General features: G+C 41.3%; 1 protein-coding gene across 2 annotated transcripts; it reads right to left on the bottom strand.

The window, feature by feature from the left end:
- Nucleotides 1-30,823: 30,823 nt before the first annotated feature.
- GXYLT1 (glucoside xylosyltransferase 1) lies at nt 30,824-66,649 on the bottom strand. 2 transcript variants are annotated; one of them, XM_033161948.1, is made up of 8 exons: nt 66,355-66,649; nt 56,056-56,148; nt 48,762-48,936; nt 46,750-46,875; nt 41,624-41,875; nt 38,235-38,358; nt 36,352-36,524; nt 30,824-33,818 (listed from the first exon to the last, which is right to left on the bottom strand). In XM_033161948.1, the coding sequence occupies exons 1-8, from the start codon at nt 66,579-66,581 to the stop codon at nt 33,657-33,659; spliced, it is 1,332 nt and encodes a 443-aa protein (XP_033017839.1). In that variant the 5' UTR covers nt 66,582-66,649; the 3' UTR covers nt 30,824-33,656. The 2 variants fall into 2 exon arrangements, with proteins under 2 accessions (XP_033017839.1, XP_033017840.1); XM_033161949.1 differs by lacking the exon at nt 56,056-56,148.
- Between the last annotated feature and the right edge of the window lie 5,440 nt (nt 66,650-72,089).

Genomic DNA, 72,089 nt, shown 5'->3' with positions numbered 1-72,089 from the left:
AGCCTGGTGGGAATTTGGCGAACATCAAGAGAAATGTGGATTGCAGGTGTTTTCTTCGCTGAGGGGAGATGAAAAGAGGTGGCTTAACATCAGACTGTTCACTTTGGGTATCTTTCCATTAGACCTCCATTTCTCGTGAAGGGAGATCTTAAACTAAACCTTAACCCATTCTCTTTTGGAAAAGATTGAAGCAGTCATGTCTGAATGTTTCCGCCAACAGCACAATGGCCAACGAAAGGTTGCATTTGTGCCTTTTACGCCTCCTAAATCCAACCAGTTGATGCAGCAGGAGTTTTTGCCTTTCTTGAAACATATCTGAACTCCAACATATCGACCTGCATGCAAGCAAACAGTTGAATGGACATGTCTGGCCTTTTGCCTTCAGCTCGGAGTTGTGGTCAAGAAAAACCACAATGATTAAATCAACAGGCCCTGCCCATCTGTAAGAGGAACCTATGGGACAGGCTGGAATTAATGCAAAATCAAGGACTAAATATACCCCTAGGATGTAAGACTCAAACCAGGAAGTGGTGGGGATAGGGGGAAGAGGGTAGTCACAGTATATACACCGGATGAGGAATCAAGTGCATTTTGGGTGTTGTGGGCACCCATAGAACATTGTTCCCCCAAGAAACTGAAATATAGCCCCATTCCTTTTAGACACAACTAACCTTCTTGGATTTCGCAACTCATGGTTGCTACTAGTGAAAGGTTACACATTTCGACAGCCTCCCACCACCACCTGTGAGATTTTATATTCCCTGATGTCCAGCAGGTAATGTGGCAAGTCCCAGCAAGATGGCTGCTTTGCTAGAAAACATAGGATAATTTTGCAGCCATCCTCTTTGTACCACTGCATTTTGCAACCCTTTCTTTTGGGGAAGGGGTTAACTTTCTTTTGTCACCCTCCTCCCCCATTTTGTGACCGGGGTGTTGTTGTTTTTGTTTTTTGTTTTTAATGAATTGCCTCAACTCTGCCATGGCGTTTTTCACTCTGCAGCAGGCTTAGAGTTGTTTTACAAATACTGTGCCTTGTTTTCCCACTGCAAACATTTTTTTAGCCTCGGGGTGCAATTCTGAATTGCAAACTGCTGAAGCTCTGAGCATGCTTGGTAGCAACAGATGCTGAATATTCATCTCAGGTGTTTAGTTTGTGCTTGGATGGCGCAGGTTTCTGTGCTCCTTTCTAAAGACAGTAGGTGTCCTCTACCTCTACTGAGGTAGAGAAGAGTTGTGGTCCTTCCATATGGTTGGTGGCCAATATGACAAAGGGTCTGGAAACCAAGTCTTGTGAGGAATACTTGAAGGAGCATGTTTAGCCTGGAGAAGACTGAGAGGTAATATGATAGCCATCTTCAAATATCTTTGACATGGAAGATGAAGCAAGTATGTTTTCTTCTGCTCCAGATGCTAGGACCCAAACTTCTCCAGGCCAAACACACCCAACTCCCTCAAATGTTCTTCGTAAAGTGCAGTATTCTTAGGGGTGCTCACGTTGTGCCCTAATATCAGGAAGCAGCAGAAGTCAGGAAAACTTCAACAGCTTTATTAATTTGTGGACAACAGATCAACAACTCAACACAGTAGCTAGAGCTTTCTGTAGAGGTAAGAATAAGGTTCCAGCTAGTTCTCATTGAACCGTAGAGGGAACCACTCCCAAGAAGAGGAGGGGAGCATTTCTGTTACAGACCAGGCACATCTCATAAAAAGACAAGCCACATTCACTACACTGCAAGGCAGCGATAACCTCCATCATCAGCTAAACTGCATAGATCAGCTAAAGGGGAAGCAGCTATGTGTTTCCACATGTAAAAGGATAGATGCAAGTGTGAGGTGGTCACATCTACCACAGGCAAGCAGCTTCTGCAGGGTAAATGCAATCCTTGCGCCAAAAAAAAAGAGGTTGGCCACCTCTGCCTGAAATTAATTTGGCCTGCAATTATTTATTATTAACTCCAGCTCAACTTTCTTTTTAGTTTTTGTACAGTTATATACCATTAAGATGAAACACAAGTTTCTAAAATAAAATAAATGCCCTCTGCAGATTATCCGCGCTGAAGTAGTGTTATCCTATTTGAAATTCAACAATATATTTTCTCCCAACAGCTTTATGGTACAATTAAATTTCATTCTTTCTTTTCAGCATATTCTGAATATGCATTAGAAGATCAACCATCATAATTCTAAGCCAATTGGCTTGATTTGCTTGCTTAAATTCAAATCTAGCTTCTTTCATCCTTGCCCTGGAGACTCCGTGGCAGTAGCAGTCATGTGGAAAAGGACATCATTTTTAGGCTGTTGTGGATGTTTTACAAGCAGGTTTGATTTACTAAAGCACTAACTGTCGAGTTGTACTTCACACCAAAATTAGTTCTTACAACTTGATTTTGAGACAGTTGTTGGGGAAGAGGGAGGCAGTAAATTTGTCCCAGGCACTCAGAATATGCCTTGAAAGAAACAACTTTTCTTTGGTAGGGTTAGTCTGTATGTTCACCACTTAATAATATTAATAAAAGTATCTGAGCAGTTTGCATAATAGCAGAAAGTATTCATTACTTTAAAAGATAAATATACATAATAAAATTACATGCCTGGGTATTCATCCTCAGGGATCCCCAGAGAATAGGTGCTGCCACACTAAGAGATCTATTGTAACAGTCTCTGTATCACAGGCAGAACTGGTGAAATGCGCACATATAGGGCAAGAGAACCTGTTTAAAATGGTGCTGTAGCTGAGCTTTGGCTAAAAAGTGAGCTACGATTGATACAACTGAAACCAAAACACTCCTTGTTATGATGTGGTTTTATATATTTTGCATTTAAATCAGTTTTATACCAGTTAGTATTCACTTCAGCGCTAGCTAATCTATGTTAATTTGTATTTTTATATACACTTTTTTTGTAATCAGACAAGGTTTGATTATACCTTAAATATTTTAATTGCCATGCCATTGCCAAATTAATATTTACTGTATTGCATTTGTGGCGGCGAAGCCTTCGATACTGATTGCCTGAGCAGGTGTGGTGGCTTAGAATGTTTCGTTCCTCGGGGGGGGGGACACACATAGATGTGCCTATCAGTGGGGCATACATTAGCAAACCGTACGAACATCTATGCCAGAGAGTTGCTTGAGGTTGCAATCGAGTCAGCAAAGTGATCCTTCTTTTCTACTCTCACCACTACACATGAGGCATGGTGTTATTAAAAATGTTAGGGATGCAGGTGGTGCTGTGGTCTAAACCACTGAGCCACTTGGGCTTGCTGATTGGAAGGTCAGCAGTTCGAATCCCTGCGACAGGGTGAGCTCCCGTTGCTCTGTCCCAGCTCCTGCCAACCTGGCAGTTCAAAAGCATCCCAGTGCGAGTAGATAAATAGGTACCGCTGTGGTGGGAGGGTAAACGGCGTTTCCATGCGCTCTGGCATTCGTCACGGTCCTCCATGCACCAGTAGCTGTTTGGTCATGCTGGCCACATGACCCGGAAAACTGTCTGTGGACAAAACGCCGGCTCCCTCAGCCTGAAAGCGAGATGAGCACTGCAACCCCATAGTTGCCTTTGACAGGACTTAACTGTCCGGAGGTCCTTTACCTTTTACCTTATTAAAAATGTATACAGTGGTACCATGGTTCGACTCCTGAAACCGTTTGAAAACCAAGGCGCGGCCTCCAATTGGCTGCAGGAGTTTCTGAAAAACATTTGTGAACCAGAACACTTAATTCTGGGTTTGCAGAGTTTGGGAGCTGATTTGTTCGACAACTAAACCATTTGAGAACCAAGATACCACTGTATTTGGTCATGTTCATGATAAACTTCCATATGTGCTCTGGTCACCTGCCCAGACTGTTTCATTGCCTCTACTTCCCCTGAATACCAGGGGACACCCTGAGGTCTACAACACTGGTGAGGACACTCAGAAGGGATGGTGTCAATGTCTTTCAAAACCATCTAAGCTAGTGATCGTTGCCACATGACTGTGAGACAATTCATTCATTCCATTTGTGCAAACTTTTCTTTGACTGTTTTCTTCAGTCATTAATTGACCTTTATGATATGGTCAGAGGTGGCTGTCAAGACTCGGAAATATCTTTCTAGTGATTAAATTGTTTCCAATTAGTGTCATGACTTGTGTTCCTAAACAGACCTTAGCAGGTTATTCTTTAATTTTTTTACTGTTGACTGCCGTTCTGATAATCAATATGTCTAACCAATACCTACATTTCACATGTCAGATTCCCTTCAGGGCAATTATTTCTCAACACATATAAAACAAAAGACGGTATGCCCAAGCATGCCAAATAGATAGCCCTTTATATCCTTCCAGGAGATAAGCACTTTCTTTGCTTAATTTATACTTCAAAGTTCAACTTTATTTCATTTCTTTTATCATGTTTTGAGAATTGAAATCGTAAATTCCTCCTGTCAACTCTGTACAGATAGCTTTTAAAGTGCTCGTAATTCAGATCTCTTTTAAGAAACAGACAAAATCTTTTAGCTTCGATGACCTTGGGCTTCATCAAGCGGTGTGAAGATAGGAGTCTAGTTGAGAGACACATTACAGAGATAACCTTGCAGCACCCATGTTCTTATTTCAACCCGATCTGTTCTTGTGACAAGTCTTAGCTGGGCAAGAGTCAACCGGTGCATGATAAACTGATTTGATTTGGATCTAAGTGACCCAAGTTCAAATCCCAGTGCAATCTGCAACACTCTGGTAAGTCACTGTCCCTCATCTGCAAAACGTAAAGTTCTGAATTAGAGAGGAAACTAGGACATAAATGGTAATGTGTGTGAAACCTGCTCTATTTAAGTTATAATGTATGAGATCTTACTCTTTTAATAATTAATTCTGAGTGCTATTTTCCTGTCCTGTGTTTTGAACATTATGTTCCAACCCTCAAGAGAACCTAAGATTTGGTGACTAAAACCCAATAAGGGTATTTAAAAAAAAAAAAAAAAAAAACCTGGTCATTAAGGATCAAATTCTGATTTCCCAGCTTCATTCAGCAGGGGGAAATCCTGCTGGCTGAGTTTAGGTTCAGCCAAACTTACAGTCAGCCAATATTATGGTAAGCCAGTTTCTGGAACAGCTGGTAAGCTACATGTGTTTTCTATTTACAGATTATCTTCCAATTCATGTGTCTGGGAGAAAGAGGGGGCATGATTTCATGTCCCCTGTAAGCTATTCATGACCTACTTGCCCATTCAGGTTCTTGTTGTAGTTGTGTACAAGGTGTATGTAAAAATATATGCAAACTTTTTTGTCTAGTTATTTGCCTCCGTTGGTCATTAGCTATGGTTCCAGTTGTGATCACTCCGAATATTTATTTCCGAAATTGTACAGACGCATTCTAGTATTACTGGATGATATTTCCCTGCATTATTCCTCGCGGTGGCTGTTCGGAAGAGAAGGTTTCGATTGTACAACAACATTATGCTTCTTTTATCTGCATAATATTGAATGCCTGAGGGAGTCGAAAGAGACCAGTACATTTTTTCTACGGCAATTAACCTTTTGTATGTGGGAATATTACCCATTTTTATTATTCCTCATTGTTATTACACCTCCATCTTCATTGGTTCTTATCCTTCAGGGCTTGCTTTAAGGATTATTTATTCCAAAGTCATTTGCTTTATTTACTTTCCATTTGCTTTCAAGAAAGCATTAACGACATATGCAGGAGAACAAAACAAGGGTCTTTCATTCCTTTGATGCACCATGGGGAAGCAACCCAGAATGCGCAGGACCATTCACGCAATTGCACACACATCCCCATACCGGTTCACAACAGATTAAAGCGTCTCCCATAATAGCTGCTTGGTACTTACAATGCTACTTACTTTCTTGTAATTATGTTATTCAGAAATAATTGGATTTCTGGATTTAATTGGACTCTAAATTAGCCATAGCTTTCATAAAAGCTATTACAGTGATTTCTAATAGCCGTTTCCCCTGCTCTCTAAGTACAGAGTATTTCAAAGAGAGTGATTCGCCAGTATGAAAAAGTCTTGGCTGCCTTGAACTCTTAAGAGAGGTTCGTGTTAATAAGGACAATTTAGGCCCCATCCCGTTGTAATTAAACATTTGCAGGAAACATTGCCCATTGCAGAATTGTTTCTGACAACTAGCTGCCTCCTGCTTGGAACGGTGGAATACAGTTTTCTACCCCCTTGAAAGATCAAGAAGCCTTGCAGCATGAATGTTTGTTGTTGCTGTTTAGTTAGCCAGCAAGGATTGTGTGTCTCCGTGTTTCTCGCCACCTCTCGATCCTAATTGGATTCAGGTGTGCCACATACAAAGCATGCAGAGTAATTCCATTATGATCCTTAGTTTGTCCTAAGCTATCTCTTCCACGTCCTGTTCAATTCTTACAGGTCACCTTGTAACTTGGATCACTTGTGACAGATAAAACGAGGTGGGAGAGAATGCGCTTGGACTTCGAGGGGTAAAAAGGAAAGAAAGCCATAACACAAATTTGATTGATGGGGCCTTAGAGAATTCACGTTGTTTATGCTCTCGTATAATCTGAAGAACATTAAGGTTGGTTTCACAAATTTGATTATTTCTGGATAACAAGAAAATGATTATTGAATATAGCTGCTATTTCTTTCATATTTCTATACCATCCTGCAACCACCCCCATAGTACAGTGTAGCATTAAATTCATATTCAAAACCAAGGGGACTGAATCTCTCCAAAAGGGAGGTTTTATAGCCTGCATCTTTGCTAAACCCAAGACTGCATGTTCCTTTTTGTAAAGAAACAAAGTAATTTTCTTTTAAAGTAATTTGGAACCTTTTTTCCATCTTTGTTTTACTGTCAGTGGATGGAGACTTGATTGCTGTAACATCTGTCAAAACTGTGAGTAAAATATTCACTTATTTGCAAAGCTAAGTATCTGTGATTTATTCTAGCCTAAGTACTTTCGAGAGGAACGTTTGTTTAAAGGTGGGTGAGGGTAGGTGTAAATCTAACCAAGTTTAAATGTGCTTGGAGCAATCTCCTTTGTGCTAACTCTGCTACGGGAGAGTAAGAATCTCTCTTCCAAACATCTCTCCAATAGTTACCCATTCCTCAGAATTACTCCAACCATTGGTCACACTATGGACTCAGAGCATAGCTTTGACTGGAAATGGAAAGGATGGTTGGAATTTTCAGTATGTTAATTCTGCTGACCATACCAGTAAGTCAGATATAACAACAGGACTTTTAGAACCATGACTTTCTGTTCACCTGCCATATTCCAGAAAGTCTTGAAAGAGTACTTCATTGAAATGGTAGTCCAAACTCAAAACAAGTCCCTACTGTGTTCATCTGGGCTTGCTCCCATGTATGTTTGATTAAAATCATGGCCCAGGGGCTTTAGACAAGCCCCTGTCTTTCAGACCACCCTCTGCAATGCGGACACACTTTACAGTGCGTTACCATAAGGATTACTGATTTATTATAATGATGCATTGTACTAAATTGTACGTGAAATTATCTGAGCACTAAAAAAAAACTCTCTGTGGGTGTGGTGATGATTCCATAGCTGAAATGGCTACCCAGCGACCATAGGTAAATTTGAAAGTTATAGTTTTAAACCATGTTTAAAACATTCTGAGCTGAATATACCGGTACTTATGTTACCATGACACCACTCCAAACCTATGCTCTTTTCTTGACTAGTCTCTTCTTCAGAAAAGATTATGGCCAATTTATTCGCTTTTGTAAACCTCCTACAAAATATGTGTGGCTATTCCCAGGGAGAAACTTTAAAATCGTGTTCCAGTTCGATTCCCAATCCCATCCTTAGAGACCCAACTCAAGCAGATGATTGCAAACTTACATTTCTCTTCTCCTGTTAATCAGGACATTCATGGATACCCTTTGAGAAGCGTTTTTCCCCATAGGATCGTTTGAAGTGGCTTGATCTTTAAAGAAATATCTATAATGAAATATTCAGATATATTCTAAAATGACAATAAATAAAGCGTCGTGTTTTCCAGCTGATTTATAAAATACTTAAATACACCTCTGCTTTACAACAACATTTCTTCTTCCTGTTGCAAATTTCCAGTTTGTGATTTCTGATTACAGATCTCACTAACAAAGAGAATCTTGGAGTGGGGAGGGGTCAACATCCGACAAAAGTAGAGAAATTTGATTCAGTTGGTATTTAAAGTCGAATCTATCGAATTTGCACTTTCCAGAAAAAAATACAAGAACCTAAAAATAGCCATCCTTTGAAATTCAGACTTCTCTGAACTTTGTGATGCAGTTCTCCAACCAATATCTACAAAAATGCATATATTAGGGGAAGTGTGTATAAAAAATTAATAGTGGAAATAACCAGGGCTTTTTTTTTTCAGCCAGAACTCACGAGAACTCAGTTTCCGGCACCTATCAGGTGGGCACCATTGCAATTATAAGAGAACAAGGGAGGCTTTAAGAGGTGTGTTCTGGCACCTCTTTTTCTAGAAAAATAGCTGTGAAAAGAAGCTATAAAAAAGCATTAAATTTGGGGGAATTGCTTGGAAAAAAGGTGTGTATTAGCCAAAACTGCATACTAAAAAGTTTTTATAAGGAGAAATTTGAAGTAAAATGCTGGTGGATTTTCATGAGGCTTCTTAATAATGATAGTCACAACATGGTGTGGAGGCTGCTGTTCAAGAAACTCAAGCCCCAAATCACCTAGGCACATGGGTCTTGCAGAGTCATTTGGTTCCTGGCTATAGTGCTTGCAGTGATGCAATATTCAAAAGTGTTTTTAAAATTCTACCTATCCTAGTGCATTCACACATTCAGGTCATCACTTGATTCTGCAGTGATCTGAAGAAGAGGCATTGTCAGCCTGGTAAACGCACCGTTCTCATTTCCCACATTGCGGAATCTGAGAAATAGTGGTGTTTCTTTCCAAGTGATTGGTCAGATGACCAGGCGAAATATTGCAAATCTCTTGTCACATTGTTTAACTGTGCTTCAGACATTATACAGTATGTGTAAAGTGATTGGGAGGGGGGAAAATACATTGGGCAGTAGCCTTTAAAGAACTGCATCTTTCTGGTGCGTTCCCAAAAAAGGATTTTGAAGTGTGTGGTTTTTTTTTTTCATATTGATTGCCTTTGTGTTCATTGACATTGCTCTTAATGCACCTATTTACCAAATATTTTTGTACTCGGTCACATTAATGGTTCTCTATATAACATTTGAATATCTGTATTTAGGGACGCAGGTGGTGATGTGGTCTAAACCACAGAGCCTAGGGCTTGCCGATCGGAAGGTCGGCGATTCGAATCCCCGTGATGGGGTGAGCTCCCGTTGCTCGGTCCCTGCTCCTGCCAACCTAGCAGTTCAGAAGCACATCAAAGTGCAAGTAGATAAATAGGTACTGCTCTGACAGGAAGGTAAACGGTGTTTCTGTGCGCTGCTCTGGTTCGCCAGAAGTGGCTTAATCATGCTGGCCACATGACCCAGAAAAACTGTCTGCAGACAAACATTGGCTCCCTCGGCCAGTAAAGCAAGATGAGCGCCGCAACCCCAGAGTCATCTGCGACTGGACCTAATGGTCAGGGGTCCCTTTACCTTTACCTTTACTCCATATATTATTATGTTACAATAAAGTATAATGGTTTTCATCCAATGTTTGTCATGCTCAAGAGCAGACCCGCTGAAATTGATGTACATGACTAACTTACCGGTAAGTCTATTGATTTCAGTGGGTCTAACTTAAGTCTATTGATTTCAGTGGGTGGTACACAGAAATTACCCCGTCATTTTCTTTTTAAGTCTATGGAAAGTAAATTCTTTTAGCATTCACTTTTAACAGCAAAAGACGGAATCTGTGTATCAGCAACTGCATAGGGGGGAAATGAAAAACAGCACAACCAATACTCCCTGAAACCCTAGATAATCCTCTGTGAGCGTTGTCATAATAGTGTTCATCTGAACTTTTCTCAATGAAGTAATAGAATATACCAGCGCTGTTTCCCATTTTGACATTTCAGATTGCACCAGGACATATTAATCAGTCAACGATGGGTTTGTCATCTGGAGGCGGTCAGTAATTTCCCAGAAATCAGTGACAGTTTTCTACCATGTCATCCAAGCGCAGACACTGGTTTGACAGGTACATTTTTTTTGTTTGCCAGTTTCCCTCTTTAGGGCCTAAGCTGTTGTTAAGGGGTATTTAAAAAATGAATTAAAGGGGGATCTGATATTTTAAAACTCCATTTTTGTTACTTTTTTTTAGACTTTCAAAAGCAAAAAATTAGCTGGGATGTATTGACAATAAGCTATGAAAAATAGGCAGAATACACTGCAAGTAGCTTTCTTCTGTTTAACAATCACCAACGGGGGGGGGGGGGGAAAATGAGTACTGTATTATTATTGCAAAGTTGCTATTATAGCTCTTTGCATTAATGAAGTCATAAGCCAGTTAAGCTTTTTCCCCTGGTTTATTACATCATAAGAAGAGATGGTTAAAATTCTAATTGCATAAACCATGGGTATGAATAATATCTAAGGAAGATGTAATAACAATACCATTTTCTAGTTGAGTCAAAATTTACAGCCTCCACTCCATCATGATTATTGTTGCTGCCAATAGAGACTATATTCTTCATGGGCTTTGTGGAGAAGTTAAAAACATTCAGAGGAGGTAAACACTCTGTAGCTGAACAGCACTCACTTCAAAATGTTAGGGAGTAACCACAACTCCTGTGAGAAGAGATGAACTGCCCACTATGTTGGATGCCTGGTGGCAAATCCCACGTTTGCATGCAAAAGTCCGTGGTTAAAAGAACCAGGCAGCAGATAATGGGAGTTATCTCTGGAGAGCCATGGCTACTTGGTGTATACCATGGGTTGAGAACCTCAAGTCTTCCAGAAGTTGTTCAGCTACTCCCATCATCTCCAGCTAGCCTTGTCAATGGACAGTGATTACAGTAACAGTAGTCTAGGAGTATCCTAACATGTGAAAATAAAGTGGAAAAAACAACCGCAAATAATTTTACCCAGGCTAAGCAAAGTACATTTTACACACTGTGGAAAATGCTCCCAAACTGTTTTAGGGCCTAAGTTCACATTACACACAAATGCAGGTAAGTAAACACTCCTCTTTTTTCCACTAGGAAAAGTTGATTTGGGGGAGAGCAATTTTAAGCAAAGACAGAACTAAAGGATGTGTAAATACACTAAACAGGATTCACTGTGACAAGAAGATGTGCTCTGGTGTAAGGGTCATTCTGGGTATTTGAGGGCTCCCCTTGGAGTAGAGATTGTGACATTTTCTTATATATTTCTACTGTATTTCAGTTTTCACCAGACTGCACATTCTCTCACTCAAGTAAAATTTGAAGCCATTGCTGCAAATAGTTGCTGACAGGTAAAATTGTAATGTTTGTCACATCAGATAGGGGTCTGATTAGCAATTTTTACAGAGTAGCATAATAATTTATAAGAAAACAGAGAGACTGACAAGATACAGTATTGGCAACAGTATATTTCATATCATATTATCACTACCAGAAGAGTAAAAAAGTATTCTACTGAGTTTAACTTATTAGAATGACATTTTGGCATGTTTTCCCTCACTGTTCATAATTCTGACATTCGATGAATACGCATATTCATTCACACCTAAGATTAGATTCACTATAGTCAGGCTTACTTTTTTAATGGGAGTTTCCCCCCAGTGTTACGTTTTTCTGCTCACACTTTGAAAATTCGTATAGGCAGAAAACCCATCTTACAATACCAGTTGAAGCATCTATGGGCATATTGTAGCTTGTGGCCCTAGCCAGGTTTTCAAAGCCAAGGATAGGGAAATGTAATAACCAAAGGAGTCCACAGTACACCCAGTAGTTTCTGCTTTTGCTTTTATCATCAACTCTAGCTATGAGGAAGTGCCAGCCAATCTGGAATGCAGGCAATGAAGCACAGAAGTCAGTCAGCTCAGGTTTATAAAATGACAATGGTTAAAATACACAAGAGTGGTCGTATGTAGCAAGTGAGGCAGCACAGATGGGGACAGTGATGCTTACTGAGAAGGGGTCCTCAGCACTTGTTTCAGGGGACCCTGCCTGATGCGTAAGGTTCTTCACATGTGGGGTGTCTGGTTTATCCCCTGGTACCTGGTCAGAGCTAGGTGTGACATATATCTGCTGAATGTCATAGGGCAAACTGTGCTGTGAGCATAAAGAAGCGCCACAATCATGGAGAGTTTCAAAGTGAATTTGAAAAGTACAAGCTTGCTAATTTTCCTAACCCCTGTTTTGACACAGCGTACTGAGGGGGTCTATGTCTGTTTCCCATGTTATCATTTCATATTAGGGAAATCAACTTTGCTGGTGCAGAATAAAACCATTGGTATGAACAAAAAATCCTATTATCAAGTCATCCCCTAATCATATTAGTATCTTTTGTATCCTATTACCAACCCTCTTACAAAATACAATTTTCTAATGACAGGGGTTTTGCTAATACGGTGTGAATGCTGCCGATTTAATTTAAAAGTTGCTATCAAGCATGTGTGTTCCTAGATTATAAAACCATCCCTTTTATGCTTATGATAAGTGAAGGAAATGCTTGCTTGCAATTTGATTTCCAAAATGAACATTCACTCCGACACTGTGTGCAGTGCTCGCTTGGGGGAAACTCCCAAACAAGTACCTGTAGAAAGGGGAGAAAACTGGAGACGGAGCAGACAGGAAGAGCAATGATGCTAAGGCCAAGTAGCAGGGGGTTGGGGACACTTTGCAGCTCAAAAGCCCCCTACCCCCATGGGCAGCCTACCAGCAGTGGGCAAGACCAACAGCAAAAGTGGGCAGGGTAATGGGTGTAACTCTTGAGTTTGTAGTTGCATTCTAGTCATTCAAAAGCCAGAGGCTTTTACAGACACACTCTCAAGCAAGCAAGTGGCATTATGGCGGCTCAGGGACACATTCTAATCAGGTAAAGGTGCTTGAGGAGAGCATGGAGAAGGGCAGGTGAGGATCATAGCCTAGGAAAACGCTATGAGGCTTTAGGAGAAGGTGCAGCCTTTGGAAAGTTCCACGGTCCAGTTAGAGAGGACTGGAGGGTTGCTACAGGAATAATTCCCATTAGTCTTCCTTCCAGTCTCCTAAATTCTGATGGCGTTCTCTTTGCAACTTCATCTTAATCAGTCACTGGCTCCAGTATCTATTGCCTCCTCTTTGTTACTGGCTCCCTCCTGCCTGCTTTATATGTTGTTCTTTATATTGTTAAATGGCATCTGTTGCTTGAAATACAATGAATTCAGCGAGAAAGCCTGTTTCAGAATATTCCGTTGCCTTCAGAACCGTGTCTTCGCAATATAAAAGGCCGTGCCTCCTCTTCTTAAAAGTGAATTCAAAGAGAGCTGAACTGTGCTTTTGATTCCATGGATTGCACTTCATCTTATGCCTTGCTGATAATGGAATATGAATTTTTGGAAAGCTCACGCTGTTTACAAATACCAGCATCCTTCTTCCCCTGCAGCCCCAATTCACTAGAAAAGCTGTACCACAGGGCTGTTGTTGGGTGCTTAGGTTTATTGGCTTAGCAAATTATTCTTAGGTTTGTTAATCAAAAGTAAGAATTGGCAAGCTTTCGTCATGTTGTGAAGTGACAAGTTCCAACACAATATTTGACCTTATTCACTGTTTACAATTAATGAATCTAATGAATATTAATAAATAATTGGCAACTTAGCTTGATGTTGTAGATCAAAGGGATTATAATGGATGTTGATATTATGTAGTTCTTGCTTCTTTACTTATTTATTTTTTCCTGGGAAATATTCACAAGATGTGCATTACATATGCATGTAACGTATTATATATTTATGTATGCTATTTTGTAGCTTTGTGTATTAATTTTAAAAAATGATGAAGATCTTCGGAAATGTTGTGCTAACTCTCACTTTCTTATCTAAGTAAAAAATGCCAAAAAGAGGATTCCAGCCACTCCTTGACCAAGCAAATTATAAGGCATGCTGCCATCAACAACTTTAGGCAGACATCTTTTTTTAAAAAATAAATAAATAACTGTACATGTTTCTTTTCACAACATTATTGGCTCTCAGTACAAAGAAATCATGAAGCACCACTTATATCTGTGAAAATTCTATTGTTTATAAAATGTATACTGATTTTATAAATTTCAGTGTGCATCATACCTGTTTCTAATTTGAAGGGAGATGTGAGGTTTTCCTTGTCATTCTGTGAGGTTTTCTGTTTAAACTTATTGTTCTGGAAATGTATGTCTTCTCCTTTTTAAAGTGAATTTGCAACTAAGTGGTGCTTTTGAATCGGTTTGCATACTCCTTGTCATGAACCACAACCTGGAGAGGGTGTGTGGCTTCTGGTGCATGATGGAGAAATCCAAGGAGAACGAGAGTCAAGGTACTTTCTTGTGGCGATAACTGCTAGTGTCTTTTATGGGGCTCTTGCAGACAGAGGACTCAGCTCCATCATCATCCTCTGACTCAGAGGATCTGCCAGCCACACAGGAGCAGAGCACTGCAAAATAAAACGAGGGCCTTTCACTACACGTTCAGCTTCTCCTGAAGGGTGACATCTGCTACACACTAGGTCTGGCCAGCCTACATAAAGTTGCAATTGGGTCTACCTTCCTGCAAAGAAGACATTTTTTGAAGCTGCCTTCAGAGGAGATGGCTTTAGCCAGCAGAGCCTCCTTGGAGCTGTCCTTTGACCTGTTCTTTTCTACTTTCTATGTTGACTTGGACTGGACACTGCATGTTTCTCCTTTGAGCCTCAGGCTCCCACAGAACTGAACTCTCCTTTAATGTCATAGTGGGGACAAATGGAGATAGAATGTCTTGGTGTTGATCTTTAAAGCCCTAAACGGCCTCGGCCCAGTATACCTGAAGGAGCGTCTCCACCCCCACTGTTCAGCCCGGTCCAATGCTGAGGGCCTTCTGGTGGTTTCCTCCCTGCGAGAAGTGAGGTTACAGGTAACCAGGCAGAGGCCCTTCTTGGTAGTGGTGCCTGCCCTGTGGAACACCCTCCCAGCAGATGTCAAGGAAATAAACAACAATCATAAAAGACATTTGAAGGCAACCCTGTTTAGGGAAATTTTAAATGTTTGATGTTTTGTCATGTTTTTAATATTCTGTTGGGAGCCGCCCAGAGGAAACCCAGCCAGATGGGTGGGGTATAAATTATTATTACTAATTCAGCTGCCCTTCATGGCTAGGTGATCCGATCACAGGGCACAATTTGGAAAAAAAATGAAGAGCATTTCATACAGCAGGAATAAAACATACAGCTAATAATCAAGACAATACTGCAATAGCTATATCCAACTCAGGCACTAATAACAAGCAAAGATCTGGGCAAGGACATGAAGGCAGGCACCACAAACCTGTAAGAATCAGCACTTGCCACAACTTAGGTCACATCCCATATATTCAATGGCAGCTACGTGGTAGAGGTAACTGAGTTTGTTGGTGAAATGGCATTAATCTGATAAAAAGAGTCTGCCCAGTAGATGCAATGGATGCAATGCACAGTGACAGGCAGCAGATGCAGGAATCCCAGTGTTCACCGTGTTTCTGCCGCCCTCCTCAGAGTCCATCCCCGACTCCCTTCATCCAAAAACTGGTCATTATACCAATTAGTTGTGGATTTTATCTTTTCATTCGATCCAGTTCCTAACTGCTGTATCCAATCTCTTCCCTGACTTGTTATTCATTCTGCCGCCTCAGTGTTTCACAGTTTCTTGCCCCTTCACCAGTCTCAAAGAAGCAACTCCATCATATTGATAGAACCGCTTAATATTGGAGTCACTGGATTGCAATGAGGGGGTCACATCTGCACTGCTCTTGCACTCTTTCCTCCAATGAGCAAGCCATGCCGTTGCAGGCACGTTTTACTACAGAAATATGTGCAAAATATTAAGAGCCAACCCAAAACATTTTGCAATCTGAGACAAAGGATAAGATGGTGTCCACACCAATTTCTGAAGTCAACAGGACTGACAGATGAATTTTAACAACAACAACAATAGCATTTAATGGGTGTGCATCCCGCACTGCATCTGGGAACAGCAAGATAGGTTGGAGGGTAGTTGTATTATTATTATTATTATTATTATTATTATTATTATTATTATTATTAAGCATCTACAGACTTCCTGTTACAATTACCGGTAATCACAAATCAGTGGACATGTTAAAATAGCAAAGCAATAAAACCACAGTAATATGAATAAGATGCAGCTGCTAACCCACCCATTCCTGCTATTAAATGCCAGAATAGACACACACACAGCTCTCTCCTCCAGTACTTTCCTGCCACTCCCTGTCCTGGATCATCTGCTGCCTGAGGCAGCTACCTCTCTCTGCTTAATGGTAGGGCCATCCCTGGGAACTTCACTGTCGCCCTCATCTTGCAGAAGAAAATGGAGGCTGGAAGTCCAAGGCAAAATTGGATATACAAAGCCGAAGGTTGTAAGAGAGAAGAAGAAGAAGAAGAAGAAGAAGAAGAAGAAGAAGAAGAAGAAGAGGAGGAGGAGGAGGAGGAGGAGGAGGAGGAGGAGGAGGAGGAGGAGGAGGAGTTTGGATTTGATATCCCGCTTTTCACTACCCGAAGGAGTCTCAAAGCGGCTAACATTCTCCTTTCCCTTCCTCCCCGACAACAAACACTCTGTGAGGTGAGTGGGGCTGAGAGACTTCAAAGAAGTGTGACTAGCCCAAAGTCACTCAGCAGCTGCATGTGGAGGAGTGGAGACGCGAACCCGGTTCCCCAGATTACGAGCCTACTGCTCTTAACCACTACACCACACTGGCTCTCATAAGCACTGCATAAGGGTGCTTTCACATTGTTGGCTTAAAATGCAGCTAGGTCATTCTTTTTCTCAGTTCAGATGGAAGCTAGCTCAAGGGGAAACACATCAAAATGCAGAATTTCACAAGAAATAACAGAATAGATACAGGATAGATATAGATTGTGTCTAATGTCCCAAACCAGTGTGCCAGAGCGGGGGTACACTGGATGCAAAATAAACAGGGGCATGCATAGCCCTAGATAGTGTACAAACACCTTTGCTCATAATGGTATGCAGGCTATGGCTGGAGCATTACTGCACAATTTCTACACCGTTTGGAGTACAGGAGAATATGTAACATCCTTGACTCTACTCTTAAACCAAAGGTGGTTGTTACATCCCAGAATTATTACTGAAACTACAGGAGTAAAAATGTAAATCCAGAAAATCAAATATTCAATTGATGGGGATTCTGGCTGCATTGAAAAAGTCACCTTCATTTGCAGAAGGATTGTGCAGATTTTATGTCCCATAAAGCAAACGAGAACAGTTAACAAAGTATTATTCCAAATGTGTGACTTCAATTGTTCCACTAGCTTAGGAAGCACTATTGAAAGGTCTGTAGTGTTGGTTTGAAAAGCTCTGCGAATACAATATGGATTTATTCTCAGCCCTGAAAGACAGGGAGGAATGGTGCCATCTGCTGCCCATGTTCAGCAATTGATGTGGAAAGTGCACGGTACATTTATGGTGGGATGAAGGAATCTCTATTGTGCTGTTGGCTGTACAGAACTAATTGCATAAATTTCATTTTGATATGGAAGCAAGCCAGTTGATGCATACAGTGAGGTTTCAGTGCCAGCACGCAGCAGCAAATACCAAAAGCAAAGTTTCTAATCCGTTTGGAATAAGGGCATCAATTTTTATACAGTTCAAGAAATACAGACCATTTCAGGACATCAAATTGCATATTACATTGGTCAGCCATTTTCAAGAGGACTGCATCATAATCGCATTGTGCTTCATCGCTTTTCTCTAATTTAGAAGCATTTTGATGTATGTTTCTGCAGTAGTTATATGGTCCCCAAAACAATAGCTGAAGTATTGACAAAGCTTGGTTACATCCTATGCTTCCATGTAGTCTGGGCACTAACAATAGGTTCTAATTAAAGGGCAATCAATGGTGCAGGTGATTTCAGCAAATCTATCACAGGTGATCTTAAAATGTCACAAAATGAAAGCAGTTGAGATCATTTACACTTATGACACAGTAAAAATTGACAATTGCTTAAATTTGCAAAGGGGGAGAAAGAAAGAAAAACAACGTTGGTACAAAGTACATATATTATGCCCTTCCTGTGAACTATCATGGTAAAGGGCAACCCACACATATGATATAAATTAGGAGTAAAGTGAGTTGAGTGGCCAGCCCTATCATTAGGCAGGTATCTCAGGCAGCTGCTTATGAGAGTCATGAAAAGGCAGGAAATTGATTATTATTATTTTTAAAAAAATTATTATTGTATTTTTACTACCAGGAAGGGAGAAAGTGCTTGGGGTTTGTTTGTTTGTTTGTTTGTTTGCTTGATTGCTTGTTGTCGTCTCAGGTGTCAAAGTATCTTAGCCTTTGGTACTATACAGGGTGGGGTGGGGTGGGGTGGGATGAGAGAGACTCCTTCTTTCCAGACATAGGTGTTTTCAGAGTGTGTTTTTTCTGACACGGGGATGTCCAATCATTTCCAACAATACAGCTAATGAAAATGCAACCTTATTGCATCATAAAGGTAAAGGTAAAGGGACCCCTGACCATCAGGTCCAGTCGTGTCCGACTCTGGGGTTGTGGCGCTCATCTTGCGTTACTGGCCAAGGGAGCTTCCAGGTCATGTGGCCAGCATGACTAAGCCACTTCTGGCGAACCAGAGCAGCGCACGGAAACGCCGTTTGCCTTCCCGCAGGAGCGGTACCTATTTATCTACTTGCACTTTGACGTGCTTTCCGAACTGCTGGGTGGGCAGGAGCTGGGACAGAGCAATGGGAGCTCACCCCGACGCGGGGATTTGAACCGCCGACCTTCTGATCAGCAAGCCCTAGGCTCTGTGGTTTAACCCACAGTGCCACCCGCGTCCCCCATCATAGCTGCCCCCAAAACAACAGTTAGAGAATATCTAATTTTCTGCCTCTCTTTGAGTTTCTGTAAAGTTCACAAACATAGCCTATTGATTTTCAGTCCTTAGTGTTTTGCTTTCCAGCCCAAAGTATGCAGAGCGAAGGGGAACAATAACTGTGTATATACAAAATATTGATTAAGAACCATTGAGTCAAATCCCCAGGCTATCAAAACATTAGTTACTTTAAAGGAAAATACTTTCTTTTCTTTTTTGACAAACACAGACAAGATAAATCTTTTTTTATCTTTCTTTCAAGCTGAATGATGATCAATACAAACTATGTGCAGAGAGGAAGAAAATATTTATTTACATACCTGCTGCTGCTGTGAGAAGACTGCTCCCTGCTGCAAGGCCCATTTGCACCTGGCCTTGGGGGCGGGGCCCAGACTCACCCTGAACAGCTGAAAGAGGCTCCTGGGAGGCTGGAGGGACATTGCTGGAACAACTCTTGGGTTGGGGCAACTGGCTAAAATGTTTTACAATGTTTTAAACGGATCTAATTTTGGTTCCTCTGTTTTGTTTTTCTTGGGTTGGGGTTGGCGGTTAATTTGTTGGTGGTTAATTTGTGTATAACTGTAAACTGATTATGTTTATGATTGGTTTCCATTGGTTTATTGGTTTATTTATTGTTCGTATAAGACAGGCATCCCCAAACTCGGCCCTCCAAATGTTTTGGGACTACAACTCCCATCATCCCTAGCTAACAGGACCAGTGGTCAGGGAAACATCTGGAGGGCCGAGTTTGCCTATGCCTGGTATAAGATATTGTTTTTTAATGTTTGATGCTTTATTATGTTATTATGTATGCTTTAGCTGCCCAGAGTGGCTGTGGAAACCCAGTTAGATGGGTGGGATATAAATAAATAAAAATTATTATTATTATTATTATTATTATTATTATTATTATTATTATTATTATTATTATTATTATTATTATATTAAGGGACCCAGGAGTATAAAGTACCAACTGTGAAGTTCTTTTTTATTTCTAAAAGAACTCCACTCCACTCACACAGTTGAACCGATGAATTGGATGAGGAGAGATCCTTCTGCTCAGTATCCTAAGAGCCTGTCTGCCCCTTAACAACAACAACAACAACAACAACAACAACAACAACAACAACTTATGATTTATACCCCGCCCATCTGGCTGGGTTTCCCCAGTCACTCTGGGCAGCTTCCAACAGAATATTAAAATACAATAGTCTATTAAACATTAAAAGCTTCCCTAAACAGGGCTGGCTTCAGATGTCTTCTAAAAGTCTGGTAGTTGTTTTTCTCTTTGACATCTGGTGGGAGGGCGTTCCACAGGGCAGGTGCCACTACCGAGAAGGCCCTCTGCCTGGTTCCCTTTAACTTGGCTACTTGCAGCGAGGGAACCGCCAGAAGGCCCTCAGCACTGGACCTCAGTGTCTGGGCAGAACGATGGGGGTGGAGACGCTCCTTCAGGTATACTGGACTGAGGCCATTTAGGGCTTTAAAGGTCAGCACCAACACTTTGAATTGTGCTCGGAAATGTACTGGGAGCCAATGTAGATCTCTCAGGACCGGTGTTATGTGGTCCTGGCAGCCACTCCCAGTCACCAGTCTAGCTGCCGCATTCTGGATTAGTTGTAGTTTCCGGGTCACCTTCAAAGGTAGCCCCACATAGAGTGCATTGCAGTAATCCAAGCGAGAGATAACTAGAGCATGCACCACTCTGGCGAGACAATCTGTGGGCAGGTAGGGTCTCAGCCTGCATACCAGATGGAGCTGATAAACAACTGCCCTGGACACAGAATTGACCTGTGCAGCCATGGACAGCTGTGAGTCCAAAATGACTCCCAGGCTGCACACCTGGTCCTTCAGGGGCACAGTTACCCCATTCAGGACCAGGGAGTCCTCCACACACACACACTCGCCTCCTGTCCCCCAAAAACAGTACTTCTGTCTTGTCAGGATTCAACCTCAATCAGTTAGCCACTTAAGAGAAAGCTGCCATATTAAGAGTCATCAGCTATGCATTTTTATCACTTTGACAGTCATCGTTTCCCACAAAGAATCCTGGGAACTGTAGTTTGTTAAGGGTTCCGGGAGATTCCTATTTCCCTCGCTGAACTACAATTCCCAGGGTTCCCTAAGAAGAGAGACTGTTTAACCAGTAAAAGTCTGTGGTGTGGATGTGTTTTGATAGTAGTGGTTGTTAGTAAAGAAGACAGGAATGTTATGGAATGCCATTTTGAATGTGAAGTCAGGGATTCAATTACTTGTTTGAGTCAGATCAAAACTCATGAAATGATGGGCTGATGGAACGGGATATCTATTCAAAAAGACGAAATGCTCATCAGAATCTAAAGTAGTAGATCTAGCACATAGCAAGCATGATTCAGTGTAGACAATCCTAAGCACACAGATGAAATTGGAACATAGGGAGGTAAGCTTCGACGCAAATGTGCCTAGGGTTGAGTTGTATCCTTTTAGTCAGAAAAAGGAAATAAATGTTTTTATTGTTAAACAGTAACTCATTGTTACATAAAGCTGCTTTGTTTGATCTACAGGCTCAGTGGATAAGTTGAAGAAATACATAGATATACAGTGGCACCTCGGGTTAAGGACTTAATTCATTCTGGAGGTCTGTTCTTAACCTGAAACTGTTCTTAACCTGAAGCACCACAGCTAATGGGACCTCCCGCTGCTGCTGCGCCGCCAGAGCACGATTTCTGTTCTTATCCTGAAGCAAAGTTCTTAACCTGAAGCGTTATTTCTGGGTTAGCAGAGTCTGTAACCTGAAGCGTCTGTAACCTCAGGTACCACTATATCGGGATTTTCTTTATGACAAGATATCATATACGTTGTATAGGAATTTTATGAAGTGTGTACATATATCTAGTAGGGGTCTTTCTGTGTGTGTAACTTTGCATTTGCTAAAACCTATAACATATATTTTTTTTAAAAAAAAAAATCAAGCAGACCTGCAATTGTAAACAGAAGACTTTGCACCTGTCAATGTATTACATCATCCTATTCTTGGGATGAGGTGAAAATCTAACCTGTCCTTCAATCAGCTGTGATTCCGAGCCCAAACTTACAGTTAAGACCCCTGTCCATCCTGCCCGACCCTGACCTGGTGACAGACACCAGATCATCAGTGGATGAACCAGATATGCCACAGGTCGAGGATCTTGGAGATCGGGCAGGATCTCATGGAACTAGGGCTGAAGATCTCCCCTCTTGTGGGAGACCTGCTGAAGAACCCATGGAGCTATTAAAGGGGTAAAGTGGAACCAATAGTCCTTGAAAAGGCTGATACCGAAAAGGTCCAGGTGAAGGCTGAGGAGAGGTGACATAGCATGTGCCTACAGATCCAGAGTTGTAGGTGGCTCTTGAGTGAGCAATCCCTGAAAGTCCTTTACTAGCAGTGGCTGTGGTTAGAGTGTGTTCGGTGGGGGCAGAATATATAAGGACCCCCACTTGCGCCTTCCAAGTTGCTGGAAACAACACAGGTCCCCTTGTAGCTTCACACCCGAGTCTATGTCCTGCTCCTTGCTGTACCTTGCCTGAACTCCCTGTGATATTGGCCTTGGACTGTTGCCAACCTGGGCCTCTGGATCATGCTTTGGGCCTAGATTGGTTCTCCCTGCTCTCCTTAGTGACTGTTTTGTTAAGAAACTTGGAGGAAAGGCAGGATATTGTTAAAATGGGAAAGAAGACAAAAGTGCCGGTGCCATTTTAGAAACTTCGTGAGTTCCCAAGAATGTGAAGCAGCTGTCATCTCCTTTTCATTTTGGCAATCCTTTTGATATGTTAGCCCGCAGAGGCTATCCTCTAAATCTTTTAAAGGATCCTTGTTAAACAAAAATGTGTGATCCTAGGTCATTTTCTTTCCTCCCCAAACAGGTTTCTACCCCTAGGAAAATGACATATTGAAGTTACTGTGTTTAATTTAACGTTGTGTCTATGCATTGCGCAGTAAAAAAAAAACCCTAATATCTTGCTTTGTGTGGCTTTTTTCTTACCACTCTTGGGGGAAAGCGAAGGAATAGAGGGAGGGACTTTCCTCGGACTCAAAAGAGCTTAATTTCTTTGGAGTACTTAATAGCCCAGGTAAGAAATGCTTACTAATTCCCACTCTGAAAGCTTGCTTTTTTGATAGCAACTGTAGTATTTCTAGCTTTAAAAAAAGAAAGAAAGAAAACAGGATGACACAGAAGCTTAAAGACAAAAGGGATTTGCTTGGCAGTTGTTTAGTGCAACTGCCTTCTCTGAAATTGGTAGGTATAAATCCATGCTACGTGAGAGCCACACAACTGCATTCAAATCTGCATCGTTTGATGTGAATATATAAGCCACAATTTATCACATCTACAGTCCGAAAATATGCATGTTGACACTGCTTTCAGTACCAAGGCTTACTCCCAATTCCTCATAGCGCCATCTGGGACCATGTTTTGAAGCCCTATTACCCATTGCTTTCCAAAGCCCAGGGCCAGCCCAACCAGGAGGTTGACTGAAGCAGCTCCCTTGAATGGTGTGATGCCACCAGCCCTCACTTTAGTAGTTAGTTTTGAGGAAAGGAAAGAATCAGTGGAAAGGGTTGGCTGCTGCTGGGAGAGAATGGGAAAAGAGCCAGTACAACACTACTAAAGTTCCCTTCCTTGCTTACACTACTAATGGAATCGTCAGGAAAACAACAGGGCGAATTCAAATTTCAGCTTGAATTGCCAGCAGATGCCTTCCAGATGTCCCCAATTTTAATGTAAAGATAAAGGGGATCCCTGGCCGTTAGGTCCAGTCGCGGACAACTCTCGGGTTGCGGCGCTCATCTCGTTTTACTGGCTGAGGGAGCCAGCGTACAGCATCCAGGTCATGTGGCCAGCATGACTAAGCCGCTTCTGGCGAACCACAGCAGCGCACGGAAACGCTGTTTACCTTCCCGCTGGAGTGGTACCTATTTATCTACTTGCACTGCGTGCTTTCGAACTGCTAGGTTGGCAGGAGCAGGGACTGAGCAACAGGAGCTTACCCCGTTGCGGGGATTTGAACCGCCGACCTTCTGATCGGCAAGCCCTAGGCTCTGTGGTTTAACCCAGTAAGTATCCCATCCTAAATCAGAGGTGATCTATACAGAGCCACCGGTTTTCAGAAACAACACGTTTTTCAGGAGTGATCTTCTGAGGAGCAGCCTCACACTGGGGCTATGACTTGGCTAGTCATTGAAACTTTTTTTAAAAAAAGGTCTCTACCAACATATTGTTATAAAAGTTGGGTGCCATCCACAACTTTGCTATGTGGTATCAGATGGTTCCAGGCACTCACCCTGGGTCTGTGTTCCTTTGGAGAATTGAGACACAGCAGAGACTGTTGTAGGTTAAAGAAAATGGCTTATTCATCTATTTATGCCTTCAGTCTGCAGGGAGGGAGTCTAGAACTTACAGCATAGTCATTTCAAGAGAGGCTTATCCCCCACAGCACTGCAATCAGCTTTCAGCCAGTCCGCCTAAAATAGATCTATCTTCTTCCTCCATCTTCCCAGAACGCCTCTATTTTCCTGTCACCTCACACTCAGTTACCCTGGCAACCTTCCAAACCCCCAACCTCTGTTCACACCTCAGGCCAGGAGCAAAGGACAGTTCTCTTACATTGCCAATGGCTCTCAGTGGCTCTGTATTGTTTCTTAATGGGCCTAGCTTTGCCAGGTCATTTTGTACAGGCTTGTTCAGGAATTCCTCCGCAGCTTGTACATCCCAAATAATCAAAATCCTACCATTTATTAATTTCCAGTGTTTAGGGGGGTCCCCTCCAAATCTATAACACCACGTAGAAAGGACAGGCTAGGAAACTAAACACTGTTTAGTTTGGATGCACCAAAAGTTTTTTTTTTTAAAAAAAGCACAACCCATATATTTGATTTAACTAGTTCCATCATTAATAGGGAAATATTTCCACCTCTTCAAAACATTCTACCTTGCAATATCTCTAGCTAATGATATATATCCTTGTGAAAAAGCTCTCATGCCCCAAGCTGTGATGTAATTTTTAAAGTCATTCCCCATGTTAGCATGTTGAGAGCCGATATGCATTCTACAGTACTTTTTCCCAGCTAAATGCATTATTCATTGACGAAGAAACTTTGCTTAATGCATGCTAAGGTTGAAAGTATTCACAGGCTCTTTTATCAGACAGCAACAAGAATAAATTATCCAGTTAGAGGCTATCCTAAGCTACCTGTCCAGCAGTCACAGATTTATGTCTGCTTTCACAAACAGTGTAACTATGTAGCATAAATCTTATCATCAAAGCCACAAATACATACATGAGCAAATGCTAGCCTAAAGCCCTGGAAGTTTTCAAGCAGATCATGTACGCTACAGATCATGCACCAATCCCTCCAAGAGGTGTGGGGGGGGGGGGAATCTCTCAATTTCCATTTCCAATTTCATTTCATTTCAATTCAATTTCCAAGTTTCTGATTTTCCTAATCTTAAATGCAGTTTTCCACATTTATGCAACAATGTGCAATTTTGAAAAAAGATCCTCATGAAGATTCATCAGGATATTAGTGCAAATTTATCCCAATAAACAATTTTTTTATTTCCCTTTTGACTAATGCACATATTATTGCAAGGAGTTCCCCCTAGTATAATGCATTATTGTATGTTATTTTCACTAATATGTGCATTTGTTTGTTATTTTGTAAACTTTACCTCAGTATGCATTTTTGTACATACTACTTGCTGGAGAACTGCACTGCAAAATTCAGAGAAGTGTAAATTTCAAAGGTTGGCTGTTCCTTAGGTAAAGGGACCCCTGACCATTAGGTCCAGTCGTGGACGACTCTGGGGTTGCGGCGCTCATCTCGCTTTATTGGCTGAGGGAGCCGGTGCACAGCTTCCGGGTCATATGGCCAGCATGACTAAGCCGCTTCTGGCGAACCAGAGCAGCGCACGGAAACGCAATTTAACTTCCCGCCGGAGCGGTACCTATTTATCTACTTGCACTTCGATGTGCTTTCAAACTGCTAGGTTGGCAAGAGCAGGGACTGAGCAACGGGAGCTCACCCTGTGGCAGGGATTCAAACCGCCGACCTTCTGATCGGCAAGCCCTAGGCTCTGTGTTTAACCCACAGCGCCTCCTGCATCCCGTTGGCTGTTCCTTAGATTGTGAATTATTTCAGAAAGTGCAGGTTTTGTGTGTTCGCCTTTAAATGTAAACTGAATCACATTTCTTGTCCCCTCCCGATGCCTGATGCCCTTTCCACACAGTCTTTCTTATGACTGGGTGCACATTTTGTTTCCTTAGGATTATAGAAAGTGTTCCCAAGACTCTTCTCCAAACTATACATATTTTAAAATAGGTTTCTCTGGCATTTGCAAAGCTGAGTGACTAAAGCAAACTAATGGATTAAATTCATTAAAAAAACCCTTTTAGTAATGCTTGTGGAATACCTAGTTCAGTAACTTTTAACTGTATAGTAACACATCTGAAAAATAATAATGTGGGCACATGTATCAAGTTGTATCTTTCTATGTTATAGTCAGTTTACCCCCAAATACTTCAGATACTTCTGGTAAATCATTTGACCTGCTAGTAATGGTCTCAAGCTTGTTCAATGATTGTTTCAGGTGAGCGCACCTGTGTCATAATAGATGTTACGGTTTTCTATAACTCTACCATGTTCAGAAATGTGCTGCATAAGGATTATGTATTGTGGGGACAGTATGATGGGACTCCCACAAATTCTCTATAAAGGGCACCAACAGTTAAGAAAGGAATCTCCTGCCAATGTGCATTTACTGAAAATCGTGCCAGATGAATCAGTAGTAACCAGGTTTGGATTTTATTCCATTTCAGTTTATCATAATGCACATAAAGATCAGGATAATAAAGAAGAGACACGGCAAAACCATTCCTCCCCCTACGCGTCCTCTAGCTGTTTGCACCATTCCTGGCAGTTGCAACAAAAGAACATGGAACTGAATGTCAATGTTAAGGGGAATACTTAGACCCACTTTGTTTCTTGTACTGTTCCTGTTGAGAAACCTCAAGAGAGTGAATCACTGTTGTCCAGTGGATGTTTGCTTAAAAAACAACAACAGAAAAGCCAGAAATAAAAGGAAGGGGAGAACTATTTTCCAACATAGTAGCAGGGTGGCCTATCCCATTTTGCCACGTAGGGTGAAACGGGAATTGCCACCTCCTGCCTCCCTCCCGCTGCCGTGCTCCGGACCCCACCACTTCCACACCCCAGCTCTTGCCAAACTTGGTGAGAGCTAGGCATTACAAAGCCATTTGCCTTCTTTGTCTGGGGTGGGGAAGCTGAGCAGTAACATGGCAAACACGAACCCCCTGGTTCTCACTGGTTGGATGGAGGCAATCTGGTGTTGGCAGCAGCGGCGGGGGGTGGAGCTGTGCTTCCGCTGCCTGAGGTGGGTGGTTCACCCTACCTCATGAGTGGGCAGGCTCAGCTAATATTATCATTTACCGTATTTTTCGCTCGATAAGAAGCACTTTTTTCCTCCTAAAAATTAAGGGGAAATATCTGTGTGTCTTATGGAGCAAATGGTGGTCCCTGGAGCTGAATTGCCCAGGGGCCAAAAGCAGATAGTGCTTTTTTATTTTACAAAGAGAAAAAGGGGCGTTGAAAGGACCCCGCTTAGCAGCTGATCAGCAAGAGATCGGGAGAGAGATAAGAGCCCCAGCTCCCTTTCAACCCCGCCCTCCATTGTTGAATGTGCTGCAGAGGGAGGTTGTTTGTTTCCCCAGCAACATGTGACTGGCTGATTAGATTATCTATCTGGAAACTGTAGAAATGGCTCCCTTTCCTTCAGAAGCTGCAGAAATGTGAGTTGAACCCCATAAAAATGGGGCTTTTCCTCTTTGCTTTTCCCCCTTTGCAAAAGGAGCTTTGCTTTTCTCCCTTTGCAAAAAAGCTGCAAAACCTTTAGCTGATCCTAAAAATAAAAATAAAAACAGGGCTTTTTCCCTTTGCAAAAAAAGCTACAAAACTTTTAACTGAGCCTCAAAAAAACCAGGGCTTTTAGAGGAGGAAATCCAGAAAAATATTTTTTTTCTTGTTTCCTCCTCTAAAAACGAGGTGCGTCCTATGGTCCGGTGCGCCCTATGGAGCGAAAAATGCGGTATGTGTTACTGATTCTTTCATTGGAATATTCATCAGTCACCGATTGTCTCATCAAGTGACACCTTCAATGTCTGCACTATACTAGAATAAGCAGGACTATTACTGATTTGTTTATTGGTTTGTTTATATTGTGTCCTTAGACCACTGTTTCCCATACTTGGATCTCCAGCTGTTTTTATACTACAGCTCCGATAATTCCTGACCACTGGTCCTGCTAGCTAGGGATGATGGGGGGTTGTAGTCCAAAAACAGCTGGAGATCCAAGTTTGGCGAACGCTGCATTAGACCATCACAAAACAAAAGTTTAGCACTATGAAAGCAACACAAGGTAACACCAACAGATGTTCACTCAGACTACAACATAAACAAACTGAAAAGTCTGAATAATCCTGACAAGACACAACATTCTCTCTTCAGAATGTTCTTCCTTTTATCTGCTTTCATTTAGTTCTCTGTTCCTCAGTCAATGTTTGTCCATCACGCCCAATCTGAAAGGCAGCATCTCTCCAGAGACTTGGGTAGATATTTCGCACAGACTGCTACGTGATCCTTCCATCTGGAGATGTCAGGGGTTCAACTTGCAACTTCTGCATGAAACTGCTTCTGCTCTGTTACAAAGTTCCGGCATCTCTTTTTTTTTCTAGAAAAGTAACACTGCAAATAATAAAAGTGATTCTTCTAAAAGTCACACAAACTGCATTTTCTAATTTCAGAATTATTGCCTTCCTTGGAAATGCCTAATTAAAATTTTGACACATACCTTACCATACCTAAAAGCTGACTGAACTCTTTATGCAAGAATATCACTGAGTTCTGCTTTCTGCTCTATGCGCAATCTGCTCTCATTCAACATACCGCTAACCTTGGCAGGGGGGTGGGGGGACTCAGATGGGAAATATTTTAAATATGCAAAAGAAATATGAAGACAAGGGACCAGCTCTGCTGTCTTTTACACAGTAGTTCTAAAGTTTTTCAAGATTACAACATTCAAGTAGTATGGGTCTCTAGACACAGCAGCTCAGTGAGGCATAGTAGGATAGCGATATAAAGATAAAACATCCAGCTTAATTAATTTTTAATTTCCTACATTCCCAAATTAGGAGTAAAAACTGATTAAATATCTTCCATTTTCTTGAAAGCTTTTTTTTTTAAGTGCTCTAAAGACCTATGAATTCAACCGCAGTTTTTGTAATTTAGGGGAACTTCTACACCCACGTTCTTTTTTTCTTAAAAAAAAAATTTAACAGGAGTAAAATAAATGGATTTAACATGAATTGCTGTTAAGATGTGTACACGAATGGCTGACTGAACATTAAGATTCATAAGAGATGAACGTAAAAGAAAAAATGAATCCTTTGTAGCCAAGTCTGTAATTATGTGAATGGGAATTATGTTAATGAAGCAAAGGGAAAAATGAGACACAAATTGACCTTTCCGGAACATAAGGGAGGGAAAATGCAATAGGTCTCCCTCATAAACTGCACGTTTCTGCTGGTTTTATAATTTCACTAATATGAATAAAAGCGCTCTCTCTCTCTCTCTCTCTCTCTCTCTCTCTATATATATATATATATATATATATATGAACACTATATGGGGGGTGGAAGTAGTTGATCTTTTTATTCTCTACTGTAGGGTTGCCATATTTCAAAAAGTAAAAACCAGGACACCCCCAAAATGCCAAAAAACTGTGGTTTTCTTATTGACTTGTCTAAGATCCAGGACAAAATGCCACATTTCAGAAATTCTCCCTGGACATCAATTCTGCCTTTGAAATCCCATTAACGTCTGGGATTCTCCAGACATATGGCAGCCCTACTCTACTGTAATGGCAGAGGAAAGCTGAACTACAATTATGGAAAAGATAAGACTATTGATCCAAGCTATAACTAAGTTCTAATCATTTTGGACCAGATGTTCCTTATTCCTCACCCAGAAATTAACCTAGTATACATAGCACCTGGCTAATCTGTGTATATATACACACATGAACGCACACACTGGCTGTCATATAATACAACATCCTACCAAAACCTGGTCCCCTCCAGTTGTTTTGAACTACATTCCCATTTGTCCCAGGCAGCATGGCCAATGGATAGGGATGATGTGAGCTCCAACCCAGAATTTCCAGGGGACATTAGGTTGGGGAAATGTGCATTACGATACTTTTTTCACATTGGGCCCCAAATGCCCACCCTTCTCTAACTGTAAGTAATTGGCCATGATTGATGGGCAAGGAACGAGCCCGCTAGTGCTTTGTAACCCCTTTCTAGTCATCCTGTCCATATTTTGCATCTCTCCTTGCCTTAATTGCTTATGGGGGTTCCATTTGGGAGGGGGTTTCCATTGCCCAAACGGAAATCCTTGCGCTAATGGAACTATTTTGCTGGATACTGTCCCTGGCCACCATATTTCGGCATCAAAATAAAACTAGAAAGTTATCCCAATTAGAATTGTCAGGATTCGGCTTTCCTTGCTGGGAAAGTTAAGGTTGGCATGTCTCATCAGCTTAATACTCAACAGAGAACATGGGGCAAATGACCTAATGGAAGTAGCAGAAACTGAACGATGGCAACATGTATTACATCTGTGGTTGTCTAACATACAGAACTAGTGGGAATATTTTGGCATGAGGGTGAGGCCTGGTTAGACATTTAAACCCAGATGAATGCAAGATACCCACCCTATTTGACACCCTAATGTTATAGTTTGAGTGTCAAGATATACCACCCACTGGCAACTTCCTAAAAGAACAAACAAGAAGCAGAGTAATACAAAACACAGTTTATGTAAAAATAATTGTCACAATGCTTCGCATAGGAGCCAACTGGCCTCCAGTTCTGTCCATTTTCTGAGAGAACATGTACACGATTAAAGTAAAATTACAGCATGACTTCATAGAACTTAATCCTTATCTATACCCATGTTTCAGTATTAAAACAAGCTTTTTTCACCACTTAGAAATTTGAACAACTGAGCAGTCTATAAATGTACATAAATAAATTTAGCAAGACATCAAAACACCTTAATACTTGAGCTATAGTTATGAACAGTGAGACACAAAAAGGATAAGGTGATTCCTTTCAATGAGCCAAATGCTAGCTTCCAAAATATGAAAGTGGTTTTGCTCTTAGTGTGGCATTCACTGGGACAAATATGCCAACGGCATTCCAAAAGATTGGATAAGAAAGGTGACCCATTGCCAAATTATTTTCTGAAATAATTCTCCCCGGCTTTTTTAACATCTGCAAACTGAAGTAAACTTGGGGTACACCAGCTTTTGTCAACTGAAATTAACAACTAAAAATGAGATGTGGCATTAATTTTCACCAGTCGATTATCATCCCTCTAACAGTGAACTCAGCTGGTGATTGCTAACAGGTTTGAAGCTGAAACAGGGCCACTGGGAGGCATCAAACGGAGGCATCAGCATGCTCAGAAAGGTAGGGAAAATCCCAAGGTTTGCAGAGGTACAAAAAATGTTTTAAACCTAAGGGTCAAATCCCTACCCCGTCACAAAAAGAAGAAGAATCATCAGTCCATAGATGATTTAGCATGCCCTGTAGCCATGGAATATTCTGTGTCAATTGGAAAGGGAAACTGGTAGACGGGAGAGTCAAATAATCATGGCTGGCTGGCACCCAGAACTGTTAGAGCAGATACACTGCAAGATTTTGCTGCAGGTCCCACCTGCCATTTAATAACAGCAGAGGTTTCACATCTTACCATGCACTGCATATGCCCTTTTCTGAACGTTCTCTGTGCTATATAGTAGGAGCTGCAGTGAGGAGAGTAAAGGATACATTACATTTTTAGAGTGGATGCTAAGTTCTGGGATGTCAGCCTATGCTAAAGCAGAAGAAGAGGGATGAGGAAACTGGGGCCCTCCAGATGTCACTGAACTCCAGCTCTGATCTGCTCCAGACACCAGGGTTGTTGGGTGTTGTACTCCAGTAAAATCTGGAAGGTCTCAGGTGTCTCACCCCTGCAAGAAAGCTAGATCCAGTTAGACAAGGTGGGGTAACTTCCATGTTCCGATATGACCAACTTCATTCTCACGATATGTATAATATTATAATAATAATAATAATTAAGTACTGTAATGAAAATAGCATTTTATGCAGTAAAATATTTTGCAGTCATTAATTACTACTGCTATAGCATATTAACATATTAATTCCAAACCAACATTACAACGAGAGCACCATATTATGGTTCCACTGAAATCAGACATTTGTAACAAAACACAGATTCTGGCCAATCGTTTTAAAGCTTTGTTGCAAAATATACAATAACTATTTGGGTAAGCAAACAACTGTCAAATCAGGATGAGTAAACAGCCCATCCACACATCATTATTTTATGACTAAGCCTACTGTATGTGGAGCTGAGTGAATAAAATATTTTCATAATAAACTATAGTATATTTCACAACGCGTTTTTTTTCCTTCTTCCAGAAGGGCCAGTAAGAAAATATAAAAATCTTATTCAAATTTAATAACAACTATATAAAATATATATCATATTTTGCCTTAGTAAATCTAGCCATATTATTTTGGGGTTTAGTTCAACCATGTTAAAATGTTGGTCGGTACCCAAAGAATCACACTAGTTCTGGACTTGTAAAGGGGATCTGGGTGTGGACGTCTCAAACCACAGCCTTCATGCCATGTTGCAAATTGCGTCTGATGCTGTTAAGGCTTCCAAAACTGGTTTGGGATATGGAAACGGGGTCCACTGGGCCAAGCTCTTTAGCATGCCTATGTAGATCTTTGGGTCCCAGCTGTTGTTTATAGCAGAAGTGGGGAAACTGTTGCCTTCCAGATGTTGTTGGATCCCAGTTGTCATCAGCCCCAGCCAGCATGGCCAATGCTCATCGACAGCAGCCACAGATTCCCCAATCCTGGTTTACGCCAATATATCATTAACTACATGTGACACTAGCTTTGCTTCCACTAGGTATTTATTTCTAGAGTGGAAGGTGCAGAATACATCTAAAAAAAGTAAAACATGATTGTCAAAATATTGTAAAATACAAGAGATGAAGACAAAGGCACATACAGATTGTCATCAGTCACAACACATTCCTCTGAAAACTGAATAACTTCTGAGATTTGTAAACAATTTGTTCTCACGCTTTTAAAGTGAGGTTAGTGCTGACTCCGTTACGGCAATGTTCACAGTTTTATCAGAATTTGAGATTAGGAATGACAAAGTGTACAGTCATTTATACAACATAAAGACCTTCATTTGTATCTGACGCATTTGAGGTTATAAAGAAACTTAATTATATTATATAGGGGGGGGGGAACCTGAATCCAAAACTCTGCAACACTTGACTCAGTTACAATTCACCGTTGTGAAAATGTGTACTAACTGAACTTCAAACAGTTCTCTGCAGTATGCTTTTCTTCCTGCAGAGAATTCTTCAAGAAGAACAGCATCTTCATTTTGTCCACACTGGGAGATAGTTTTCGGCATACTTCTCGACATAACAACTGATTAGAGCAATGTGCCGTTTCTTTCATGAATATCCTTCAGGCATCATATATTCTCTCACATCTGTGTTGTTTAATTCAAAAGTTTGGGGAGCCTATGATGATCACCTTCCTTTAGATCTTCTATCGCAAATGTCCCTTATGCTTTTGGTTAGCTGCTTTGTGAATACTTTGTATATTCTTCCACAGTAAGTGTGCTGTGTCTTTTGTAGCTCCAGTTCAAGGGGTAGCAACAAGGCATGTACCAAGTCATCACCAAATGAATACTGGGGAAGAGGAAATTAGAAATGCTGTATTAACAAGTCACAGTTAGCAACACAACCCAAACAGTACCGCTTTGGCCAAAACAATTCTGAAACTGCTTTCCATTGTTGCACTAAATATTCAGTTTTACAAAAGTCTCCCTAAACAGGAGTCATACTTAAGACAAGAACTAGTGAAAAGGTGGCAATATTCTTAACACAGTGTAATACGTAAAGACCTCTGGCAAGTTTGCAATATATTTTGATTACTCAAAACATCCAATTACTGTCAGCTTAAATGAATGCAAAATGGTTTTTGCACAGGAAACAAGCCTTTTAAAAAAAATATCAACGTAACTATTCAGGCAAACAAATCTGAAAATGAATGTCAGGCACCTAAATTAATGGGTTAATTTACATGATCACATGCCTGCCACGTTGTAGCTTTGGCCTGAAATGTGTATAATTATCTCAGTATGACATTCTTTAAAATAATATATGGCTCTTATTGAGTTGAAACAGTAGAAAAAGAGTAATCTATAGTACCATTAAAGATGGGGCAGCTTCATTAAACTGAATTATGTACAAGCATACACAGTATTTAATGGAAACCTGAAGTAAAAACAGTCATTAATCCAGAGTTACAGGTTATTTTACTACATTAGAAACCAAGTAATATGCTAACTTAACATTTCAAAATAAAATAATTTTGCTAATCTTGCTGGCATCAGGTCAGTATTGATCTACATCTTTTCTATGTGTTATGCATAAACAAAAACTGATCATAAATAAAGCTGAGAGATTTTCTTTTCTTAATATTTTTCTGGCAATACTCAAAGGAACAAAGAAATTGTATTTTTATGAGACCACATTTTCTTTCGGTGTAGTGCATTCTAAGGCCCCCAATAGTACTTTTCTTCATTTTTATACCTATATGACAACACGCAACAAAGCACCATTAAAATATACTATTGATCTTTGAAGGTTATATACAAGATAGGATGAACATTAAAATAAGCAACATTGCTACATTTTACAGCTCTTCAGTGAGTATGCTGATATACTGATAAATAGTTTATTAGAAACCTTATTTGCAGAACAAGAAAGCTGAACAGTTATGCCAAGCATGAAAGACTTGCACGTGCATTTATATATTGCAAACTGCACAAATTAAAGTAACTAAATTATACAGATATGAGACAGGAATAAGAGTTTGGAGAGAGAATAAAATGGAGCTTTCCAGTATTGAAGCACCGCTTACTAATTTCAACAATAAAATGGGAACAGGAGAATTGTCTAGGGCACTTCTGGTAACACCTCCATTGTGGTTTGTCAGTGAACTTCTGGTAACTACCAGCATTTACAAAAGCAACATACCACACTGAACTATTGTTTATTTTTTAATGCGGTTAACAACATTTATATATCGCTTGACTCAGGTAAACCCTCTAAGCGGTTTACAAGAAATATTAAAATTATCAATGAAGACCAGTTGAGAAAAATTAGAAACATTTTTTAAAAAAAATAACAATAAAAGAGATAAAAACACATTGACACCTATATGTCTGGGTAGGCTTGCTTTAGCAAAAATGGTTTAACCAGACACCAAACAGAATACCTTGGAAGTCAAACGGAATCCGTTCCGGAAGTCCATTAGACTTCCAAAACGTTCGGAAACCAAAGTGTGGCTTCCGATTGGCTGCAGGAAGCTCCTGTAGCCAATTGGAGGCCGCGGAAGCCCCATCGGACATTCCAAAAATACCAGTAGTTCGCAAACCGGAACAGTCACTTCCGGATTTGCAGCGTTCGGGAGCCAAAACGTTCGAGAACTGTTTGAAAACCAAGGTACGACTGTACAGCAAAGCGGCCTGTGTCATCACACAGGCCGCTTTGCTGTACAGTCGTACCTTGGACAGAGATTTCCAAATCATAGGTGACACCACACTAAAAGACTGATTTCTTATAACTGCAGGATGAGAACTATGAGTCACCTGAAACAGCGCAAATTCCTTAGATCAAAGTGGTCAAGCAGACTTAGATGGGAAAACGAGATGCTGCCAATTTCTAGAGCCCAACGTTGTGCTTCATCATGTTGACGTTTAGATTTAAGCTTAGCACCATTCAGGATTGCAGCCAAAGGTTGCAACCCTTAAGACCACAGGGGATCTTTCTCCTCTTTTGCAGATACTGGAAGCCAATATGCTCAAAACATAAATCTATAGACTCCGAACTTCAAGAAGACCACAATATCTCTTTCTTTCAAAACTTAGATCTAACTTTATGTACTTATGCTACTCTTAGATACTAAGATCTTTTATAGAAAGTGTTCCTGAAACTTCAGTATAAAGTTCTCAAAATGTGCACTTCGCAGATTAATTAATAACTATTGGTCAAATGAAGTTTGAGGACCTGGTTGCGTTCAGATTAACTGGAAATTTAAAAAGGGAGACGCATAAAAAAGGGCAGAGTCAGATTTCAAACGACTGTTCTTAATTCTAGAAGTTAACAATAGTAGAGATGTCAATTCATATACCAGATTGGAGAGTTAAAAGCTTACATTTCTTATTGCATCATACACAGCTCGAAAAGCTGGCTGTTTATCATCATGGTAAACCCCTCTGTTTCCATGGAGGATGAATATTCCTTCCTGATCAACCTGTTGGCAGTTGCTTCCATAAATACAGTGGTCAGGCCGATAGTTCCATTGGCAAGGGAAAACAAAAAGGCTTTCTGTGCAAAAACAACAACATTGCAGTGATTACAGGTAAACCATTCATTAGTTTCAAGTTCCTTTTTAACTTTTGGTAGCTTATACAACAGAAGACAATGGTAATCATACAATGATGTCTACCTGCTTGCACAATGGAAATCTGTTTGTGCAATGAAACTTCTGTTTTCTTTTCTCCCTCCCCTCCCCCTTCCAACCCTCAACTCTCCAGAAGTTGGGGTATATGGGAGGGGGTCTGTGAGGGTGGGAGAGAGGAAAGTCCCACTCATACTATGATGGATCTCTCCCAATATTTTAATTAAATATATGGTATAAAACACTAACAAACCAGCAAGCATACAGCCACTTTACCCTTATTAATCTGATTTCTACTAGCCAATTGTAATTACACTAAACATATTCTGTCTTATTCAAAAGATGGGAGATCTTACTTAAGAGATCAAGCCATCCCAGCTATTCATATACTGCATCTGTACGTCACCTTTTTGCCAAGACACTAAATTTCAATACACTGGTATAAAATACTCTCAGACCTACTTCAGAAGCTGATGCCAGGGTCCACAGCTCTTACACAACCCCAGGGAAAGTGGGACTGCCCCAACTATCACCTTAGGCTGTTGATGTTCCTTTTCAGAAGGTGTTGGCTATATGTTCCTTTAGCTTGGATTTCCTGGCTTCTGACTTTCCTTGGGGCGCATACAGGTGAAACTCGAAAAATTAGAATATCGTGGAAAGGTTCATTTCTTTCAGTAATTCAACTTAAAAGGTGAAACTAATATATGAGATAGACTTGTGACATGCAAAGCGAGATATGTCAAGCCTTTATTTGTTATAATTGTGATGATTATGGCATACAGCTGATGAGAACCCCAAATTAACAATTTCAACTTTGGGGTTTTCATCAGCTGTACACCATAATCATCACAATTATAACAAACAAAGGCTTGACATATCTCGCTTTGCATGTCATGAGTCTATCTCATGTATTAAACGCCAGTAGCTAATGAAAACAATTGCTTACATAAATGGACTTTTCCACGACATTCTAATTTTTCGAGTTTCACCTGTAGGTCTTAAGTAGCCCCAGGAAAGATGTGATTTTAACACAACTTTAGGTAGTGGGCAAGTCAACAAAAAATGGCACAGAGTTGCTATTACATCCATGTCACTGGAGCCCCAAAATGAACTTGTCTGTATAATGTTTCAGGAACTACCATATTAACCGAAGTCTAACCCATGTTGAAAGCTCTTTGGAGCTCAACAAGCACTCTATTTATCAAATAGTTTCCCAGCCCTTGTTTTCACTCAGTGACATGAAAGAAAGCAAATTAGAAATAAGTGAAATTCTGTGGGGAAATCCTGACTTATATCGTGAACCAGAAGGGATCGAGATTCCAATTAGCCCCACTCCAATTCACATGAGATCTCAACCACACAAGCAAAACCACATCAAATTAGTTTCTTGGGTAGAATTTGATAGTGGCCGTTCTATAGCAGCTGTAGTACAAAGTCAAACTGAAACCTGATTAGTATGGAAGTGCTCTTACAGAAAAAGCTCATAGGAGATTAATTTCAAATAAAGATGTTCTGTGATAGAGATGAGAAGGCATAGGGAAAATAACCAGACACATTTTGGAGAGGGAACCATTGCGTGATAGCAGTAGCATATGGATAGGCAACATTTGAATGGCATTCTAAAAAAAGCAGCTTACCTGGATTATGAAAAAACATAATGTTCAGAAGATCCTGATCGCCCCATGTTATGTTCAACTTATATTTTTTCAGCAACGGCATCAGAATTTCTTCCCACCGTAACCGTGCTGTGGTCATATCATTCTTCAACATCAAACACAAATGACCAATATTAGAGCCAAGACTGGAATATAATAGGTTTTGACATCTATCTTTTGGAACTCTGTTTTAATTAAGAGCCACTTCACCCAATCTCTCCAGTCCCTTTTGGGATTCAACTTATGGTTTGAAGGCAAAGTAGGCTGCCACCTTGCTAAAGCTAAGCAGATCTGGGTCTGGTCAGTGCCTGGATGAGTGACATCCTGGGAACTATAGTGCCTTAGGTTCTGAGATGAAATTAATAAGGAAATAAGTAAGCTAAAGGCGTTCAAATTTAGGCAGACTTTGAGGCTTGGTTGACCTCTCACCTGCCTTTGTGTGTTTCATTTCACTATACATGATGATAATAATAATAATAAAAGATTCAGCTTTACAATGTGCTCCTGAAAATTTACTTAATGGACTATTGTAATGCACTTTATATGTTCTGCCCCAGAAGAAGCTGCAACTGGTGCAGAATGTGGCAGCCACAGTACTGACAGGTGCCACGGACCAGGTGCACATTACGTCAGTCTAAAAAAAGGGTAGATACACTGCTTGCCAATTTGCTTCTGTGTCCAATTCAAGGTGCTCTTATTAATGTATAAAAATCTTAGATGGCTTTGGCCCCAAATATCCTCCACCAATATTGACTTGATAGTTTTGGTAGGCTTGGAAAGCCCTGCTTTCAGCACCACAACCAACTGTGGTTGAAGGGGTATTGCCCCATGGAAGGGCCTTTTCAGCAGTAGCCCCTAGATTACAGAATGCCCTCCCCTCCAAGTTGCATCCTACCCTGGCTTCTGGCTTTAATCAGTAGGTCAATATGCACCTTTTTGTCCAGGTTTTTGGAAGTGTGGGGTGAGGTGGCCTTTTAGTTTTCTCCGTGCCCACTATTATGCACCGCTGCTGATTTTACTGTGATTTTTAGGTTCTGTTTTTTTTTAATAATAATAAATTAACATAAATCGGCCTAGGACCTTTGGTTCAAGGGCAGGTAATAAGCACACTAAATACATGAGTAAATGAATAAATGTGACATACATACCATGACTAGCTAAATTCAATTTTAAAACTGTGATTTTTATATATATGTAAAAGTCAATAAGCCTCAGCTCCTACACTACATATCTGTGACTAACCATACAAAACAGGAACAAATTCATTCAGCTGCTGCAAGAAGCCCAAATATACTAGGGCTAATGAACAGAAAGGCAAGAAAGGTAAGGAATATAAATAGTGAAATAGCAAGAAATAAGAATGTAGAACTCTCTTTTGTGGCATTCAAATGTTTTTTTAGTAAAGACTATTGTTCAAATAAAAGTGAATACCATTTGTGGTTGTTAGTCACTGATACTAACAGACCCCTTTGCTTTGGGTATGATGTGTAAACAAAATAGTGCTTAGTTTGTATTCCGATAAAATAAAATAAAAATATTTTTTAGGTAAAATATTCAGAATTAATGTCTCCTTTCAGTTCTCACAGGTGTTCCCTGTGCGCCTTAATCAGGCAGGTGTAAAGGAGCAGATGACAGCACATGGTTGGAAAGCATATTTTTCTCCCCTCCAGGAACATATGAAATGTGTCTGAACATGCTGAGCTGTGTTTTTCTTGTTTAAAAATCAAGGAATTCATGTTTGGGGTTTCCTTTTTCAAACTAGCCAACTCTTAAGCCCAGCAGGAAAGCACAGCCTCTCCCTGAAAGGAAGAGTGAAACTAAATGCAGTACAGCACCTTCCATGCAATTACATGGGTGGGTTTTTAGAAGTAAATGCCTAGTGTAGAAAGACTGGTCTGGATCAGACCTTGGCTTGTGGGGTAAGTTCTTAGCTCTTTGTACCCGCAATACAGATTGGGGCCTCACACTTGCTGTTTGTATTGGAAAAAAGGTTTCAAATGGTGTGAATGGGAGTTCTGCCCCTGATCTGGATTGGGGTGCGATGGGAGCAAATTAGGCGTCTTCTTACCCTACCCACCAGGGTCACAATCCACAATGGGTCACCTGTGCCTGAAATTTCCTTTTTTAAATGGTTTTTGGTTCTCCTTTAGGGCTACATAAATAGCACTTCCTATTCGAGACAGTTCTCCTGCGCACTAATAAAATGAAACCGAATCTTAGGGTGGTATTCAACGAAGCTTTACTCAGCGTAGGCCCCTTGAAATTAACAAACATGACCAAGTTAGGTGCTTTAATTTCAATGGATCTACTCTTGAGTAAAACATAGTTGAATGCCATTCTTCAAGTTTTAAAGTTTGCACTGTGAACACCAAAGCCAACTCTGAGCAAACCACAAAAGCATTTCAAGAGCACTTTTCAAGCACACCAAATGAGCAAATACAATGGCTATCAACTCTCCATGGTTGAAAGCAATGGAAAGGCAAAACCCATGACATTTTCAAGGGTGACCATTTCAGTCAGAGTTTCCCGAACTTGGGGGGTCTCCAGCTGTTTTTGGACCACAATTCCCACCACCCCTGACTAGCTAGGGATGATGGGAGTTGTAGTCCAAAAAGCAGCTGGAGACACAAATTTGGGAAACTCTGAGTGAAGTGATAACGATGAGACTGGAGGGTTATACTAAATTTTCTGCAAATGTGGCAACCCATTTCAGAAAAAAAGTCTGTCAAATAAGAACAGAGTGCCCCGTAACAGCCATTTACCATCAATGCATTGCATCCCATAAGCAAAAAATCCCTGCAAAACTGTTAGGTACACCCCCCCATTTTAATACTTATCCCAGTGTCTCTGAGTATTCTTTTAATAATGTCAAGAGCTGCAGCAGAGCAGCAGTTAATATAATTTTTTTCTAATTTAAACTTCGGCTTATGTGCAGGTTATATGAACTGATTAAGAAAGAGGCTTTGAGAACAACATGCACGAAAGCAAGCAGTGTTTTTATAGAAGTGGGAAGCAACGTTGTCTTATGCAGTGCAGCACCACCACCTTCTGGTTAGGCCAGAATCTACACTATAATCGGCTGTTCCCATTATTTCTTTAGCAGGACAGTAATTCACAGTAAGAAGACAGATACCATGTTCTATTTGAGTGGCATGTGAAGAAACGCCTTAAGGAAGAAGCTGCAGGAAAGACCCTATCTTGAAAACCAGGAATAAACCAAAAGGCTTCCATTAGGAAAAATTAAGCAGGATGATCTTCCTTCCAGGACGAGGGAAAACAACGTATAGGAAAATTGGGGTGTCAGTGAAACTGCAAACATTCGGTGGGAGAGAGTAAGCTCACCCTGGAAATGAGAGAAACAAAAGACGTACCTTGAAATGTTTTCTTCTTATGCGGGTCATGTTCATTAACATTACTCCAGAATTGACTCCAGTCTTTCCATAATACGGGTGCCTGGCAAAACGGTTATACCACCCGATGCGAGGTTCCTCGTGTTCAGGTGCCATTGCAGCAATTTGAGTGGAATTGAATTTTTTCAAGAAGGACCAAATATCATCAACAGGTCTTAGGAACAAGATGTCCGTGTCAACATAGAGCAGAGAGTCCACATCTCTGAGGATTAACTGTGAAGGAAAAGTTTTTTTTTAGAAACAGGGTTTAAGTCAAACCCTAACCATGCTACTACATATTCATCTTGACCAATAAGCCGCTGAGAAAGATCAGTATCAATATCGGTATCGATTCCTCACCAATAGACAGCTTCTCTCTAGGCTGCAACTAGACTGTTGGTGGGGACAAATTATCACCAGCACATAATTCCAGTGCTCAAAAGCTTGCACTGGCTGCTCATACACTACAAGGCCAGGTATTAATTTATAAGGCCCTTGACAATTTGCATCCAGGATACCTGAAGACCCACTCAACCCCTTATATTCCTGCCTCATCACTGAGGTCTTTGGGGGAGCCACTGTTTGTGGATACAAGGAGCTGTGCAGTCAGGATTGCAGACCCAGTTTTAAGGAATTCCCTTCCACCTGAGGTCAGGCAGGACCCCTTCCCTGCTGAACTACTGAAGTCTATTTTATTCCAGCAGGTATTTTAATTGAATTCCGATTTAATAGTTTCAACTGATTTTTTATTTTCATTGTGTTGAATCCATTGTACACCACTTGGAGAGACAATAGTAATTAAGTGACATGCTTGATTTTAATTTATATCCCACCCAGGGCTTTTTTTTCAGCTGGAACCCCCCCAGAACTCAGGTGAGCGCCATTGCTATTCTAAGAGAATGGTGAGTTCTGGCAATTCTTAATCTAGAAAAATAGCACTGATCCTACTCAGAGCAATAATAAAACATGAAAAGTCATCAACAACTAAAAACAGCATTAAAACATTCTTTTTATATATATGTATGTATAAAGTTTAAAATATTCTAATAAACATTCTAAAAAACTGAGATCCCAGGACTGCCAAGAACAGTATCTTTCAGTCATCAAATGCAACTTCGGCAACCAAGGCTACTTTTGTGCCAAAAAGCAGACTGAAATTAATCTAGATCAGGGAGGTCCAACTTTCCCTACCAATTGGGACGCAAGAGTACTTCAACATGGAACCCGCCGGCCATAAAATGCCTTATCATGTGGGGAGGGGGACAAAGCCAAAATTTGACACCCGGCCCTCACACGACCTTCCCGAAGCTGGATAAGCAAGGTGTTGGGCTTTGGGAAGGAAGCGTATAAGGCTCTAGGACCCTGTTAGAGCCCTCACGCCTCCTTCCCAAAGCCCAGCAACTCGCTTGCCTGGATTTGGGAAGGCAGCACAAGGGTGAAGACATCAAATGTTGCCGAGGGACCACCCTGTTGTAATCTAGATAATCTACTTCCTCTAGTTGTGGCTGTAGCTGGCTTGGCCACAACCTTCCCCATCACCTTGCCCAGGAAAGGAATATTAGAGACCGGGTGGTAATTGCCAAAACCTCTGGACCCAGGGAGTGCTTCTTCAATATGGGTTACACCAGCAGCTATTTCAAGTCACTGGGGATAACCCCCTCCCCATGTGAGGTACTGACCACTCCCTCAACCCATCCAGTTCATCCCCTTCTGTTAAGATTTTAGGTAAAGGCAAAGGACCCCTGGACGGTTAAGTCCAGTCAAAAGCGACTGTGGGGTTATGGCACTCCTCTCGCTTTCAGACCGAGGGAGCCGGCTTTTGACCGCAGACAGCTTTCCAGGTCATGTGGGCAAGGGGACGCGGGTGGCGCTTTGGTCTAAACCACCGAGCCTCTTGGGCTTGCCGACTGGAAGGTCGGCAGTTCGAATCCCTGCAACGGAGTGAGCTCCCGTTGCTCTGTCCCAGCTCCTGCCAACCTAGCAGTTCAAAAGCACAAAAGCAGATAAATGAGTACCGCTGTGGCGGGAAGGTAAACGGCGTTTCCATGGTGCTCCTTTGCGCCAGAAGCGGTTTAGCCATGCTGGCCACATGACCCAGAAAGCTGTCTGTAGACAAACACCGGCTCCCTCAGCCTGAAAGCGAGATGAGCGCCACATCCCATAGTGACCTTTGACTGGACTTAACCGTCCAGGGGTCCTTTACTTTTACCTCTTTTTTATTACGATTTTACTAGCTATGATAGCCAGGGATAAAAAATATGTGTAGTGTAAATAAATAAATACAAACAAACAAACAGCCTATAATTATTATTTTCACATCTGTGAATTGACTGCACAGCATAGAAAATAAGAGTGTAATAATGTAAGCAGGTTCAGCTGGTGAATCACCACAGGCTAAAATTTAGTGCTACCCACGGGATAAAAACATGGATTTTTTTTATGTTGTTAAATTAAATGGCGACGTTTTAATGATATTTTCTCATTTTAGGGTATTTTATACTGCTAGAGATTTCAGAACTTTTTGTGTTTTATTGCTTTTAATTTTGGAAGCTGCTAGGAGCTCCTAGCAGAAATAGAGGCGTGCACTTGTCCTATTCAGGCTTCCTAAAGTGGTATCCGCGGAGGGGCTGCGTACGTTAGGGCCAAGGGAATTGCAAGCATGTACAGCTGAATGCATTTACAGCAGCCCAAGCAAAACTGAGCAATGGCAATAGGAATGTGATCGCCGAGATGGATTTGCAGTATGTAATTAAAGCCTGTGTCCCCCAAAGCGGCTTGAAAAGAATAAAATGTTTTCATAGCTTGGGGTGTCAATGTAGATGTATGAAAGAGTAAAATGATTAGTGGGTATGTACCACACATGCTACCCACTCCTGGACCATATGTTCGGTTACTATTTCAGAGATACAGGGAAGAGACTTGAGGCAGGGTACCAGCTTATATGGAGACACAAAGCACACCCGGCTTGCCTATGGAGAAAAACACCATGTGTTCTAACCTAGCGAGAGAGCAAGAAGTAGGCGAGATTGGGGGAATACAAAAGATACAGTCGAAAACACTGGGGTTAGAGAAGTGAACACTTGAATTTCCATTACAGCATGGGCTGCATGGTCGCCAGTGGGTTCTGGGTCTCTAGCAGCGCCGGCATCATTGATTTGGGTGCAGATAAATTTTTAAGACAAACAGAACCAGATCAATCGGCTTCCTGCTGCAGACAGATTCCAATCAGGCTCTGCGTTCCCTCTGCTCTGATAAAGTTCAGGTTTAGCTATATCCAGGGCTGCTAGGAGCCCTCCAATACAGTTTTAAAAAGGCATGCAGGGAAACCTTCCCTCTTGTGAGGATGCCTGAAAATATTAAATATGGCATGCAGGCTAGGGAACCGGGCAGGTGGTAAGCAAATGAGAAGCCAGGGTCCCACAGCAATCTGTGAGATTGGTGCACTTTGGAAAAGAGCAGCGTTCTGGAGGTGCCTCCGAAAGCTGAGCAACTTGAGGGCTCAACATGCATCCAGTTATAAGGAAAGTGTATCCAGAGACACCTAAATGGTTATGTAATGATACACGAGTGTCATTGCGTAACACAATATCACAGGTAATGAATTTTCAAGCGCAGTAATTGAGTCCTATTACTTAAGGTCTCCACTACTTGGTTATAACATAATAGTGTCTGAGCCGATCAGATCCACTTTTTAATAGGACAACTTCCTGATTAGAGCACGCTTAGATTTCTCAAGCAATGCAAAAGAGTGGATGTGGTTTTTTTTTTACCACGGTAGGATAGTCTGCTGAAAGGGATTAATTGGTTCATAAGGGACTATAAATGGTTGACTAGTCAATACATCTATTGCTTTAGATGTGGTACCGGGTTCAAGGAATTTATTTAAACACATGAAACTGATTGTGGTACCATGCACTGGTATCAGCACTGGCTTCCACACCAGGACTCTCCTCCTCTCCGTTTACTCCAATGATTATGCTCTGAGCAAGGAGTGCCAAGTAACTCATACACCATCTTGGGATGCATACAGAATTCCAGTTGAACTGAGCTCCTCAGTGACATCACACGCAGCTGAATGAGCTCTCAGTTTTCCCTTCAGACCTTCCCACTCCACATGAAGATGTTGGGGTGGAGCTGGCACATGTGGATATAATTTCAGAACACCTGACTATGGTTTTTAAAAAATCTGTAATAAACGTTTGTTTTCAATTTTATACAGAACATCTATACAATGTTCGGTTTCTTGCGGAAAGTAATGAGGAAGGATAAATATGAAGTGGGAAACACATAATTATTCTGCCTCCCTGTCAGTGTTCCTGTTTGTTCAGCTCCCTGTATCTGCTTCTTCAGCCTATAAAATAAGTAACATTTGCTTGTGCAGTAAAGGTAAAGGGCCCCTGGACGGTGAAGTCCAGTCAAAGGCGACTATGGCGTTGTGGCACTCATCTCACTTTCAGACCGAGAGAGCCGATGTTTGTCCACAGACAGCTTTCTGGGTCATGTGGCCAGGATGACTAAACCGCTTCTGGCACAACAGAACACCGTGACGTAAACCAGAGTGCACGGAAACACCATTTACCTTCCCGTCACAGCAGTACCTATTTATCTACTTGCACTGGTGTGCCTTTGAACTGCTAGGTTGGCAGGAGCTGGGACAGAGCAATGGGAGCTCACCCCAATTGTGGGGATTCGAACCACTGACCTTCCAATTGGCAAGCCCAAGAGGCTCAGTAGTTTAGACCACAGCACCACCTGCATTTTATGTGTGTGTGATTTATGTGTGTATGAGTGCACACATACATCCCTGCTTCTAGCAATCAAATTGCCTTCTCTTCCTCCAAAGGCTCTCATATAAGCTCAACCTATCTCTTCCAAATGGCATAAAGAGAAGGGGCAGCATTCTGCTTAAGACCTAGATTGACCACTAGACCAGGCTTCCTCAAACTCGGCCCTCCCAATGTTTTAGACAAGCAGCAAACTATATCCCTGCACTCCAAATTTGAGAGACCCAAATAAGCCAGTTTACTGTGTTTGGAAGAACACCTGCATTTGATAAAGTAAGCTAATTTTTAAAAGTCACATATTTTCCCATAGCCACCATCACTTACTGGCAAGAAAAGCCTCTGAGATGCACAGGGCTTGAACAGTTTCTTCCATTCAGCTGCATTCTCAGCTGGAAACGAGATGGGGTATAAAGTATAATTAAATTTTCCTTGATACGCCAAACCATCAAGCTGGGGAAAAGAAATTACAAAATTTTATTAAAGGCATACAATAAGAGTAATTTTCTTTTTTAAAAAAAATCACAAGCAACTCTCCAGCTTGAGAGGCACCCTAAGTTTCAGAGTGGTCTCAGCACATACTATTGTACTTCCCAATCTGGCTATAAAACAGCAAAAAAAAATTTTTTAACAGAGTAAATCAAATCATTGGATAAAGCAGGGCCTTCCTTATATTATTAGATTCCCAGGAGACATAGCAGCCTCTCCCTCTATGTAGGTGGACAGAGAGGTACTTCCTTGCAATCCACCCCACATAGGACCACCACCATTGCCCAACCTCTATCTGTGCTCAGAGGGCAAAAAGGCACTCTACATCCAACAGAGCCAAAACCTTTCTCTTCTCCCAACATGGGGGGCGGGCGGGGATATGCCTGTCAGTTTGCATTTCTTAGTACATTTCTCTGATGTGTAGGAGATCTTTCCTGTTCTAATTAATTCAAGAGGGTTCTGGAAGCCTCTCTGTGCGAAAGAAACAAGCAGGAGGTTCGTGATGCTTGGGTTATTCCTTCAGAGAAGCTGAGTACAGCTGGCTTAAACTGGTCCTGTTATTTCATTCTGCCAAGGTCATGCTGATTATAGTAAGAGGCCAGAAGGAGCCTGGGTTTCACTTTTCTCCTTCTGTCTCTTTTGTGTTCTATACATACCGTACTTTTCCGTGTATAACACGCCCCCGTGTATAAGATGCCCCCTATTTTGGGGGACTCAAATTTAAGAAAATGGGGGGAGATGGCACAAACTTGTTGAGGTTTATTTGCGGAGGATTGCCCAGAGCTGTTGAGCTTCTTTTTTGGGGGGGAATGCCGACAATCACTCACCCACCCACGCCGAAATATCCACCTCTCATCTGTCACATCACCAGCAGAAGCTGCCAATCGCCCACCCAATTGCCGCAACGTCGGCCAATCAACACCACCCATTGACACAGCAACCAATAACACGCACAATAGCCGATGATAGCCACGGCAACAACCAATCAAACGTCCACCCTATGCACTACCCATGTATAAGACGACCCTCCACTTTTTAGCATGATTTTTTTAAAAAAACAACCTAGTTTTATACATGGAAAAGTACGGTAGTATGCTTAGTGTTAAGATTTAGATTTATTATAAGTCATTGTAAGTTTAAGTTAAGTCTGCTGCAACTGGATTTCTTATGGACAGTGCCAATCCTGAATGCACTGGATATGTGGCCATTATGCTCATTTGCCTTCAGTAGCAGTAAAGCTCTGCTGGATGAAATACAATTGCCTCTGGTCTATATGATAGCCATGTTCAAATATATAAAAGGATGTCATATAGAGGAGGCAGAAAGGTTGTTTTCTGCTGCTCCAGAGAAGTGGACACGGGGCAATGGATTCAAACTACAAGAAGATTCCACCTAAACATTAGGACGAACTTCCTGACAGTAAGATCTGTTTGACAGTGGAATTTGCTGCCAAGGAGTGTGGTGAAGTCTCCTTCTTTGGAGGTCTTTAAGCAGAGGCTTGACAGCCATCTGTCAGGAATGCTTTGATGGTGTTTCCTGCTTGGCAGGGGGTTGGACTGGATGGCCCTTGTGGTCTCTTCCAACTCTATGATTCTATGATTCTATTTTTTGGGAATCCTACAAGGTGTTTAAGTTTTTGCTCTGCTAACTATACGTTGGGAGTTCTGCTCTGGATCAATATTGAGTAGAATTTCGTGACAATGCCTGCCCTTGAAACGGCATACATTTCTTTCTTCTCCAGCTGCCCCCAGATTCTCCCACTCCTGCCCTCACTTGAACTGTTTCAAGGTATAACAACTTTAACGATGCCCAATCAAAACCCTGGGAAATAGGTGGTTAGGAATACTTACTATTTCTCTGAACTCGGTGTGTAATGGGTCCTCTGCAAAAATATGAAAGTGCAGGGGTTTGATGCTGAAAATAATGGCTGATTTCAACATGGTAACCGTCTCTTCCAACCTTTCGCCACAGGCTACTACGGCCAGGTGCATCTTCTCCAAAGGTTGCTTTTTCACAAAATCATATCTAAGGGAAAACGACAAGAAGAAGAAATATAGTTGCCGGAGAAACCAAAGTAAACATGTTTACACTGTAGAATTTTAATAGGAAGATTTATGCGCGCAGGTGGCACACGTTTTATGTTGCACATGCTCAAAAATCTAATATCTTTTTTATTATCTGAGTGGAATATACCTCTGTGTATAGGGTTGTATATAAACTCAATAAATAAATGATAAAATTAAAATTTGGGGAATTGGCATTATGACCATGGAGGCAAATGGTACAGAGAAATGAGATGTTTCCAACTTTCAAACCAGTTCTTGTAAGAATATATACACACACACACACACACACACACACACAGAGTGGTACCTTGACTTACGAATTACTCGACATACGAATTTTTCGACATACGAATGGACATCCGTTGGCGGTTTTAGATGGGGTTTACTTGACTTATGAATTTTTCTGAATTTTTCATTTCCAATGCATTCCTATGGGGAAATCTCTTTTTTCGACCTACGAATGTGCATTCGAAACGGATTAAACTCGTAAATCGAGGTACCACTGTATATATATATATGTGTGTGTGTGTGTGTGTGTGTATCATAATATATTTTAATTCCTGGATTACATGCTTTTATACTATTTATAGAATGGTATTTTTCATTTTCCTTAAAGGACCTGAACTCTTGCATAATCATATTTTGTTTAGAATACAGCCCATTTTCACACTGCCATGTTAACAACAACTCCTGTCCTTTGCCCCCAAATTATACTTCAGCAGACCTTATCAGTAAGCAGCTAGGCACTCTTTTGTTGTAAGGGTAATATCAATGGCCACGGACTCTAGTTCAATAAAATGGTGCTGCGACAGTAATCTGGACAGAAGACCTATATAAAATGAGCATTAACACTAAGTCAGGTTACTGGGTGCAAACAGAATCCAGGTGTGGCAGCTTCTTTGAAATTTCAGAGACAGAGTCAGTTGCTAGGCCCATACGATGTAAATGAAATGAAGTTCTATTATATTAACAGAGGGTAAAATGCATTTATCTGTCCCAAGGTTAGTCAGACTCCAGACCTATCAACTCACTAATATTTGAGCACTAGAAGTCAGTACAGAACTCAGTGCAAGAGGTTCGGTAGCAGATATCACTCAATCGCTAAATGAAGAAAGTCATCCTTCAGAATTTCATTATTGTTTTGCCGCATATTTTATTTTGTGACTTTTTGAGTTTTCCTTCCGTTAATCAGTCCCCCTTCCAAACTTTGCATCCTCTACCAATGGCAGATGGAAGATCATTTGGACCCATTACAGTTGTGTAGGAGCCCACCCAAACACAAATTGTGGATCTCGCATAGCAAAAAAAAAAAAAAAAGTTGTGCTAGTTTTTGCTCTATTGTTCAAACTCTTGTTATCTTCGCTGTTTAGATAATGGAAGTCATAGAAATGGCTCAACGGTGGAAATCCTGCAGGCAAAGGATGTAACACATTGGCAACAAAAAGAGCACACGTGAACAGGAGCAAGTGCAATTTGCTCTCATTTTACACATAAAAGAGCAGTTAAGTAGTGCCTTGATCCGGTTCATTTCCTTGCTACTCACATCCCAACCCTGCCTGCGTTGCATGCCAGATTCCTTCCTGTTAAAGATGCTACTGCCTAAAATAAAAGGAAACCTGGAAAGTTCACTGGAGTGGCAAAGACAGGACTAACAGGATATCTTAGGCTGGATCTAGACACGTCAAAGAAGCAATTCAGCTAAATGTGTTGCAAACTCATACAGGGAAATCCGGCAGGGAAAGACTAGACTTCACAGCGCCATCTGGTGTCACAGTGTTATATCACATATACAATGCATATAAAAAAGCATTTTTTTCTTTACCAATCTAGCTGAGTCCCAAGATGCAGCACAGAATAAATATTATATGGTTTTGTCTTCTGATCCACTCCTTTTGCTGTATCTGCTACACTCCAGTTAGGTCAAATATATGCCGTACAACAAAGGCTTGGTCAAAGGATAGTATTTCTTCTTGCAGTATCACCTGCACTTTGAAGGAAATAGTGTCCATAGGAAGCCATAACTCTCAAAGCTGCCTTTCAAAAAGCTATTCTACTTATTCCCCACCCCTGCATGCTGCTGCTACTACTCCCAGGGAGAAGCATATTTTAACATTTAAAACAGAGTAAACAACCGAAACCAATGAAACAGTTCATAATATAACACGACGAGACAGCACGTCATGCAGGACCAAACAACAGTGTTTTACAGATTAGAATTGTACGCACGGGTTGTTCCCCCCATGTTCATCTGCAAGTAAGCAGGTATCACAACACCCCTATGGTGATATTTGCCAACCCAGTCGTATTAAGAATAGACCCACTGAAAGTGAATGAGCTTAAGTTACTTAAGCCTATGATATCAGTGATTTTGCTCTAAGTATGACTGGTGTTGGATAGTATCCCTAAGTCTGAAGTGTGCACTTCTCACAAGGAAACGGACACTGTAGTCGGCTGCCTTTGAAATTTCCAACCATTTGGGGAAGTCACGAGACTCCTCTCAGCTATTTATTTATTGGTGGGTGGGTGGAGGTGGGGGTGGGTGTAAATATACATACAAATTTATGTATTATTTATGTACACCTCAATTAAGAGTCCCTGTGCACATCAGCTTTCCCTTGTGCCGTAAGAAAAAACACTCATAAAACACACAAATCTTCATTGAATGGGCCATGTACTCCTTTCTTATAAAAGAGACAGAATTCTATCTCAAAAGCGACTAGCACATTCTTCAGCATATTGCAGACAGAATTATTGTTTTATACAGTTAAAAATCAATTTTTATATAAAAAACATAATTAAAAAAGAAAGGCTACCTGAGCTGTAAACTATAGATCTTAACTATGATTAACTGAAACAGCAGAAGACAGGTGGGAATGAATAAGCAAGCACAAAGCTCAGGTACACTGAATAAGTTTAGTGTTGTGTGTCCAAACCAGGCCCATTAGTCAAGAATTGTATTTATTACTGCAATGCATTATACATAGGGCTGCATCTGAAGACGGTTGGGAAATTTCAGCTGGTGCAGAAGTCAGCAGCCAGGTTGCTCACTGGAGCAAGACGGTTTGAGCATATTACACTGATCCTGGTCCAACTGCACTGGCTACCGATTAGTTTCTGGGCCCAATTCAAAGTGCTGGTTTTGATCTATAAAGTCTTAAACGGCTCAAGACCACAATACCTCAAGGACCACCTCTTTCCATATGAACCTACCCCGACCCTGAGATCATCTTCTGAGGCCCTCCTTCGTGTGCCTCCTCCTTGAGAGGTCCGGAGGGTGGCAATATGAGAACGGGCCTTCTCTGCAGTGGCTCACCGTCTGTGGAATGCTCTCCCCAGGGAAGTTTGCCTGGCACCTTCATTATACACCTTTAGGTGCCAGGCAAAAACATTCCTCTTTAACCAGGCATTTGGTTGATCTGATTTATATCCTATGCCCTTTTAAAAAAGAAATGGAGGGGGGTATTGGGCTGCTGTTTTTATTTTTATTAGGTATTTTGTGGTTTTATATCTTGATTTTATTCTGTGAACCACTCTGAGACCCCCGGGTATAGGGCGGTATATAAATTCAATATATTAGTAGTAGTAGTAGTAGTAGTAGTAGTGGGAAAATGGACTATTGAGTCATCAAAGACCCTAAGATTCATGTGATGCTTTCCTGCATCTCTCCACAATCATCCACAAAGCCCATTTTTTAAATATCACAATTACTTGTGATCTGCCATGCTCTCACAAAACTATTAGTCTTTATTATTCTACTAATCAAACAGCAAGGACATTTCATAGAAGAACACCATTTTGTACTGTAACTATCAGTCTTGCTTATGTAAAGTTCTGGGCATTTATATTCCAATCTTGTGTGTGTTCCCTTGCAAGTAAATCCCACTTTGTTCAACAAAGCATGCAAAGGATTGCAACCTTTGAACCAGACTGCACAGTACACATACCGTATTTTTCGCTCCATAAGACGCACTTTTTTCCTCCTAAAAAGTAAGGGGAAATACCTGTGCGTCTTATGGAGCGAATGGTGGTCCCTGGAGCTGAATTGCCCAGGGGCCAAAAGCAGATTGTGCTTTTTATTTTACAAAGAGAAAAGGGAGTGTTGAAAGGAGCCCGCTCAGCAGCTGATCAGCAAGAGATCGGGAGAGAGATAAGAGTCCCGGCTCCCTTTCAGCCCCGCCCTCCTTTGTTGAATGTGCTGCAGAGGGAGGTTGTTTGTTTCCCCAGGACATGTGACTGGCTGATTAGATTATCTGTCTACAAACAGTAGAAATGGCTCCCTTTCCTTAAGATTTTTTCAGAAATGTGAGTTAAACCCCATAAAAATGGGGCTTTTCCTCTTTGCTTTTCCCCCTTTGCAAAAGGAGCTTTGCTTTCCCCCCTTTGCAAAAAAAGCTGCAAAACCTTTAGCTGATCCTAAAAAAAACAACACCCAGGGCTTTTCCCTTTGCAAAAAAAGCTGCAAAACCTTTAGCTGATCCTAAAAAAAAAACCAAAAACAAAACAAAACAGGGCTTTCCCTTTTGCAAAAAAGCTGCAAAACCTTTATCTGATCCTAAAAAAAACCCAGGGCTTTTCCCTTTGCAAAAAAAGCTGCAAAACCTTTAGCTGATCCTCAAAAAAAACCAAAACCAAAACAAAACAGGGCTTTCCCTTTTGCAAAAAAGCTGCAAAACCTTTAGCTGATCCTTAAAAAAGGCCTTTTGCATTTGCAAAAACAGCTGCAAAACCTTTAGCTGATCCTAAAAAAAAAACCCAGGGCTTTCCCCTTGGCAAAAAAGCTGCAAAACCTTTAGCTGATCCTTAAAAAAAAGGCCTTTTGCCTTTGCAAAAACAGCTGCAAAACTTTTAGCTGATCCTCAAGAAAACAACAACAACAAAACCAGGGCTTTTAGAGGAAGAAAACCAGAAAAAAAAATTTTTCTTGTTTCCTCCTCTAAAACTGAGGTGCGCCCTATGGTCCGGTGCGTCCTATGGAGCGAGAAATACGGTAGTTTCGTGATTCTCCCCTCACCTGCCCCACAATCCTGTTTTGGCAAGGTTACAAGCCTGCATGAATGCAGGATTCACAAACAGCAGCTTAGCTAACTTGCCAAGACTTTTTATGTCCTCCCCCTACCAATTCTTCAGGCCCACTAGCAAACACAAAGGGCTTCAGATACGTAGGATATTGCCTTGTGTGGAAATATCAGGAGAACAGATGTTTGCTTGCTCAAAGTCACTCCTCTCCCACTGGGAATGGGGGAGAGTTCTTGTAGCCTTTTCTCACAAACAGACCCTTCTCCACACCAAGATTTCCCACAGCAAGTCACCTACAGCACATTTCCATTTTAAAAAAAAGTTAGGGAAAGCAACCACCAAAGTAAAGGCAAGCTTCAGTTTGACTCTTCACTCTCAAGTCATGTTGCTTGGTATCCATGGGCATAGCTAGGATTTATGTTAGGTTAGGCGGGCACAAAACTCACATGTCATCATCCTCTGTCTGGCTCTGTGTATCACTGAATCGGGTTGCCGGTTGCATCACTAAAATGTGCCACAACATCCAAGTGACCTCAGCGAGCATTTCAATTTCAAATACAGTGGTACCTTGGTTGTCAAACTTAATCAGTTCCGGAAGTCCATTCAACTCCCAGAACAGTTCGAAAACCAAGGCATGGCTTCTGATTGACTGCAGGAGCTTCCTGCACTCAGTAGGAAGCTGCAGAAGCCGTGTCGGACGTTCAGCTTCTGAAAAACGTTCACAAACTGGAACACTTCCGCGTTTGCAGCGTTTGGGAGCCAAAACGTCCGACAACCAAGGTACGACTGTATTCTGATTATTTCTACTTTTGTTAAGTAAGTAAGTAAGTACTTTATTACGGTTGACGACCAGCACACACACACACACAAAAGACACATACAGAATCAATAATAAATGCAATTTAAAATTGATCTGAGATTTGATCTAAAAAGGGGTTGGCCGTATTAAAATTAAAGTACATTAAAATTAATAATTATTGCTTTAAAAGAATAAATTTAGAAATTAATTAAAAAATCAACAATTCAGATTATTATAATACTTAAATCAAAAGAAGCATCAGGAGCCACCTAATTGTGCGGACCGAAGCTTAATAGCGACAGCACAGAACTTTGCCACCGCAGCTGTGACCTTAGGGTTGGCATCTGAGAGGAGCCAATGGGCGTAGTGTTCTTCGGGACATCCAGGAGACTCACATAATAGCGGAGAGATAAGTTCATTCCGTAAAGCCCTATAAAAGCAGCAACGGAGAAGTACGTGGTCTGTAGTCTCTACTTCTCCAGAGTCGCATGGACAGAGTCTGTCGCCCAAAGGAACCCCCCTATACCTCCCATCCAATACGGCAGATGGCAGGACATGATTTCGGGCCAGTGTGAACGCCCTTCTGTGGGATGGGACCTCGAGCTGAGTAAAATACCTAGCTGGGAGTTGTAAGTATCTCCGCTCCTCTGGGGTTAAAAAAAGAGGGACTTTACTTAAGTCATTTTGTTAAGTATTTTTATTTATTTACTTGATTTGATGGGGGAGGTAGCTGCCTCCCTCTGCGACACCCTGGTTAGTCTCTCTGTACAGTAGTACCTTGGTTGTCAAACGCCTTGGGACTTGGACGTTTTTGCTCCTGAACGACGCAAACCTGGAAGTGAGTGTTCCGGTTTGCGAATGTTTTTCGGAAGCCAAACGTCCGACATGGCTTCTGCAGCTTCCCGTTGAGTGCAGGAAGCTCCTGCAGTCAATTGGAAACCGCACCTTGGTTTTTGAATCGTTTTGTGAGTCGGATGGATTAAGTTTGACAACCAAGGTACGACTGTATACGTAAAGAGAAGACCAGCAGAAATCTACCTCTATGTCTCTGGTGCAAGACCAAAAGTTTGGGATCATAATCCTAGGCTGCATAAAGGTTCAATTTAGTTGCAAACCAATTTAGTTGTATATAGTGAGTGCTAGAAAGTGAGGGGGGAAACCAAACTTTTTATAACTGCTTCAACACTTTTTTAATATACTCAAATATGTATGATTATACCTAAAATTAGCTAATTGAGCAATCAAATCTCTGTCAAAGCCTACCTACGAGCAGCTTCCCAAAAGCAGTTCCTTCCACAAACATCAGAGGGCAGCATCCAATAGGAATTCCAATAGGATACAGACACATTCTTACACCTAACAGGATAAGACAGAAACAATCCTGTATGAATGTTACTTGTTTTATTTAGCGGTTGCAATGGAGCATTCCTGCTTGCGCATTTAAACAAACAAACAAACAAAAAACACCACCAGCTACTAATTTCAGATAAACTGCTGAATGTAGAGCTTCATGTGTTGTGAGTGATATTAGTTTATATCATATAAGGATGTACCGGTATGTAACCAGGATCCTGAGCATAAAGCCCAAGAGCAATTCTACTGATAAGTGAAATGCAGAGTTACCCTGTGTGGGAAGTAAATACCACCCCGTTCAATGGGCTGTACTGGTATTATGACATTTCTGAAACACATCTGAGGACATTTCTGAAACACATCTGATGATTTCATGGTACCAAAGGCATATTTTAAAACAATTTCATGTTTATTTGCACAGGGCAGGCACTTCCGGGCTACAAGTAAACATGTGAAAGCATTGGAGGGGGGGAGAGTGGGCCTGTTTCCTTCCTCCTCCCCCGCCCCCCATTTTTTGCTGAAACAAAAATAGTAAAAAGAGGGTGGGTGCAAAAATCCCAGTTTCAGTCTCAGGACTTCAAATTTCTAGCTAGAAATTTATGCTAACAATTATTTTCTGCTTGCTCTACTGCATGTTTCCATGTTATAAATCATTATATCTATTCACAAAGCTGAGTATGGTTCCTTGTTTAGCAAAGGTGGGGCAATCTACACACATGGCAGAGGTTTCCACAGGCTTACGTGAAGCCCAGGTTTGCGTAAGTAGAACAATTATTTGCAGGGTGAGCCTTAAGTGGTTGCAAAAGAGGGAAAACATCGAGAAGCGCCATGGAATGGAATATCATGAGCGTAGCCAGGGGGGCAGGGGGCCCCCCATCAAGTAAGTACCAAGTAAAATTACAGTCACACCTAGGAAGTCGAACGGAATCCATTCCGAAGTCCATTTGACTTGCAAAAACCAACCAAAGCGTGGCTTCTGATTGGCTGCAGGAAGCTCTTACAGCCAATCACAAGCCGCGCAAGCCCCATCGGATGTTCAGTTTCCAAAAGAACATTCGAAAACCAGAATGGGAGCCAAGGCGCTTGAGATCCAAGGTACGACTATACTTAACTAACTGACCAATTGTGTCACAGAAAACTGGGTTCTGCCCCCCCCCCCAACATAAAGCCTGCCCACCCAAAAATAAAGCCTGGCTGCGCCCATGAAAGGTATAGCTAACTGTCTGAAACACTAAAGAACAGCACTGCACAGCATTACACATACAAATATATTTTAAATGAAGCAGAAACTTGTATGCACAACTTACTAAAAAATATTAGGAAAAATATTCTAATACTTAATTTTAAACAGGAAAATATGCAACGAGGAATGTGAAGATGCTCAGCAAAAGCTAACTAATTATCTGCTTTTGTCCGACTGATGCTGGCCCTTGGGAACGCAATCCATCAGGCATGATAAGTTCCTATGTTCCCTGGCAGCTGGTTACCATATTGGCTTGCTGAAGTCCACTTTAGTCGTTTAGCAATTTCAAGTGAAAATGCTGTCACAATGGTTCAGAATATCAAGTCTCAGAACTGACACAGAATGCCACTGCGAACCCAGGCAACAAAAGAGAAAGATAAAACTAAGGTCCATATTGTGACGGTATCGTTAACCAGCTTTTAAGATTCAGCCCTACAAATTGAAAGCTGCAGCAATATAGTTGGATCTGATACAGCAGCGTCACTAATGCTGAACTGGGTGCTTTCACAAGCTAGCTAATTTCAAAGTTGTGATCTCCACACAAAATACTGCTGAGATTTCAAAAAAGGATCTAATCCCTTCTCCTCCCTTCTGCAATTTAGCTACACTAATATAAAGAGACCAGACAGCATTTGCACATATCATCCAATTAAGATGTTTGCCTCATAAGACAATTAATGTATATTAAACTGAAACTCCCTTTAATAATAAAAATAGCTGCTGCAACACTTGCACTTGAGCCAAGGAACCACCTGTGCCACTGCATCAGAGTTGAGACTTCATATCCAGTCTTAGGAGCTGCCATGCCTGAAATCAAGCTGTTGGTTTAAAAGCAACAACAGCTTTCCTATTTAGAGCAAACTCTCTAACCCTTTTTAATTACACAGCTCCAACAAGTCAATACGAGGCTGGTTTAAAATAGACAACTCTGGAGGCGGTGCAATGGCAGAAGTGTGTTTTATATCTTTTGCACAGCGCACCGTGTAGCGTCGCAACCACCTCGGGCAAGAATCCTACTCTCATTTGAACGTTTCTGGTTTACTCCTTTCCGCTGAAAGAACTGGAACAGCAATTAGGTAGTTCATTGCATCATAGCTTTCATCTACTAAGAAGCAACCAGAAAGATATGTACAGGCATGACCAGTGATCTTAGCAAGTAAGTCGAATTATCAATCCTTGCTTTACATACGGATATTTAAACGATCAATTATCTTAAGAATACGGATTCGCTTTGATGTACTGTGTGATTCACTCTTTAAAGTGCATCAACAGGAAAGCACAACCTGATTCATGACCAGCAGTACTGGAAAGAAGTGGTTCCTCCTTTACATAATTAACCATGTTCAGCTTTGATATAGCAGTTAAGTACAAAAGTAATATGCATATATGCAGTAATATGTATATATGCAGGGGTTGGCTAGGTTGGCCCCCGCCAAAGGTGCAGGTGCAGGCGGGAGAGAGAAGTGCAAAAACCACACCTTTCTATTCTGGCTTGGAGTGGCTCCTCTGGGTGCATTGACAGAGGAGTCCAGTTGCTAGCGTGGGCCATTACAGCAGCCCTGCAGGGTCCCCCTCCCCAGTTGGTGCTATTAGACATGTGACTGGAATGCCCCATAAGGTTCAGAGGGAAGAAAGACATGGGGAGAGTTGCAGGAGGAGGAAAAAGGAAGGGATGGAGAAAGGAGGCAGAAGGAAAAGCGGTGAGCAGAGGGGAGAGAGAAAGGCAGGAAAGCAGGTAGATGGACCAGCTGAGGAGGAGGAGAGGGAGTGGAGTGGAGCAGACCCAACCTCAATGGCCCCAGAGGAAGTCACTGGCAGACTGTAAAAGTCAACGAGAAGCAAACTTTTTGAGTTTTTGGTCCATAGTCTTCCTGACTTTGGAAGCACTGATACAGCTCCTTGTCATGGGTGCAAAGGAACCTAGGTACGCCTCTGTATATATGTGTTTGATTTTGACCTTTTTTATAACAAGGAAGCAATAAGGAGCCCTCCAGACTGGTGTATATCATTGACACAATGATATTCCATTAGTGGCAGGTTTATACTGGACTGTCATCACATCATTCCACTTCTGTGATACGAAAAGTTACAGAATTTCAGCAGGAAGCTGCAGGACACACACACATCAATTGGCAATGAAGCAGTACGGCCACCCTAAAATGTCTGCAGGCATAAACAATGCTGAAACCAGCATCATGTTATAACCATCACAATACCATCACGAGCACATTAATATCCTAAGAGGAAAACATTCCTCTTTACCCAAGCATTTTGATGGTGGAATGACACTGTTTCTGGTAGCACTGATAATATTAGTTGTGGGAGTACATATGTGATTGTTTCACATATTTTTTAGAAGCTTTAATTGTTTTTACATATGTTCTTTTGTTTTTAATTGTATTGTTTTGTTACAGTTGTGCTTGCCACCCTCGGCTACTTTGGGAAGAAGGGGGCAGGATATAAATGTGATGAAGAAGTAAAAGCATCATGAATGCACAATTGGAGGAGTCCTAAGCATCTGAAATCATAGTGCTTAGTACAACACAGTGCTAAGTCTAGCATGAACTGGAAAAGCACTACATTCAAATTGGTATTTACAAATGCATTGGCTTTTACCCACTAGCACAACTTTTTAGACATTTGTGAAATTTAGCAGCTTGCCACTGAACTAATCTCAATAGGAATTCTCAAAGTCTCAATAAAATACAAGGGTGAGAAGCCAGACTGGCACAAACTATAATCAGTGTCTTCCAAGAACCTCTAAAAGTCCAAGGCTACCAACCATTCCACATTCTCACTCCCAGAATGGAAGAGCAGATGGAGGGGAAACTGGTATCCCAGAGTTATTTAACAAGCACAGGAAAGCTGTTAGGCATATTGGCAGTATTGACAGCACTAGCAAGCAATGGTGCTTACTTCTGCTGTTGGTCTTTACCAACTAAGATGGAGAGTGATCCAAACAGCAGCTCATCACCTTTATTAGTGGTCAATATCAATTGCAACCTACGTGTGAAAACCTGACAAGGTAAGCCTCCCATATCCTGAAGCTGAGAGAGCTGTCTGTCTATAAGAAAAGGTGCCTGAAGAATACAAACCATGAAGCTGCCCGAATCATTTCAGGAACAAATAACTTCTCCATTCTGCTTTCCTGTACTCCTGCTACAGGAAATGGGAAGAGAATGTAACAATACCAGGGAGACCTAGACTCTTTTCCGGCAGTCAATGCCTTCCATACTAACCACTGCCCTCCATGCAAGCCCTAGACACAGAGGTAGGGAAGAAAAACTGAATAATGGAGAGAAATGAGGGCAAATGATCACTGCCCTGATAATGCTGCTATCTCCTACACTCCAAGCCACAAATTCCTACTTGGAGGGGCTCAAAATACCGGTAACCTAGTTTCTCAAGAGCAACAAAGTGACACTTATCAGAGGTAAGGAGAATGTATACAATGTTAGATTGATAAATATTTTAAGTCAGGAATAATATGAACTGCATTTTTATTTTTATTTTAAAGATCCCGGATTCCATATTTATGACAGAATTCATCCAGGCAAAAACAGAATTATTTCTGGGCAGAGACAGTGTATGAGCTGTCAGGAAAAAAATATATATCAAGGGACAGTTTACAAAACAACTAATAACACAATTTTACATGTGCATGCATTTGTCTGTAGTGGTTCCCAAAAATATAACCCTAACCAATCATCTGAGAGAGTCTGGAATGCCTGCAGAGGCTTCTCTGCTCATTGTCAAAGCCACCAATGACTCATAAAACCTGCAGGATTTCTGCCAGGTCATTAGTTTCATTGTTAGGATACAAAGGTGTGTGAAAATTGCGTATGATTAAATTCTCTCTCTCTCCCCCCCCCTTTCCCAAATAAATATTTTTTTTTTAGATAAAGCCTATTATATAATTCTGGGATTGCCCATAGCTGCAAAGGCACCTTTCACTACTTCCCTTGGATTCACTACCGCATTCATTGTGAAGTGACAAGGGTGGTTCTCTTTTCTCCCCTTGAGAAAAGCAAAAGGAGAAAAGATGAAAGAGCAATACTCTTGCCCACTTCCTCTTTCAGATCTATGTTCTTTTCAAGTCTCATACTGGCACCCTGATACCAAGCCACGGCCACAACCACTCCTGACTAACGTAGGGCTCGAGCTCTGTGCTGAACTTAAAATTCTGTGCCAACTGCAAGTCCTGCTTCTGCCAATGACATGTTCCACTGGGGAACTCCCAAATGGAACCAAACCTCATGGGGCTTGCAAGTGGTACCAAACTTAAGAGGCCCAAATACAAGTCCTGCTTGCCAAGGAACTCTTAAGAGTGTTCCCAATTGCTCATTTACAGCCATGGCTTTCCCTGCCCCATGTCACATGGTATCAGTTGGGTGTGGCTTGAGAAAAATGATCTCACAAGCTAAATTGAGACCTAGGGGCATGGGAGCAAATCTGGCCTGCTGACTAGAGTTTCCCCAAGCCTGATTTGGGGCATCAGAAGACTTTCTAATTTTCCAGTATACCCGTATCTCTGACACAAAAATTGTGTATTATCACAGGTTCACACCGGTAACAGTATTAAACAGCATCATAGAATCATGGAAGGGATCCCGACAATCATCTAGTCCAACCTCCTACAATGCAGGAATATGCAGCTGTCCCATACGGGCATTAAACTTGCAACCTTAGCATTATCAGCACCAGGCTCTAACCAACTGAGCTATCCTGGCTGACAAGTAGATTTAAATGCTAGACTAAATACTTCTATTGTAACACATGGTCCTCTATTCACTTCTTCTTCTTCTTCTTCTTCTTCTTCTTCGATCACTCGTAGCTGAGGAAGATTGTCTTCCATGAACACGGTCTTAACAGTGAGTCCGTAAGTGACTGTGGAGGCCAATTCTGGATCCACACGTCCTTCCACAGTGAGGACATAGGTTTCCAGGTGGGAGTTGATCATGGTGAAGGTGTGCCAAAAGTGCCTTCCTCTTAGCATGTTTCGCCCTTTCGTCCTGAGTTTAAGCATCTTCAAAGTCCATGACACCTTTGGTAAAGGCTGCTCTCCAATTGGAGCGCTCACAGCCCAGTGTTTCCCAGTTGTCAGTGTTTATACTATATTTATTTTAGATTTGACTTGAGAGAGTCTTTAAACCTCTTTTGTTGACCACCTGCATTATGCTTTCCATTTTGAAGTTCGGAATAGAGTAGTTGCTTTGGAAGACAATAATCAGGCATCTGAACATGACCATGTCCTACGAAGTTGATGTTGAAGAATCATTGCTTTGACACTGGTGATCTCTGCTAATTCCAAGCATTAGTTCGCCTGTCTTCCGAAGTGATATGTCTATTCACTATGATATGCCAAAAGTGTCTTAGCTGCACATGTGCACCCAAACAATTCAGATGAAGATTTTTTGTTTAGAAACTATTGATACTATGTTATCAATAGTAATGTGTGATCAGTTTTTTGTGATCAGTTTTTTTAAAATGTTCAATAAAAGAATCACTGGAAAGTACACCAATTTCTCAGCAGTTTATGGAGAAATTTGTCACCTCTCATTTGCACTGCCAAAATTACATTCAGGCAAATTCATGCATAACTAGGTGATCTAGAAACCAATAGAAATCCTCTTGCATGTAGTCAGGTTCTGCACTACTGTAACAGCATATGCAAGAACTTGTTTATGGCAGTGCCTCAGTCCAACTATGTTATTAAAATGAGGTTCTCAATCTGAGGCTGCTCCTACATCTCACAGGAGGCCAAAGTAGCCTCTGTGGCATAAGGTGATTTCAGTTGTGGCTGGTGCTCCAACTGCAGCATCTGGACAGATATAGCCTAGCCACTGTAATCTATGCTCTGATAGCATTCACAACCGATATGTACAATGGCCAAAGGCTCTTTCCTGAATTCCCCCTGCCCTCTACCCTCATAGGTCTGAGTAATCGTACCCCATTTGTGTCATTCCTTTGCTTGGCCTTGATATCTTTCTGATGTGGAGCAAAAAATGTTTTGTTCTCCCAGGCTTCTTAAAATTTTACTATAATCTGCTGTTTTAATCACTAGTCTTACTGCTTTTTGTATATGTTTCATATTGATTTTATTACGGCAGGCACCCCCAAACTCGGCCCTCCAGCTGTTTTGGGACTACAATTCCCATCATCCCTGACCACTGGTCCTGTTAGCTAGGGATGATGGGAGTTGTAGTCCCAAAACAGCTGGAGGGCTGAGTTTGAGGATGCCTTTATTACAGTATTTTCTTATAAAGCCACTGTGGAACAGTTTGGCTGAAAGTCAACAAACAAATAATAATAACAACAACAACAATAAACAACATAAGCAATAAAATAAAAAGCCCAATTATGGTCACGCTTTTACCAAATATGAATTTGCTCGCAGACCAGTCCTATGCTTCTCCTATGTTTGGACTACTACTGCTTGCATGGCACTTCTGCTTGTAGGCTACGCTCCAATGTGATCGGTTGCTATCCCGGTTCTACACTTGGTGTGTGTTCCTTTTGCACCATTATTGTGATAGGGGCAATTCTGGGAACAGGAAAAAGTAGTGGCATTCTAGGACCCAAACTCACTAGCATCACATGATGATAGCCCGGCAAATTGCCCGTTGCCCTGCCCTGTTAATCTCTGCCAGGCAGCAGCCCAAGTTTGGATTAAGTCATAAATTTCTTACACAGATAAGGGAAGGAGGAACTTCTGTCTGCACAAGTGGAAATCTGCCTTGCACTAGGGAATGAGGTCAAAACCACTGTATCTGTTAATCCTTTTAATAAATTAAACCAACTGGATATTGAGTGTACAGGTGTGCAGGATGCAGTCAAGATGAAGCAGATTTGCTTCTACTTAATAAGAGTAATTCCCCCTTCCAGAAACCTTCACCCATAGAAGTATGATGGCTGTGCTTTAGACTATCACCTGCTGCCAGGAAACCTTGACAGTATATAAAGCAATATTCAGGCACAAGCATTCAAGCAGGGTGGATAAAAATCAATGATTTAAAAAAAAATCGGGGGTTTTTTTATTTAAATCGGATTTTTTTTATTTAAATCGGATTTTTTAAAATAAAATGCTTTTTGGGGAAAATATATTACCATCCAAAGGTTATTCAATCATGAAATAAAGATTAGTTTTTTAATTATGTAGAATAAGGCTGTATATGTTTAATTTTTTGGTAAATAAATTCCATTAATCCATTCACAATGTCATTTATGCTCTTCCAGAGGTTTTTGTATGATTATTGGGCAGTTTCTCTGCCTACAAGATATTATCACAGATGCTTGGTTTACTTCTGTAGTTCTCAAAACTGAATTTGACTCAGCAGAGATCACATGCCTCTTCTTCACAGCAAAAATGTTGTAACATGAACAGAGTTGAGAAAAAGACCTTAATCCTATTGTTCTACAAACCTATGAATACAGAATCAACCCCTTCAGTGTTAAGTTTCAAGAAGTTCAGTGAATAGAATAGAAACAATATTTTTCTGATTGTTTGGAGTGGAATGGATCTAATAAATCTATTTAAATTGTTATTATTAAGGTAATGATTATTTTTCTCCTTCCTAAGTACAACAGAAAAGTTGTCCAAATATGAATGATTAACCTATTAAACTGGGGATAAAAAAAACTGATATGAAAAGTTGTTATTCTAAAAATATTCATCTACTTGCATATTAAAGTTATACCAGCAAGAATTAGTCTTTATGTAGAAAACTGTGATTTAAATGAAGCCTTACTGACTAGTGATTTAAATCGTGATTTAAATCGTGATGTAAATCAGTTTGATTTAAAATAAATCCACCCTGCATTCAAGTGTTCGCTACTATCCTGAAATTTTTTTATAGTCTGAAAGCAGAGGGTGGGGGAAGGATGGGGAGAGATTTTTAGAGGAAATGTCTCAAGTCCAGTCTCCCCAACTTGGTTCCTTTAAAGCTAAGAAGACAACTGCCTGTCATGGCTTATGAGCAGGTAGGAAAAGGGGCAACTGCCCCATTTGTGTTGTCAAAATCCCATTTCTCCGCTTTAGGCTCTTGTAATATATATATATATATATATATATATATATATATATATATATATATATATATATATATATATACACATATATATGTATACCTGTATATGTATACGAATACTGGTTTTCAACAGTAACACCAAAAGCGTAACATAAAAAGCAAAAGAACACAGGAAGTACACATTATTGGGCAGCCAGTTACATAAAGTAACACTAAGGTATGTATATAATAGGTTCTCTGATTAATTACCAGTAGTCCTTTCCATAGAGATACATGGGTTATAGGGGGTTGCAATAACTGCACGGGTTTATTGATGTGATCAATAAACAAAGGAGCACGTGCCTGAAATTATCTCTCCCCACCTGTCCATTCATAACTCCCCTGTGTTGGGCCAAGCGTTCAGAAAGCGCTATTTCCCATACACGAGCATACCAGGATGAGCACATACCGGTAGTTAAAGATTGGTCTCCTGTTTCCCACCTGGCAGCAGCTCAGAGAAAAGCGACTTACTAGAGGCTCCTTTTAAAGCTGCACGGTGGCAGCCCTCCTCACAGCTTTAAGCGACAGGGGAAGCGGTGACCGGCGGGGGCACAAAAAAAAAAACGCAGTGAGGATTACGCACGCTTCATAGCCGCGGAATGCTTGACCGACAAGATGGGGAGGGAGGAAATCTGGGGGAAAGCAACCAGACTGGAGTAAACTCCGTCTGAACACCCGGCCCTCTGCACTGGAAGTGCCTCTTTGCAAATCCAACTTTGTCACAATGTATCTATTGAGATTGTGAGCCTGCAACTACCTGAGGCGCAGACGCTCCTGGCTTCCCTCACCCTCCCGCCTGGAGCAAAGGCACGGGCACCCCCACCCCCACCCCTCCAACTACTAATACTCAGGCGCTCCTTCCTCGCAGGAAACGCAGGCCCCGGCGTCCCCAGACGGTACCTTTCCGGCGGCTCTCGCTGGCTGCAGCCTGCGCTTCCCGCCGCGGCCCTCCAGGCTCCGCCGCCGCTGCCGCCCCTGAGCTGCCTGCGCACGGGCAAGGCAGAGTCCCCCTGGCGCCGGGCCGCCTCCTGCTCCAGCGACAGAGCCAGTTGGCTGAAGGCGTAGAGCAAGGAGCACAAGCCGCAGCCCAGGCACAGCAAGACCACCTGCACCAGCCGGCGGCTCATCCTCCGGCGGCCCCGGCTGCACCGCGCAGCAGCCGGGGCCTAACCGGGAGCGGGAACGCCAGCGGCGGAGGCGGACGCGGCGGCAGCAGCAACAAAAGCAACGCGCGCTCGGCGCCGGCGACCGCAGGGAACAAGTCCGCCAAGGCGACGGCGAGTGCAGCAAAGGCGGCGGCGGCGACGCCGCTGAGGTAGTAGCAGGAGAGCTGCCCCGAGAGGAGGAGGAGGAGGAGGAGGAGGAAGGCGGAGGCGACGAGGCCCGGGCTCTCAGGGCGGAGCCAGGCGGCGGGGAGGTGGCGAGGGGTGGGGTGAGTGGCGTGTTGTGGGCGCCGGGCGATGGTGGAGGCACGAGAGCGGCGGGAGGCCTGTCCTGGCGGCGGCTGGGAGCGCTGCAGCATCGAGCGAGGGAGGCGAAGGCGGGCGGCTGAAGTCCGTGGCCAGTCCCGCCCCCCCGCCCAGCTCCACCTTTGATAGGACAAAACTCTCCAAACGGTGTGTCTCCACTCCACACGTTAGTGTGTCGGCTGCAGTGTGTAGGTGTTTCGTGTGAACGCTAGTTATGTATATCCCCCACCTGGCTGAATGAATGAATTGTGCTGACCCAAATCATGTTGTGGAGTGGCCAACCCCCAGTTACTTGCCTGCTATGGTCTTTGCAGTGTGAGCAAGTATGATAATTTTGGTTATAACTAGTCTAGAGCTCAAAAGTGGGACTCTCCTGATCATAACAGTAGATGATATGGGGTATGCCAAAACTTATTTGGGAATTCAGGATATATAAACTTAATTTTGGTTTCCGGGGACATTAAAACTTTCCTCCTCCTTTTTTTTTTTAACTTAAAAGCAAACAAGGCACAGGGAACTAGTAACAGCCACAATTCTTGGGACCCTTAACAGACTACAGTTCCCAGAATTCTTGGTTGGGGCTTTTTATATCTAAGCTGTGCATGCAGCCTGAGTACAGTAATAAGATTATAGCCTAAGGTTACCAGATTTTTTCAATGAATCCGGGGACACTTTTCAACTTCAGTGGATTTTGTATGGGGACTGATTTGTAAATCCAGGGACTGTCCCCGGGAAACGGGGACGTCTAGTAACCTTATTATAGCCATGATATCCAGTAACATGGAAGTTCTTTGCTCTAAACACAAAGTGGCAAGTTTTTTGTGAAGCGGTTCTTCTATTGACATGAAAAGTATCTGAAAGATGGAGCTTGTTTTAACAACATTTCATGAAATTGCAAATACGTTATCTTTTGTTATGGCACCCAGGCTACTTACCTTGGCTAGAGTCTTTGCTCTTCCAGAGATGGCTACATTGTCATCACAAGCTATCTTCCCTGGGATTAGTAGCATTGATCGCAAATAATAAGATAAACCTTTTTTAAGATTATGTACAATATTCAAGAAACTTTCAAGGGGAGGAATGCAAATACTATTTTTTTGAGGGGGGGTGTCTTACCTGGTGGGGGCAATCTGTAAAGCAGTGGTTCCCAACCATTTTTGTACGGTGATCGACAAGTCCAAATTTACTTGGTAGGGTTTATAATCACATGAGTTTTGGACTTTAGGTCTTCATCAGCTGTCGGTTTTGTGCATTTTAACTGCACATTTGCCTATTTTATAGCCATTACTTAAAAGCATCCGAACAAAAATTTACTTAATGCATAACTTTTTGAAATATTTATAGTACTTACAAAGCTATTCAGAGTTTTGTTTATGGGGATGTCAGAACACCAACCATAAAGTTGCAGGATATAAGCTATAAAATATATATTCTACAAACATAGAATTTACACAACCAGCGTTAGATATAATAAAACTTAGAAATATTCACATTTTAACGATGAAGCCCACTTTGGAAAGATTCGGGAGGGTGGCTGAACTTGTAGTCAATGTGGGCTTTGAAGATTATAGCCTCAGAAAATTACTGATACTTAATCTGCTTCTGTATTTCATCTTCATAGCAATCATTGCTGAAAATCCCAACTACCCTTGCTGGCAGATGGTCATACAGGGAGTTGCTTTGAGTGACTATTACAGATTGCTTCTGAAGTGCAGGCACTGCCTTGGGTGTCTATGATTAAGAGTCAAGCTGCTTATAAAGCCCACAGCTCACTTGTGTGGTGCAAGCCACAGGCTGGAAAAACAGTGCTCTAAGGTACCTCCAACCCAAGTTCCTAGGGGGCAAAATGATGGTACAAATGGAGCAGGCATACTATGTATTACCGAACACTGATAGTTATTTAAATAAACCTATTTGCTGGAATATAAGGATCACCTAGCAATTACCTCTTGGAATGTGCCACAAAATACTGGTAGTTTTGTTCCGGAAACATTTCTAAATCTGACCAGAGTTTTGCTTATTAAATGGAAACACAGTTCAGTGGGTGAAATTGTTCCCTTTCCAGTAAATCCAGAAATGCATCATCACATCAGACTTTCATGGTGCAGCAATTAGTCAGAGGTATAATTATTGGGGAATTGCAAAACTGCTCTTTCCCCATGTCCTTACTCCACAGAAAATTTAATTGCTCACCAACACATTCGATATATATATTAAATATCTTTATATACTATACTGTATACTAGGTGAACGGTGTTTCTTGTATCATCCATCAGAGCAGATATATTCTACAGTTTTCCTTCCATTTTCCCAACATTGCAATTGTTTCTTCGAAAATAAGGGATTCACCATGGATGCACAATCTGCTGCTGTCAGAGGTAGCAAGGATACGTTTGTGGGCAGTAATGGACTGCTGCTGAAGGATTTCCTGCCTGGTTAACTTGTATAAGGGTCATCTCAAACAAGCAAGCCTTTTTCTCTGATCTATTCAGAATTAATATGTTCCAAGCTTCCCAGGGAAGGACAATTATAGTGAAATAATGCCCCCCTCACCAAAATGAATACACCTATTCCCTTCGTCTTGTATAAGCAGAATTTTCCAGATATTGTCCAGTGGCCAACTATCATTCTGGACGGCAAATTCATCAACTCACGAGCCTCTGAACACACATGGATTATTTATTTCATTCATTTAGAGGATATATCTATATATTGCTTTCTGTCACGGGTGATTTTACTTGTAAAATATTGAGGAAGGCCATACTATTCTCTTGGTTACCAAACTTTTAACAAAAAGTTAAAATGAGCATATATATACTTCACTAAACAACTATGCAATTAATGAACCTTACATGTTGTTTCCAATTGATGGGTGGAGTATTTGGCTTATACTGGTGTTATTGGCATCCTTCTGTCTCAGGAGACAATGCAGTGTGCCTCCAGGGGTGAAGTCAAACAGCTGGAGAATCACGGCGCCTGGTGTGGCTGCAGATTCCCGTAACTCCTGCCTCCTGCAGTTTTTGCTGCGTTAGCAGCACCCAAGTGACCTCTTCAAGCACTAGCCACTGGGTGCAAGATTTCCCCCCATTTTGTAATACTTGCTTGCAAACTGCTTAAAAGTGACACCTTAACCATGCAATTAATGGAGGTTTATTTAGAATGTCTTCTATAACATTTCAACTTGGTTGGTAACAGTATTTGGCATGCATCAGTGTATCTAAGCAGTATGTTACTGAACCACACTCCTCCAAATTTCTCAGAATATTGGGTTCCACCTGATTTTATATTATTTTAACTGTTGTGCTTCTTTGTAAAAAGGATAAAACAATACCGCAAAGGTCTCTTAAATGTAATTATTTTAAAGAATTATGGCATTACTTACATTGTATTACTCTTGCGAAATGTTAACTATGAAATGTCTTTTTTAAGAGTATTTTTCTCTTCTTGCTTAAAACATGAATTACAATCTCATTACTGCTTCCATTTCATCATAATTTGTCTTTTAAGGTTGACAACTGGATGATATCCCACAGCATGATTTAAGCCAATGTGTTATACAAATACTAATTGGCTCTAATAGAAGAGGCCCTGAGGAAATAATGTGTTTACGGTCACTTTCAAATGTCGTAACACCCATGAAGTTGCTCAGGTAAGATTCATGATTAAGGAGTGGAGTGGCAGTCAACTGCAAAGGGGGTTTGTATATTTAATTTGGCACATTTTACTAGAGCAGTGTTTTTCAACCACTGTTCCGTGGCACACTAGTGTGCCGCGAGATGTTGCCTGGTGTGCCGTGGGAAAAATTGAAAAATTCAAGAGAATTACTTTATATATAGTCAATATAGGCACAGAGTTTAATTTTTTAACATTTTCTAATGGTGGTGTGCCTCGTGATTTTTTTCATGAAACAAGTGTGCCTTTGCCCAAAAAAGGTTGAAAAACACTGTACTAGAGAATCTTCTGCTATTCTATTTTAAGTAACAAACAATCTTAGTAGTTGTGACTGTGGTTTATATTGTATGTGTGGTGCCTGATGATTTTTTATGGTTATTGCTGTTTTTCCTTTTGTTATTTTTCTGAATGATGCCATGACCTATGGCTAGCACAATAAAAGTTGATGGTGATGATGATTAAGGAGGCAGAAAAGGAAATTTCTGAAATTATGGAAGATCTACAACAGAGGATATGATTACATCAAAAGGCCCTAGGCTCAATCCCCATCAACTTCAGGCTGATATACCTGAAACCCTGGAGAGCCACCGCTAGCCATTGTTGACAGTTGTTGACATTGTTGAGCTAGCAGGACTAAGGCAGCTTCCTACGTCTGTGTGCCTATAGAAAATGAAATCTTAATAACTGGATATGCCAATTACTGTTTCACCAGCAAAGCATGTATATTTTGTTTTAACTAGAATTTTTTCAAACACTTAAGTAGCTATCATACTACTTATTTCACCTTTTACCATGAACATTATCTAACACAATTTATATATACAGTCGTTCCTTGGACAGATTCCGTTCAACGTCCAAAATGTTCAGAAACCAAATAGCAGCTTCTGATTGGCTGCAGGAAGCTCCTGCAGCCTATCAGAAGCTGTGGAAGCCCCACTGGACATTTGGGTTCCAAAAGAACGTTCGCTAACTGGAACAATCACTTCCGGGTTTGCGGTGTTTGGGAGCCAAAACGTTCGAGTTCCAGGGCGTTTGAAAACCAAGGTACAACTGTATTAAAAAAACCTTTGCCAATATTTAGGAGGAAACGAATTGTTTACATTGCTCCCATTATTAGTTTTTTTAAACCCCCAATATTTTTACCTGTACTTTAAAGCCATTAAAACCCAAGCAGAGAATGTCTATTTCATAGCATAGTATTTTAACCAACAGTCCATGTCAGCAGTAGTCCATTTGAAAACAACACCCTGTTATTAAAATTAGATTTTAAGACAGCAACACCAAGAAATGAAATGAGTTATGCAAGTTTTAGATATCACATCAGACTTTCATTTTATGCAACTAACTATATTTCACAACTAACATTGTACAAAATAGATAGTACCATTGTGCCTGTAGAAGTACTGCAGTTAAAAACAGGAAAAAATTACAATACTACAAGAAACCAGCAAACATCACAATTGTCAGGGGCTACAAAATTCCATTGTTCTAGCT

Source organism: Lacerta agilis, chromosome 10 (genome assembly GCF_009819535.1).
Source record: "Lacerta agilis isolate rLacAgi1 chromosome 10, rLacAgi1.pri, whole genome shotgun sequence".
Lineage (NCBI taxonomy): Eukaryota > Metazoa > Chordata > Lepidosauria > Squamata > Lacertidae > Lacerta > Lacerta agilis.
This window is presented reverse-complemented; position numbering and strand designations above follow the sequence as displayed.

Coding starts and splice junctions, on each gene's coding strand:
- GXYLT1 (XM_033161948.1), bottom strand. CDS start 66,581: ATGAGCCGCCGGCTGGTGCAGGTGGTCTTGCTGTGCCTGGGCTGCGGC. Junction 48,937..56,055: donor TTTTGGGAAGCTGCTCGTAG/GTAGGCTTTGAC, acceptor GTTTTCCCTTAG/ATATGATTTTGTGAAAAAGC. Junction 36,525..38,234: donor TATGTTTTTTCATAATCCAG/GTAAGCTGCTTT, acceptor GTTTTTGCACAG/AAAGCCTTTTTGTTTTCCCT.